Genomic DNA, 69,089 nt, shown 5'->3' with positions numbered 1-69,089 from the left:
TCTAATGACATCACAGGCAGCTCCTTTCCTTATCATCTTAGAGCATTTCCACTCAGCTCTCTTCTTCATGCCTCAAATTGCATTTTGAATAAGATACTTGATATCTTGATTTTCTGGGCCAATAAAACGTCAAGATGATTCTCTTTTGGCCATAGGTGCTTAGCTCCTGGGTTTTCCATCTCATCATCACATTTCATTTCAGGTATTTAATTCAGGACTGACTCAGTTAAAAGTATCAATTACCTAGGGGAATTTCCTAAAGCCCTTTTGGGTTCTTTAATTCCAGGGTTGGCCAGGAATGAATTTATTTATCTAGGAATGTTAAATAGAGAAGCTTAGTATATTAAGTGACGGACATCAGAAGGAGTGTACTTTGAGATTATCAGCTGTTTATTATAATCAGTAGGTAATGAGAGAAACTTGAAAGGTCTCAAGGAAGATTTTCTTGCGGATTTTCCTTCTCATCTTCGCATGCAGGTCGAGCAACACTGCCTTGTGTAGCTCAATTCCCAGTGTTCTGAATTCTTTTTCCCAGGGTGAACACTAGGCGAAAGTGTCTCTCCCTTGATTTAGAGAATCCAGACTTTCTTTTCTAGATTCTTTTCCTGTGTGTGGGCCCAAGTATCATATCCTTCCTTTCTTCCTGTATTTAAACATTGGGGCAAGAGTTAGATGGTCAATGTATTAGCAGTGGTGGACTGTTCCAGAGATATTTTTATTTTAATAGGGAACCAAGTATTGAGCCAAAGGAATGATTTCTTAATGGTATAATTTTAGGCATTAACAAATGAACTGGGAGGATAGATTTGGCCGTTGGGCCAGCTAGCTGTCTCTGAAACCACTCCAAATCTATTTGTTAAGCCAACCTTAAATTCAAATAAAAGTTTTTGCAAAAATTATGCTTGGTTAAAAAATTATAGTGAGGTTTTATTTAGTGGCTTGTAGTTGTAGTGACTGGAAAGCCATAGTTTCCAGGTCAGATTTTATTTTAAATGGTCAATCTCATTTTCCCCCTAGAGAATCCAGGAAATTCCAACTTTAAAAAATCATAGTGAAATTAACTCAATTGCAAAGCATTATAATAGAACTGTACCCTAGAAACATGAGTCCCTTGTCAGATCATGTTTTCCAACGAGGGATTTGGAGAATGAGACGATCGGAGTTAATGCCTTTCTAACCATTTGCAAATATATCTTTATGGTGGGTTGGAGCTAAAAGCAGGTTTTGTCTCCAAGACCTGGGGCCCATTTTTCCAAGTCCATAAATGTTAGGTGAAATCCATATATTTGTCCAAAGGAGACATTCTTTCTAGTTGAAGCTAGGTCCCTCCTTGGCTGAGTTGTTCAATCAGAGTCTGTGAGGATGAATTTGATTTTTGCACAGGTTAGCTTTATGATTTGCTTATAAAACACTTCTTCCTCTCCCCTCTTGCACTTTGTGTTCGTAAATAGACACTCCTGAAGGAAACATGAAAGATAGAAGACAACAAACAGGACAAAACAAGATTATGAAACTCATATTGTCCCTAAATGCAGCATTATTTTGGTGAATTTATTAAATTGACCAGATATCCCAACATTGTGTTTGTATGACCTTGAACTTTACTCTACAAACTTTGTCTAAGTACCTATATGTAATTAGCATTGAAACCAAATGCTGATGATAAAGAAGCAAATTTAAAAATGTCCCTGATTTTGAACTTACAGCCCAATGGAGGAAAGGGGTAAGTAAACAAGCACAGTCCAGTGTGACAGATACAGCTGTAGAATTATCTAGAAGGGGGCTGTGGTAGTTAGGTTCATTTGTCAACTTGTGCAGGTGAACATGCCTAGTTCTGTTGCTGTGGATGTGAGCCAATGGTATGTGAACCTCATCTGTTGCTCGTTACATCTGCAGTTGGCTAAGAGGCATGCCTGCTTTAATGAATGATGTTTGGTTTAATTGGCTGGTGCTTAAATGAGAGAACTCAATGTAGCCCAGCCCAAGCAGCTTAGCATACCTCATCTCAGCACTTGCAGCTCAGCCCAGGCCTTTGGAGATGCAGAAAGGAATCACCCCAGGGAAAGCTGTTGGAGCCCAGAGTCCTGGAGAGAAGGCCAGCAGAGCTCACCCTGTGCCTTCCCATGTAAGAAAGAACCTCAGTCAAAAGTTAGCTGCCTTTCCTCTGAAGAACTATACATTAACTAAATAAATCCCCTTTTATTGAAAGCCAATCCATCTCTGGTGTGTTGCATTTTGGCAGCTAGCAAACTAGAACATGGGCCATGGGAGTCCAGAGGAGAGGGCCCCTGAGACTGAGGTCACAGGAAATTCTCATTAAGGGCTGGATATTCACTTTCTCTATTAGACAGTAAGTTCCTTGAAGTCAGGGACAGTGAAGTGTCCTTTCATTTTTTTGCATTGTGATAACATATATACAACATGACATTTCCCATTTTAACTGTTTTCAAGTATACAATTTAGTGGCATTAATTATATTCACTATGTTATGGTATTGTTGCCACAACCTATTACCAAAACTTTGGCATCATCCCAAACAGAAGCTCCGTACCCGCTAAGCAGTAACACCCACTGACAATGTCTTTTTAATTTTGGCACGTAGTAGGTGCTCAATTAACATCTACTAATTAGTTGACTTAAAAAAAAAAAGCTGACTAAATGAATAAGTGAATGTCAGGCACTGGACTTAGAGTGGTGAACAGAACTGACATAACTTCTTCCTTGGAGACTTTCATAGGTGACAGACATTTGACTGAATAATTGATGAAAATTGTCAGGTGCACTCTGTAAAAGTACAGGGCACTATGAAAGAAGATAATAGGAGAAGTGATTTAGTTTGGGGGATTAGGAATGAATTCTCTGACTAAGAGATATTTTAACTGAGATAGGAAGGATAAGTAGGAATTGGTGGGTTAAGATTGGGATGCTATCAGGGGATTGAGTTGTGTCCCTCAAAGAAGACGTGTTCAAGACCCAGTCCTGTGGATACAAACCCATTTGTATATAGGACCTTTGAAGATGGTTTCTTCAGTTATTGGCTCATTTGTGAAGAGAATCTTCAAAGATCCTGTTTAGGTGTAGCCAATGGAATTGGGATGGGTTTTGTGCTGGCTTGAAACTGTTATATACCCCAGAAAAGACTATGTTCTTTTAATCCATAAAAGAACATTTGGGTGGGGCTTTTTGATTAGGTTGCTTCCTTGGAGATGTGACCCCAACCATTCATGGTGGGTCTTAATCCTGTTGCTGGAGTCCTTTAAGAAAGAAACATTTAAAGAGAGAGCTCAGAGCTGAGAAAAGCTAAGGAAGAGAAACACCCCAGCAGAAGCCAGAAAGACCCATAGGAGCTGAAAGCCATTTCCCATGTGACAGAGAAATCTCAGATGCCCATTGGCCTTTCTTCACTGAAAGTATCCTCTTGCTGATGCCTTAGTTTGGACATTTTTATGACCCTAGACCTGTACATTTGCAACCTAATAAATCCCTTTTGGGTGGGTCACGGTGGCTCAGCAGGCAAGAATGCTTGCCTGCCATGCCAGAGGACCCGGGTTCGATTCCCGGTGCCTGCCCATGTTAAAAATAAATAAATAAATAAATAAAATAAATCCCCTTTAAAAAAACCAACCTATTGGGTGGGCCACTGTGGCTCAGCAGGCAGAGTTTTCACCTGCCATGCCAGAGACCCAAGTTCAATTTCCAGTGCCTACCCATGCAACAACAACAAAAAACCAACTTATTTTTGCTGTGCTACATTGTGGCAGCTTTAGCAAACTGAAACAGGTCTTAATCCATATGAGTGGAGTCCTTACAAGAAAATTCGGTCACAGTCAGTCAAGTAGAAGCCAGAATTCAGTGATAACCAGAGCAGCAGACAGAAGGAGAGAAAGAGCTCCATGGGACAGAGGATGCTGGAATGTTACAGACTCCCAGAGAAAACTAGCAGGGTGGCCATGAAGAGAAAAATCTCATGTTGGATCTTTTAAGTTTAAAATATCCATGAGATATCCACATGGAGCTGTAAGTATGTATTGAATGTGTAAATCTGAACATCAGGAAGGAGGTCTGAATTGAAAATCAATATTTGGGAGTTACCTATAAGAGGGTTTGGTAATTTGAAGCTGTAAGTACCCCAGAAAAACATGTTCTTATATTCAATTCTTTCTTGTGGGTGAGAACCCATTGTAAGGAGGACCCTTTGATAGGGCTACTTCTGTATGGTGTGACCCACGTTGATCAGGATGGGTTTTATTACTGGAGTCCTTATAAGTGGAATGAAATTCAAATGCAGAGAGAGAAAGCCACAAGAAGCAAGAAAATGAAATAGAACCCTGAAGAGAAGGAAGAGATTAGGAGATGCAACCATGTGCCTTGTCATACGACAGGCTGAGAACCAAGGGTCACCAGCAGTCAGCCCCAGAATGCCAGTCTTGTTCTGAAAGCATCACCTTGATGATACCTTGATTTGGACATTTTCCTGGCCTCAAAACTGTAAGCTAATACATTGCCATTGTTTAAACCAACCGACTTCATAGTATTCGCTTGAGCAGCCTGGGAAACTAAAACCTAGGGATTCAATGCCATGACAGCTGAAGCTTCCCAAGGAAAAATGTCAATTGAGAAGAGAAGAGATTTAAGACATGTGCTGGTTTGAAAGGATGTATGTCCCCTAGAAAAGCCATGTTTTAATCTAAATCTCATTTCAGAATAATCCCTATTCACTACTGTATGTTTGAAACTGTAATCAGATCATCTCCCTGGACACGTGATTTAATCAAGAGTGGTTGCTAAGGTGGATTAAGTGATGCATGTCTCCATCCATTTGGGTGGATCTTGATAAGTTTCTGGAGTGCTATAAAAGAGGAAACATTTTGGAGAATGAAAGAGATTCAGAAAGAGCAGAGAATGCTGCAGCACCACAAAGCAGAGAGTCCATGAGCCAGCGACCTTTGGAGATGAAGAAGGAAAACACCTCCCAGGGAGTTTCACGAAACCAGACACCAGGAGAGAAGAAACTAGCAGATGATGCCGTGTTCACCATGTGTCCTTCCAGATAAGAGAGGAACCTTGACCTTGTTCACCATGTGCCTTTCCAGATGAGAGAGCAACTCTGACTGTGTTTGCCATGCACCTTCTCACTTGAGAGAGAAACCCTGAACTTCATCGACCTTCTTGAACCGGGGTATCTTTCCCTGGATGCCTTTGATGGGACATTTATATAGACTTTAATTGGGAGATTTTCTCAGCCTTAGAACTATAAACTAACAACTCATTAAATTCCCCTTTTTAAAAGCCATTCTGTTTCTGGTATATTGTATTCCAGCCGCTAGCAAACTAGAACAGGACAATACTTAATTTAGAGTTGTAGTGGCTAAATAATACTCTTTTTGGAAACCTGGCATCTAAACCATCTTCCTATCTTTGAGGAATTCCCCCTTTCACGAGACTTGGTGGGTGAAAGAATCCACTCCCATGACAGGTATCATAAATATCACGTGCCTTTTTTTCCAACCTCTTTTGCAGGTAGGATGTATGGGATAGATCCACCAACCATGGCACATCACACCGGGTCTTGATTCAAGGAGCTCATGTGGAGGTTCCTTTCTGACTATAGTAGTACATGCTGCAAAGCTGGGTTCATGTATATCAAAGTTATGTATGTATAACTTTGTGAAGCTGTAGCCTTACTGAGCTCCTATAACAGCACATGCTGTGGTATTGGCTGTATTGGCTGCTTGCTGATGGTTTCCTGCCTCAATGGACCAGTCAGCACTTTGGGATACTTTTGGGTGTTGTTCTTAGCTGCATAGTTCTGAGCCTCCCAGTCAGTGTATGACTTACCCCAAACCATTAATATGAATGATTATCGTCTGTCGTTGGCTACTATTGCTTACAGGTAAGTACCTTACCTGATTTAGAGGAGGACAAACTGTCGGGAGACTGAGAAAAAGTGGCTATAAATAAAGGAGAAAACCATGAAAAAAGGTGTCACAGAAACCAAATAAAGAGTGGCCAAGAATGTCAAATGACATTGAGAAATTAAGTAAAATAGAGATCACTGGTCATGCGTATTTACTAATATAGAGGTGGTTCATGATTTTAATAAGAGAAGTTTCAGTTCAGCAGTAGGTGTGGAAAATGAAGAAGTTGAGAGCTTGTATGGACAACTGTATTGAAAAGTTTGGCTGTGAAGAGGAGGAGAGAGGCAGGGAGTAGCTTGGGAAAGAGATGAGGTCAAAGGTGGTTTTTCATTTTCTTTGTAATTTGAGGTGAAAAATACTAGACTACACTTAAATTTGGCATAGGGCAATAGTAAATAAACACTGAAGAATGGATGTGTGAATAAACGGAGTCCTGAAGTATATAAATAGGGATTAGATGGGAGGATGATGTTGGGATTGACTTTCTGTTGAGAGGACACATGAGAAAAAATTCATGGAGGCCTGATAGGCCATGAATAATTTCATCTCCCAAAGTTGCTCAATTTTTTTTTCTCCTAGTGCCTCATACATTTTTGGTACCCTGAACAGGTTTATTACAAATCCAACAAATACAACATGCTTGTAATGGGAAAAACATACAAAGAGATTAAATAATTTCAGTTTTCAATATAACCTTAGCTCAAAATAACTAGAAATATTTTAATATTTGTAACTAGCACTTGCCCATACACTTAGAGTTTATAAACTCATCTTTTCATATGTATTTAAGCCAAGCAAAAAATATGGAGAATGGGTATACAGATATCTTAGTTTTGGGTTCCCCTAAAACAGAACCCGAAATAAAAACTTGCATACCAGTACTTCACTAGGGAGATTAGATTCCTGATTGCAATAATCTGAAGTGAAGGAGTTGGTTGAGTAGGAGAGGAAAAAGAGAAAACCCAAGTAAAACTACTTTAGAATTATTCCACCAAAAAACTGTGAGGTTGGGTATTTATCTACTGAGTCATGTTCCCCATCAGTTCAGGGTTGTCCAGGGGAGGAGGAGTAGAGAGCACGTTAAATTCTCTTTAATTTCCCTGTTCTTTCAGGTTGTGCCAGTGCATCCCCTGAATTGTTGCTTTTGAAGCCTTCTGAGGAATCCATGAGGATGAGACCAACAGGTCCACAGATGCCAAGGCTTGTGCCCATGGTGGGACACCTTTCACGGGCACCCAATTGGGTAGTCCTAGGGAATGTGGCAGGACAAACATATGCTTTCTGTACAGGGGTCCTCAACCTCACTTCCAAAAAGAGAGGAGCTGGATGCTGAGAAAGGAGAGTGACTTTGTCAAGATCATATAGGAATACCAGATTAAAATTCATGTTTCTCTCATGCCAATGCTCTATTGTCTCAAAGCTATCACAGAACATCCACACAGGATGTTTCATTTTGCTGAAGTTGCTAGAATGCAAGATACCAGGAATGTATTGGCTTTTTTTTGCATGGGCAGGCACCGGGAAACCCCGGTCTCTGGCATGGCAGGCAAGAACTCTGCCTGTTGAGCCACCATAGCCCACCCTGGATTGGCTTTTATAAATGGGATTTACTAAGTTACAAGTTGCAATTCTAAGGCTGTAAAAATGTCTAAATTAAGGCATCAAAAGGAGGCCTTTCTCTGGGGAAAGGTTTCTGCCCTCTGGGCATTCCTCTGTCACGTGGGAAGATACATGGTGATGTCAACTGTCCTTCTCTCTTGGCTTTTGGTTTCAAATGGCTGTCTCAAACTTCTGTTTGTCTCCTAGGGCATTTTTATTCTGCAATTCCAAATGTCTGTGTCTGAGCTTTCTCCAAAATGTCTCCCTCTTAAGAACTCCAGTAAACTGATTAAGACCCACCTTGAATGGGTGGAGTCACATCTCCATGGACACAACCTAATCAAAAACGTCCCAACCAACGATAGGTCTACCCCCACAAGGTTGGATTAGAACAAAGTAGCTTTTCTGGGTCCATAACAATTTCAAACCAGTGCAGAGTTCAATGTAATTTACTGAGGTTCTCAGTTCTGCTCCTAGGCTGCTAGAAACATTGTAAGTACTGTGGTGGGATCTATATGTCTGTCAAACCAGATCAGACAATGTGTGGAATCACATAATGTATGGAATACAGAAGCAACTTTTTTTTTTTTTTTTTTTTGTATTCCTGTTTGGATCCAGGATTTACTAGCATTTGGAAAAATATACATTTTTCAATAGAAAAATATTTTTTCTCTCCTTCTTTCACTGTAAATCTCCTTTACAAAGGAACTAGTACTACCGTCAATTGTCCCACCTCAGCCCGGGAAGGTGGAGTGAGAAAGCTGTTTTTCTGAGACCACATCTGTTGAGAGCCTATTTCCAAAGGCATCATCTCATTTGCCTGGTTCTGTTGGCAATGTCTCAGCAAAAGGCTGACTTTCCAGAGATATCCTGCGTGACTCCCGATGTGAAAGGGTTTCTAGCTCTATAACAAACTGCTGAACCTATTTCCCAAGCCATCTCGTCTCGCATACTAAGAATCCTTTGGGATTTTGTTAGGGCCAGTTGTCCTGAGCATGTGCGGTGGTTGCTATTCCAAACGAAAGAACTAGTTTGTTTGTGTTTTAATTATCTTTTCTCACAAGATCTACCCAGCAGTATTGCTCCACACTGCTTGAAAGAATTTTAATTAAAAAAAAAACAAAACTTTTTGTTGTTGGTGGTGTTTTTGTCGTCGTTTGTTGCTGGAATGAAATCAGACTGTGATTGTGCCAGTGCGTGGAGATTTTTTTTCCCCTTGTTCTTATGAAGTAACTGTTACTAAGATGAGGGACATAAATACTCAGCAGTACAATACATTTTATTTATTTTTTTGGATCTTGTGTGTGGGTTTCCCGCTCTGCAACAGGCCAGATGGGTGCAGCTTACAAGAAACGAGTCTCTTCATTTTCCATGGAAAGGACCAAAGTTCTGTAGGCTGATTGGAATGGAAATAGAGGGCTTATGGAGGAGCTTGAGTGCATTTTTAGTCATCCAGAAAGGTCACTGTGAAATAACAGAAGATACTTGCAGTAATCTAAAGTACCAGCTTTGGAAATGCCTTTGAGACAATCTGCTCTAGCTGGGACAGACCAAGGGAGTGATGAAGAGACCAAGACAAGTTATTCAGTTAACAGTGACATAAGACTTAACACAAACACACCATTTTCATTATTAAGGGAATACTGGTTTATTGCAAAAAATATAAACCAGAAATGAATGAAGATTTCTCAAATGCTCATATCATTTAAATATTTACAAGATCTTCCTGTCAGAACGTTTCTCTTTTTGTCTCATCTTTTCCTTTTAGCTCTATTTTTCTTGCTGCATCTGAGCCTTCCCAGAGAAAGAGAGAATAGATGGAAACGACAGCAGACTTCAATGCCCATTTAATAGTTTAGAAAAAAAGTTTGCTATTTTTTCTAAAATAGCAGGGGGAGTGATGAGATTGTCTTGAGAAATCCAATTTAGTGGCATTTTTAGTAAACATATTCTGTGCGCAGCACACCATTCAGGGCTTTTATAGGTAGTGAAAAGAAGACTAGGAAATTATGCCTGCCTGCCTTCAAGGCACTTATAACCTGATTGATTAATGCAGCAAAGCACTGCATATTTTTCAAATAGTGATTTCTTTTGAGATTTTTTTTTCATATTTGAGAAACAGGAGATACTTGGAGAGAGAGAAAAGCAGAGCTTTCAGTTTCAAATTCTACATAGTACAGATTAAGGTAGTACTTAAGAGTCAAAAGAGCAAACAAACATTGCTCTTGGGTGTTTCTTTTAGAAACTCACTTAATTCTTAAGATCCAGATGCCACCTTATTAGTATTCATTTCTACTGTATTAGATTTCTTTGCACTGAGACCACGTTACTAAGACTCTACTGTATTGATTAATTTATCAATTCACTCCTTCAACAAGTATTTATTGACTTTCCATAATGCGTTAGACACTGTTCTAGGTGGTAAGTGTTTAGCAGTGAACAACAAAGGAACTCACATTTTACTGATTCTCTGCCTGGTTGTAGAACAATTGAAATGCTATTTAAGCCTCTTAATTATGGGAGACAAATACTTTTGTTGCGTATATGATATTATGTGAAGAGTACATTGGTAACCTTACTTAAAAGTGTCTCCCCATTGCCCATCTTAAGATGCACCCAAATCCATCAGCTTTGTGCCTTTAAAAATACTTAACAAACAACTGTAGAAGACATCAGCTGTCTGTGAATCAGTAAAAACCTAAAGATGCTTTCTAAGCTAATAAGTAGCTCTTGACCAATCAGATGTGCTACAGGTGGGGTTTGGTTGAAGGGTGATGTCAGGTGCTGGTGAGGAGAGAAGGAAAAGTCTAAAAGCTGGGGCAAAGATTGGGATGCCAGGCTTGGGGAGGGAAGCCAGAAGCACTCTGCATAGAAAAGAGGGAGGAGAAATGTAATGGGGAGGAAGACAGAGATACACTTAAATAAACTCACAGCTTAGTTTTAGGCTGACCAGTGTCCACCCCACCCAGCTTTCTATCAGATCTCTCAGCCATTAATTGTCTATATGGCAGAGGGGTTTGCTGCAGGCCATGTAGGAGAAAGCATAGCTGACTGGTTGACCTGAAGTTTCAGCAGGATGAAAAATATGACAGATCTACTGTTGCATGTGAGAAAATAGCACCTGTAAATAAATAAGTGTTAAATATTGACTCACTTCACAGTTTTCTAGAATAACATATTTAGATTTTTGGCTCTAGTTATTTTACTTATTAGCTTTGCATTTTCACTTCATGGGGTTCAGTCTTGATGTATCATATACAGTCTATGGGATGTAATTTTCTACGTGTAGAAAGGTATCACATGTATTCTTTGAAAACTCTAATAAACCAAACATGAATCCCTAAATCATGATCTCGCTTTCAAATTTGAAGGTAGAGAATTATTATTATTTTTTTAACAGACTGTGTGCACACCCTGGAAGCAAGGGTTTGTAATTGAAACGTTGACACAACCTTAAAATACAGCGGCATGGGCAGTGTTGTTCTAATAAATCTCATCCTTAATCCTTGGAGAGAACCTAAAGGAGAGATTCACTTTCTATATCAGGTTTCATTTACTGAAAGGCTTCTGAAGATAAAGCTCATAAACTACGAAGGGACAGATACAATGTGGGCTAAAGGGTTAAAGGGCTGGGGAAAGCTCTGTAATTCTCAGAAATGGGAAACAGATGTTGTTTGACATTTCGAAGCACAGTTTCCTTCTCCTTTACGCACTTTTCTGCTATCACGGTTTTCAAAGCAGAGACGTATTACTGTAAATGAGAATTGCTCTGCAATGAGTTTCCTGCTTAGAAAACAGAGGAACTTAATATTAAGACTAATTTTTATTTAATATTGTGTCTTTTCAACATAACCGAGTCACAAATTGCATTTGAAAACCGAATGACATTGGTGCCATTTATCATGAAACCCAGGGAATGAAATAACACCTCACAAAACCGAATAAGTATAATTGGATAGAAATACTGCCTGAGCCTGGAACTCTCCTATGTATTAAATTTTGTTGCTAGGGGAACCGCCTTGATTTGCACTGATGTCTGGTGACCACTGTACATGTGCAGCTTCATACCTGCAGGTTCAAGTAGGAATTAGGGCTTGGTATTATGCTTACAGAAAGAAGCTATGACGATAGCTAACGATCAGTACAGCAGATAGAACACACTGGGGGGTGAGCTCCAAAATGAAGCTGTGGACAGAAAAAGCCCCAGGTGTGAGCAACAGGTTCCCTCAAATAGTGGCTAAGCCAGGAGGGTAGCCTCTCAGCCAGAGTGGACGGATGGGAGGCAGAGGTGGAACTGAGGACACAGCAGCCTAATGAACAGAGAGAGCAGCTACAGTGCTGGGATTTGACAAGCTGTGAAAAGTAAACCTCATTTGCTGTCTGTGTCACTTGTATCTCTGCTACCAGGAGTGATAGCAAGTTCAGCTTATTGAGATATAAAACATGAGTGTTTGCTAGGTGGCTCCTTTTGTGGGTTGGGGGGAAGTGTATTGGTTCTCAGGAGGTGTCACACCGAACAGAAAGTTGACAAGAGGTACTGAACTGGGTGAGGCATTTGTGGCTTGCTCTGGATATTTTCCCAGACACAGAACCCCAGATTTATGGAAAAGGTATGAATTTATGTGTCTTATAAAGTCCAGGAATAGAAATATATTTACTGGATGGCAATTAATACTGTGGACTAAAATAGTGAGCAAGACCAACAACATAAAAAATTATAGTAGTTTTATCAATCAGTATAGCTAACTATTTGACTAAAATTACATGTGGGTTAAAAAAATAATGACTTTTTATTTGGCTTCTTAGGGCTGCTGTAACAAAGTGCCACACTTTGGGTGGCTTAAAACAACAGAAGTTGATTCTCTTAGACTTCTGGAGGCTAGAAGTCTGAAATCAAGTTGTCAGGAGGATCACGCTTCCTCTGAAACCTCTAGGACAGAGTCTGTTCCATGTGTCTCTCCTGGTGTCTAGTGGCCTCAGTGTTATTTTAGCTTATGGCAGCATAACCCCAGTCTCTACTTCCATCTTCATACAGCCATTTTTTGCTCAGGTCTCTTTCTGTGTTCTAATTTTCCTCTTCTTATAAGGACATCAGTCATACTAGATTAGGGCCCATCCTAACTCATTTGGCTTCATCTTAACTAAATCCAACTGCAATGACTCTATTTCCAAATAAGATCATGTTCTGAGGTGCTGGGGTTAGGACATAACATATCTTTTGGGGAGATACGATTCAGCATATGGGGACCCATAACAGCAAGGAAGGCATATTTCTATTCGCTCTTGTTTCAGTTTGCTAAAGCCGCTGGAATGCAATGTACCAGAAATGTTTTGACCTTTTCAATGGGGATCTGTTAGGTTACAAATTTACAGTTCTAAGGCCATGAAAATGTCTGAATTAAGACATCAAGAGGAAGATACCTTCTCTGACAAGAGGCTGTTGGCATCCAGGGTTCATCTGTCACATGGGAAGTCACATGGCGACATCTGCTGGCCTTTCTCTTTTGATTCTTGTTTCAATGGCTGTCTCCATAATGTCTGGGCATGCCTTTCTCTCTTAGCTTTCCCTCCAGTGCTTCCTTTCTGAGTTCTCACTTTCTCCATGAGCTCTTAAAGGGCTCCAGTAAAGAATTAAGACCCACCTTGAATGAGCTAATCAAAAGGTCCCACCCAACAATAGGTCTGCATGCTCAGGGCTGGATTAAGATCAACATGGCCTTTTCTGGAGTACCTAACAACTTAAAAGCACAGCTCTGCTTTCCATTGACGATGAAATCAAGGCCTACTCAATTACCGAAGCTCTGGTCAAGTCTCACCCCTCTCCTGAAGAATTGCCAGTTGCTCCAGTCCACCAAACAGTATAAAACAAACACACACACACACACACACACACACACACACACACACACACACACACAACCATAGTGAAGGAAACAAGCAAACACAACAAAACAAAACACACTAACAAGAAAAGGTCTTATCTGTAGTTTAACTCAGAGAAATTGATTTGGATAAATTACCACCAAACCCTCATAATTTGAATGTTATAAGCACACACCTGCAAATATAGAGGATTATTAATTCTCAGGTCATTTTTTTTGCAGTTCTTAGAACTGTTTTGCTTAAATGTGATCAAATTCCCCTGGGCGTGGAGGACCAATGTCCTGGTATAGTTTTGTTTTGTTGTGGAATTTTCCTTAAAACCCTTTTCACTTTTCTTCTGTTATACTGTCATTTTTGGCATTGAGTATTATTTGCTGCCAGGAGTTCCTTCCTGCTGCTTTCTTGAATAGAGAGCAAATTTTGGATACTGACATTTGTTTGATATTCTGTTCATTCTTCAAGAACTATAACTTTGTGGAATATAATCTAGTATTTTGCTAGATTAACTTTTCTTTTCTTTTCAAACTTTTCTTTTACTGGATATACTTAGGCTGATTTTCAGACTCCTTGACTTTGTTGACCTTTTTTGATAGTAACCTTGAGTTTATCTATTTTTTTCTGTTAATTTTTTAAACAGTTTTATTCATACATCATACAATCCAGCCCAACTGTATAGCTAGCTATGCCTTTGCCACCATGCTCTATCTGAAGACACTTCCTTTTCTTCCACATAGAATCCATACTCCTTTCCCAATTCCCCTACCTGTTGACATTCAGTTTTAGCATAATGCCTTCGTTACATTGAGTTCATCTATTTTAAAAAATTTTTTATAAAATTAAGAAACCCTCATGGTAAAAATGATATCACATAGTACATTCACCTGTATAAAATAAAAAGTAAAAGACAACATTTCCCTATGCCTTCTACAACCAGCCCAAATCCCACATTCCAGGGGCATTGGATTTATATTCAACCGTATTTATTATGGTAGCCAAAGTTAAAAATAATATTATATATAAAGCATCTGTAAGAACATCTCTCTGCAGTAATAATTTTGAATGCAGCATTACATTTATTTCACTGAAATTGCAACGCATTATTGCTAAAGTTTCCTAATGCAACAATGGTCTCATGGCCTCTCTTTCTCATTATAATCTTTGTATTTCTATTATCTATGCTTCTCTTCACCTTTGCAAGTCTGAGTAAATCAGCTACCTTGGCCTTAGCATCTCCAATTTTAAAATGAACTAGAAAATCACTGAAATTTCTATGGCCTCTACTATTCTCAGCAATATGGCAAGCATCTAGGAGGCAGTAACTATGAATTTTATGTCTTGTCATCCTTATATGCAAATGGATAATAAATATTTATTAATGGGGCTAGTGATACTTGGAGTGAAATACATTGTTGCTAAATATAGAAAACTTGAATATGTCCATAGTTTCTGTTTAAGCTAAACACACCTTGGATTTTTATGGCTTAGGAAGGCAAGGCAGCATGCGTTAGATGTGTAGAGGTATGGCTTGTTTTTCTCAAGGCAATTATTTTCTTTCTTTGGGGCTGCCATCAGGAGTCGACGTGCATTGGCCACACTGCTCTAAGGTCCGAGGCAAAGCCAAGAAACCACTTCCCCTAGAGAGTAAAACGAAGGGCCTTGTCTTTATGGCATGAAAACACATAATCCTACAGAGAGCCTTGCAAGATCTGGAAACTGCTAACAAACATGCGTTATACCATGGTCATTCTTTATGCTATTATTTTGTCACTGGATTTCTGTCAGCTCCCAGGCTTTTGATTTCTACAAGCTGGCAGTTCTCCTAATGAGCAGCAATGTGGCCCAATGGCAGTCAAGTAACATCAAAGATCTTACTACATCAAGGGACAAAATGCCACATATGTGGTGACCACTCTCAAACAAATTTACAAAGGAGAGAGAAGCAACCGAGCTCAAGATTGGAGCTAAGAAAGACCGAAAGGCTTGTACCTTGCAACATGAGCAAAGAGAATCTAGAAGACATAATAAAATGGAGACCCTGGTATTGTCATCATTTCTTTAGTAAGATTGCAGATGATTGTCCATGCATGTGTGTGGACATGTCAAAGGTTTGTGAGAGTGACTGCCAAAGATATGATTGAGTAAGGACATTTTATATACTGACTTGAGAATTTGACATTCTTGGTGGAGTTAGATCCCTGGTTATGTGTCTCCAATGAGCTCAAGACTTGTTCCATTTACTGATGTTGCAAGCACAGAATGGTTCTGGGGAAAGAACTGGGAACTATGAGAATTGGGAGTCTAGAGGTTAAGTTCAACAGTCAATTAATTATATGTATGAAGCTGGTGAAGTGATTTAATCTCTCTGGGTCTACATCTATAAAATGTGAAAGGTGGGCTAGATGGACTATCCAATCCTCTCCATCTCTAAAAGTCTTGATTACTCTTGTTTTAAGGTGGGAATTGCTCAGTATCACTCAGTTCCTTACTGGCAATGACTGAGATGTATGAATGCAAAAGCAGCCATCAGAGCAAGGATTCTTCTATACTTTGTTCTGCAGTGGCTTGTCTTGGAGCTTTGCCCAATGTTCAATAAGAATTTTAAAGCCTTTGATGACAATGCCAGAAGATACTCATGCCTCGAGATAGCCTTATTGTTTGCTTCTTCATTTCCTTGATTTTTCTTCAAATGTTACCTTTATGAAGCCTTTTCTAACCATCCTCTGTTTCTGAGAGCGCATTTCCACCTTAGCCCTTCCTACCCCCTTTGTTTGCTTTACTGGTTTTATTTTTCTCCTTAAGACAGTCACCATCTGAAGTAATTTATTGGTCAAGGCGAAGACAAGAGACAGAAATCACAGAATTAGTTTAAAAGAGATAATTTCATATAAAAGAGTCTGAACCAAGTATTAGAGAACTGAAAAAGTAAAAGGAGGCAATCTGAGGTTTCACTAAGGTGGTGACAGCAGGAAGTATCTACGGCTGGGAGAGGAATTGGGATAGGTGGGGATGGTTACAATTTAGAGGCAGAGAGGAGGACCCCCTGTCCCGGAGCTGATTCTCTGGGCTCTGAGGAGGGTCGCTGTTTATCTGAGGTTGGACTTTCTGAGGGAAATAGCCTAATGCTGCTTCTGGTAGTGTGGAGAAACTACATATTGCAACCAACTGCTATTTGCTTTTGGAATCACCTGTTGCTCCCAGGATGCTGCCCACAGGAACCAGGAAGGGGCAATACCCCCTTTCTCCCCACTGCCTTGCACAGTTCCTCCAGCGCCCTCTTTTGGCAGACTCTAAAGAGCAGCTGGCAAAGCAGAGATGGGATCTGCAGATCCGAGCCAAGAGAGTGGGTTTAAAGCTCGAAAACCACTTTCTTCCAATTCTTTCTATTTTCTGTGTCCCTCACAAGAATACAAGTCCCATGAAGGCAAGGATTTTGTTTACTTTTGTATTCCAAAGACCTAGAATAGTCTCTGGAGTACAATAGATACCTGATAAATATTTATTGAGTGAATAAATTAGCACTTTTTAAGTTTTGGAAGATACTTTGGGGAAGAAAGCAACATTTTGCCAATGGGAAAACAGAGGCCTGAATAAGCTGAATAATTTTGCAACTCCATAAAGATTTTATAGCTGTAACTTATTTTGATCAATCAATTAAGAATGGGCCTCAGGATATGGCAGCTTAGATCTTAAAGACATTTAGGAGCCTTTGAATTATCCTTCTTGTTGCTTTCATGGGGATTCATGTCAGTGGTTGAACATTGTCTTTGATTTAATATTCAGGATGTATGGGAGCGGTAGCTGTGGCTAAAAAGTAGTTGGCAAGGGTTGCAAGAAACAGTATGAGAGAATTAGTAAACTATACTTTTGGTCCTGTTGTAAATTAATGTCTCAGATTGTCTTTTATAAGGTTAGTTGCATGACATCCATTTAAAAATGGAATCAAGACAAAGTTCAAGTTAGTTACTCAGAATTATTCAGCAGTTCAATGGATCAGGAACTGAACTTGAGTAAGTCTCTAAGTGTGTATGTACTTATGAAGCAGCAGATCATAATGATTTCCCTTTCAACTAATAACATTAGGCAAACTAATTAAAAATCTGCCATAGTATGTGGCTTTTCTTCTGAGAAAGATCATACCACCTTTCCATCTTTCCTCCTTTTTAAATTCTCTTCTCCACTTACCCATTCTCTTCTGATTAATTCATCCATCTCTAATATTTTATGTACATTAATTGAGGACTCTCAGATTCCTTGAATTAGGATTACACACTCATGCAAAAACTTAAAATCACAGTCTTAGGCAAAATACACAGTGTTTCTGTCTCTCAAAATAGAAGCGGGGAGTGGGAAGCTTTCTGGGTCTTGGGCTTTTTCTATCTTTTTTTTAACATCATCCTTAGCAGACGTCTCTCATTTTCTTCCAGCAAGAAAAGCCACGTCTCCCTAAGCTGAGGTCCCCAGCACTGTCCTGAATTCAGAACTAATCTCCGGTTCTAGCTTCTGTGACTCACGACTGTTACCCTGACTTTCGTGACCTAAAGGGTCTCAGTTAGGGTTATAATAAAGGCTCTTATTTTATTCGAGTTAATTCAGGTCAGAGTCTGTTTCTTATGACCGCAAGGGTCACAAATGGAGTTGGTGCCTTGTAAATAAAGCCTATGTATTTTTGTAGTGTCAAGGTTAACAGCACAGACTCTGTAGTCGGGTTGCCTGGTTTAAATCCCACTTACTAGCTGTGTGACCTTGGGCAAACTACTTTATCTCCATATACCTCCATTTCTTTATAGAATAATGCATGGCACGTAGTGACTAGTATATATATGTCTTTAATATTATGATGACTTCTTTTTTATCTGCTTCTGATCTTCATGGAATAGAAAACCGGCTATAATATTATAACAGCTACTCTTTATTGATAGTTCACTGTGTGTCAGAGATGGTTCCATGCTTTATGTAAATTATTTCTTTATGACTCCTAACACCCGGGAGACAGGTAATGTTACCCCATTTCTCAATTAAGGAATTGAGGCCCAGAGAAATCGAGTCAGTTATCTATGATTCCCCAGTAAGGGGTCCATTGAGGGTTCTCACCTGGGTCTGATTCTAAAATCCCTTCCCTGCACTGCAATTGCTGTGCAGCGGCTCTGTGTGAAGTTCTTAGGTAGAATTGTCCAGGGTCTTTTTAGTCCCAAATGAGATACGCCATACATTTCTCAAATGGCTTGCATTTGTATAGTCCTTTTTTGCATTATGAAATTACTTTAACATGAATTACTTCATTTTCTGTTGTGTATGCTGGATTCCATTGGCATAAAAAGCTTGTACGTCTTTTGAGGAGATAAGAAAAATTCACTCAAGCCTTAGTTAATATCTATGAGAGTTATTTTTCCTCCACTAGCCCTGACCTGCAAATGGCTCATTTTGTCAGTGTGTTAAGCAGGTAACTTTCAGCTGCTGCACTCTGAATGAAGTCTGTGGTTCCAGGAGGGGGGCGGGGAAGGGGGAAAAGTGAGATAGAAAAAAAGAGGCAATCAAGGTTTAAACAATAGTCACCATCAGCAAAAGAAATCCCGTGGGTGCCTCAGACTTCTGCTTTGTGTGGTGGAAGGCAGAGATACCACAACCATAAGCTGTCTCATCTCTTTTAAATCTACCTTGGCAAATTAGACGCTCGATGGCTTTCAAATGTGTTCGGGCAGCTCATAGCTGTAACTGACAGCTGGGAGAAATCTGGACCTCTGTGGAATAATGGTCTTGGAGAAGAGAAAGGAAAATGTTCTGATCAAATGTCATTGAGGGCTTTATTTGTACTATTCACAGCACTAAATTATGAGGCTACCATCCTGACCTCGTCTATTAAAAGGGCTTTAAAACGTCAGAGCCTGACAATACAGGTTCTCATATAGTTAAGCCTAAGGCAGAGTTGATCTTCATCCAAATTGGCTCGGGAGTGGGAGAGGTTAAGTTTGGAGTTGGGGATGAGAGGGGCATGGGACCATTCCAAAGCCCTAAGAGAATTTCTAAAGAGTCTTAACACCAGTCTTCATTTCATGTCCCTTTAACAAACTTAAATCATCTCTTCTGGCCAGATGTTTGGAGAGAATAGACTTCAAGGCTTAGGTAATTTTGTCTCTTTATAACAGGAAATGACACTAGTCAAAGTACTGCTCACATTATCCCAAATAGTCCAATCTGATAGACATGCAGCCTTATTTTAAGTGAAGAGAGAATTCTATGGAACCTCCTCTCCTGGGGCATGGAAGGTTATTATAGAGTACAGTGCTAGGGATGTTTTATTTTAGTTCAGGCATATTTTGTTTCATCATCTGGGCAGTAACTATGGTTGACTATGTATTATTTTTGTTCTTAGCCATGCAACTATTTCTTCATCTGGCCTTGCTAAATAGAATCCGCATTATTTTCAGCTGAAGGGACGCTCCTTTAGCAAGGGTGACAGAAGATTTTTAAATGTGATGGTTTAAAAGTGTTATGCATTAGCTTTTATTTCATAAACTTGTAGTTAAGAACATTTTAGTGTTTCTTATGTGTACCTGTTGCATTCACATGATCCTAGTGTATCAGGTAACAGCTTTATGATATTATAAAATATTTAAAAAATATTTAGAGTTTGCGAAGCATTTTCATATGCTACCTCAACAATGACCTAAAGTAATTATTAGTCCCAGTTTGCAAAGGAGAACCTGAAGAGAATGGGGTCAAGTAATTTGTCTAAAATCATCTAGTTGGCAAGGAGTAGAGACAGAATTCAAACCTGGGTTGTAACTATACAGTCCAAGCTCTTTCATTATTGTGTGAGGGCAGCAGATCAGCAGAGAAGGAGTCGTTTTGGTGGAGAGTCAGAAAAAATGGATCAGAGACCACTAGAACATACAGCATCTCTCTCTCCTCCTATATAGGAATCTCTAAGCAAGCTATGGTTCACTCAATCTGAAATCAAACGAAGAGAGCAAAGCATCTTATTCACAGGTGATTTCCAATTGTGGTTGAGTGATTCCTGTTCCTTTCAAATCTTTTCAGCTCTCTAGTTGAAATTGGGATGGGTCAGACATTAGTTTTGTGTTTCAAGCAAAAATTTCGATTTTATAGGTGAGGCCCTTAGATGTTTCACACTGCTCCTGGGATTCTCAATGAAAGTTGCCTAGCGCCCTATTCATTGTCATTAAGTGGCAAGCTCATAGAGATAGACCATAAAATTATAGGGGAGGGCTATAATTACCTCTGCTTTCTAAACTGCAGTGCAGGATACTTATGGCACTTCCTTTTGAATGTGATAGAGTTAATTGTTATTATTATGTTATCATATAGCTTTAACTAATAAACCCTGCTAAGCTACTTGGTAATTCAAGAGTGATTGCTTAACATCGACTTGGTGACTTAAAGTGTGATCAGCATTTATGAATTGTGCCAACTGCTATCACCACTATTGTAACTCATCAAGTTGTTTTTGCTTGAGTCCAACTGGGATTATAACTCTAGTGAGAGCCTTAGGGGTAGTTTAGTGGCTTGAACCCGAGGTTTTGAAATACCTGGAACTTCACATAGGCTCAAAGCCTTAGCATGGCTGAAGTAAAAAAATGTAAAATGGCTCTCTGTACTGTGTGTGTACTTACAAAGAGACCCTAAAACTGGATTTCTCTGTGCACATGAGTAGACTTGGGGCATTCTGGGGAGGAGTAGGAGTGTATTTACGTTCATCAACAGGCAAGCCTGTTATACTGGTAATGTTATGTAGTGGAGAAACAGAAGAACTGGTTTAGAAGTTAGAACTCTTGTTCGGCCCACACCCTCTCTGACCTCTCACCCAGTTTTTGGAAATGTCTTGAGCCAACGTTTGGAACATTTTCTCCCTCCTTGTAAAGGACATTTGTGTTCTGGAATAACAAACAGGTATCCTTCCAATTACACGTCATAGCTGAATCTATAAGTCTATGGACCTGGGTATCAGTCTATCTGTGTATCTTTATATCTATGCATATGTCTACTTGTGCATATCTCCCTTTCTATCTTTATGGAACAAGCTGGCATGAATAGGTCCAGATTACTAACTCCAAGTCTGGAGTTCATGGATAACAAGAGGAAACTCGAAAAGGGCCTACATAGTTTACAGCCTGAGGCTCTCTGGCTTTCCAGAAATCCTGCACCCTTTTTTTCTTTTTCCAGCATGTGCCTTTTGGGATGTTTCTTGCATCCCTCTGTTCCCATTTCCACTATGCTAGCTGAGTTCTTTATGGCCTCTCAACTGAACTATTATAACAGCTTCACCACCAGGCTCCCTGCTTACATTCTCACCTCCTCTCCAATTCATCCCGAACAACACATCCTATCTCCTATTTGGACACTTAGAATGAGTTTCTAAAGCCTAGCTTGGAGCCCTTTTCTGAACTGTCCTCTAATTTCTTTTCTAGCCTTCTTTCTCGCTGTGGCCCTCTAAGGACATTTACTTAAGTCCCACTGGATTGGTTGCAGTTTTAAGGATAAATGTGGCACTTTCGTTGTTCTGTACCATTTCATTTTTTTTTATTTGTTAAGGAAGTTGTGGGATTACAGAAGAATCATGTATAAAATACAGGATTGCCACATACCACCTTATTATTAACACCTTGCATTGGTGTGGAACATTTGTTACAATTGATAAAAGCACATTTTTATAGTTGTCCTATTAACTGCAGTCCGTGCTTTAACTTAGGGTTCACTGTCTGTGTAGTATAGTTCCATGGATCTACAATAAAAATTCATTCTATTGTCATATATACAATCTAAAATTTCACCTTTTAATCACATTGAAACATAGTTCAGTGCTGTTGGTTATGTTTGCAGTAGTGTGCTGCCATCACCACCAACCATTACCAAAATGCTTTCCATCATTCCAAATAGGAAACCTGTACATTTTGAACTTTCATTTCTAACGAAAATACTCTTTCCCCCATTGAGCCTTTGAGTCCTGTTCTAAATGCCATTTCTGATGTGAAAAATCTTTGATTCCCCCCAAAAGAAGTGACCTCAGATATGTCTTATATACCCATGATTATAACCTTGTTCTAATCAAGGATGCTCTCAATTTTACAATCCTGAGTGTTTTTCAAATTTGAACCCTCCTTTCCACCCCCACTGTCATTGCTTTAGTTTAGGGAATTAATTATTTTCTGTAACACTATCAATGGTATTTCTTATCTCCTATTTTCTACTAACACTCTACACATATCGTTACCCTAGCAATATATCTAAAATGCTAACCTGATCATTTGCTAATTACTTGCCTGCTTAAAAAAAGTAATTTGGGTCAATGGGTGAGTAAGAACTTCTGCTTTATTCATAATACTTTTATATAAAAGCACTTTTTTCTTTTATAGCAAAAAGAAAGCCTTTCATAGCTCTTTACAATTGGAAAGTCTCCATAAAGGAATTGGAAGTCTCTTCATGATTGGAAATGTGACCCTGTTGGAAATTCAAACTTTGTAAACCAATCTCCAAGATGCACTTGGACTCTTGGAATTTGCAGTTTACATTAGCACTTTGAATATTCGTTGGCATTCCTGTGCCTTCATCCCTGCCAGTGCCACTGAAGTATGGAGACATCTTACTCAACCTCAGTACTCGGTTTAAGAGTCACCTTCCTGTGTAGCTTTACCTCATCTCCCCAGGTACATTTAAGTCTTTTAACATACCTATGTTACAGTACTTGCCATGTGCTGCTGAACAGTTTATTGTTATTTACTTATAGCCACTTAGAAAATAAAATAATTTAGGACACCTTTTTAGATGCTCACACATACAGCTACCTAGTTCTGTTTATTTTGCATACTGGTGCCTAGGTCATACTGAATTATAGAGGTTATTAATTTTTTAATAAGGTTTGTGGATTTGTCAAAAACAAGTTAATAAAAGTTAGAATTGGAGGAGTCATTAAAAGATTATTTATGCAACCCTTTTATTATACAGCTGCACGGTATATAGTCTTTGTAGCATCCAACACAATGTCTTGTATTTAAAAGATTTAGTATATTTTTACTGAGTGAATGTTATTAGCAATTAATGAGTATCTCTATTCTGGATTTGTGTATTTGCCAGTTCAACAGGGTATACTTTATGCATTTTGCATCTCTGTTATTAAGTGAATAAATGTTCAGGGTTTTGATGTCCTTTTGATGAATTGAGCTTTTATCGTTATGAAGTGAGCTTCTTTGACTCTAGTCATAGTCTTTTCTCTGGAATCTACTTTTTCTGTTGTTAATATAGCCATTCAGCTTTTTTAAAATTAGAGTTAGCATGAAATATCTCCTTCCATCCTTTTATTTGTGTCTTTAGATTTCAAGTAGGCAGCATAGACTTGGGCCTTGCTTTCTTATTCAATATGATAATCTGTCTTTTAATTGGGTATTAAGAGCACTTACATTTAATGTGTTATTGATATGACTAGGTTTAAATGTATTGTCATGCTGTTTGTCTCATCTGATCTTCATTTTCTTTCTCCATGTTCTTTTGGATTATGTGAATATATTTTATAATTCCATTTTATCTCTTTTGTTGGCTTACAACTATAACTCTGTTGTGTTTGCTTATAGTTGCTTTAGGGCTTATAGTTTGCATCTTTAACTTATTGCAGGCTACCTTTCAGTGATATAGTATACCATCAATCTTTGAAATCAATTTTTTTCTTGCAGGAAATTCTGAGAGCTGGCCTAAAGGAGCATCTTATTAAAGCAAATCTTTAATATATTCCCACAATTCAAAACATTCTCAATGAATTGCTCTAAGTGAATTAAATTCAAACTTCTTTATATGGCAGAAACAGGATCTTAAAGAGTCTATATATTTCTTTTTCTTAAAGCAGACTACTTTTTGTTCTCCTTATACTTCAGATGTTCTCTTTGCTTTGCTAAACTATGTAATAATGCACATTGATCTTCCCCTTCCTTCAAAATCTAACTCAAAAGCCCTTTTATCACCAAGCCTAGCTTGAGCATCTTCACATTGGAGGTTATTTTCTCATGGCCACCCATATTTTTTACCTTACCTTATTATTTTCTGTTTATCTCCTTCATTGACTATTAGAAAGTTTGAGGGCAATATTGGCATCATGTTCACCTTACTATATTCTGTTTCGCTTTGTGATTATGGGTAGTTGATAAATGCTTGGAGAATGGATGTGGGCAGTGAGTCATTTAGATCAGTTTTCTAAATATAATTCTAACTGAATCAGAAGTCCCAGTAATATTTTATCAGATGCTTTCTTGTGGCCATAGAGAGAAATTTGACACTTGGCTCATTGTGTTGGGCAAGGGAAGATAGGGACTTGTTTTTTGATGGTTTCTTCTTGGGTAAGCACAGGTCACTATTTTAGCAATTCAACAAAGAGCCTCAGTTACTGAAATACCCAGATGACTATTACAGGGGTATTATAGTCCAGTTTAGTGTCCTTCATAACCTTATCTTTTGAGTACTATAATTTCATCATTTGAGCTAAGACCAAAACAGCTTGATAATGAATGAAAACACTTGGTTGGCACAATGAAGTGCAGAGTAGATTTCTTTTTCTTATAAGAAAGTCTGTTAGTGGGTGCCTTGAGTTCACGAGAGCTGGAAATATGAAAATATTTTAGACAGCTCTAAGTTTCATTTAATGAATTAATTCTCAGCTCTGCCATTTTCTAGCTATATGACCTTGAGAAAGTAATTTAACCTAAGCTCAGTTTTCTCAACTATATAATGGGGATAATAGTAACCCTCCACAGTGGTGGTGTGATAATTAAATCAATCATTTCCAGTAAAGTTTTTAGTATACTGAATAGCTTTGTTATGCTAATAAGCATGTAAGTTTTAACTATTTTATAAGTATTATTTATACAACCATAGACAAATATAGATAAATGTGCTTTTCTTTCCTTACTCAGTTGTCAACTATATGAAGCACTTAAGTCTTAGTGCTTAACAAACTGCACATTGGTAGTGCTTAAACTATATTTGTTAACTAAATGAATGAGTCTAGTCCTCGTATGGTGCTTAACTATTATTAAAACGTTGCCATAGGAGGAACTTGGATTGGAAAGTGATCTTAAGGCATTTCATGACAGTGAGTGATTTTAAATACTGAATTGAGAAGGAATATTTTCATTGGGGTCATTAGGATTAGGATAGGAGTTAATTTGCTTAGGTCATCTTAGGCAGAATCCTGCTAGAAGCAGTGGGGAGGATTAGAGGGCAGACAAAGTCACATCCATTTCATAATTTTAAAATTGTGAATATGAATATCAATCATCCAACAATGTAAACAATGCTGCCTCTTAGCATATTACTCATATCCAAGTTGTCTGCTGCAGAGAGAATTGATTAAATACCTTTAGGGGCATGACACTCTCAAGACCCCTACAACCCAATGTTCCAAATAGCAGGCTCCTACTTATCTTTAATACCTGAAATGCAGGACAAAAACCAGCATTTTTTTAAAAATGTCATCACTTAGGGAGTGCCAAGACACCCTATTTACAGATATACTCCTCTTTTGGTTGCTTCAAGCTTGAATTCCATAGTTATAAACTCATTCTTTTGGAAAAGGATATGGGACCAGAATTATCTATCCCCCTTTGACTTCCTAATGTCTCAAAGAAGGTGACATTCAGTCCTGGAGCTATGAAGACCTTAGGCATGGTTTCACGATGGCGAGTGAAGAGAATAGGATGCAGAGAAAATGCTGATTTTACATGGCATGGGAGGATTTGGACCATATTTGCATAGACAGCACAGGACTGCTTCTGAGGAAAAGGTACTATGACTCATAATGATTCATTTATGCATTGGTTGGCCAGGGTGTGGAGCTGGGGCAGTTGAAAGTAAGAGACGGGCAGACTGGGAAAGTACTGAAGTGAAGCATTGCTGGTTTTTCACTATCATTGAAAATAGAGCTCGTATTCCTGGAGCTCATTCAAATGAAGGTATTGGGGTAGATATAGCACTTCTTATCCTACTTTCTACTCTGAACTTCCCTAGGCACCTCAGGTGAGGAGTGAGGAAGAGAGAAGTTTGGGTGTGCCCAGGAGTGGGAGGGACAGCTGAATTACAGCTATCAAAGTTCAGGGAGTGCCCCCATCCTTCCTACTATTATAGTCATCTGCCTTCCTTGTCTACGGTCAGCAGCTGAAATCCTTGGCGACACAGTCTCTAAGGTTCCCTTCAGCTATAACCCGCATGGACTCTACTGATTGTTCTCTGCATAATATTCTGCCATGTAGATGTGCTAAATTCATCAGGATGGTTGAAGTTGGTGACCACAATTATTTTCATTGACTTAAAACCACCATTCAGGGATATGTGCATGCGATGTGATAAATTGAGTCAATTATATACATGACTCTGGAAAGCCAAACACAAACAAAATTTAGCAGCTCTCCCCTCCCTTATCTCTTTATTTCAAGTATCAGAGGTTTTAGGGTCTGACTTATCTACATGAATTGTCTCAGCATTTCCCTTCAATTTCTTCGGGGAGGTAACTCAAATTATGGTCACCATTACCCTTACCCCCAATCTCTTTTTGGCTTTGAGATAATAAACATCTCTTAACGGCTTTAAAGAAACTGAGATGCCCTTTTCACTTTGACCATACAGATGGCAAACTTGCAAATAACAGATCCTTGACACTGTTCAGAAATAAAATGTGATGGAGAGTTCAGTCGTCTGATTAAATTCTCTCAATAAAACCTCACCTCGTCTACTCTCACTGCGGGGATAAGGACCCGTCGCACAATAGACATTATTTTTCTTTTGAACATACTTGTATCTTGTCAAGATGTCATCAATACAAATACTTTGACGTTTTTAGTGCAACGATCGGGAAGCAGGTTGAATTTTTCAATCCTCCTAGCCAATATAAGTCAGTCTGAGATACTTAATTTCTATTTGAGATCCTTCGTTTCTATTACAAACAGATTCTGTGGTGGGAGATAAATTTCATGGTAACAGTTTGGACTTTTTTATGAACCACCTGCAAGTTTTCTGCAAACAACATGTTTTATGGGAGCTCAAGGCAATGTTCACCCATCACGACGTGACAGTAAGAGGAGGATGGATGAGGCCTTATCTCAGGCACACATGTAACCTTCTGTGTCCCCTGGCCTGACCTCCCTCTGCACTCATTTATGAAAATGATTCATCTTTAAAGAGCTTCCTCGCTCTGCCTGCGGCTGTAGATCTTTTTGCACTGGACTTGTGTAGGCTGAGGTTATAAACTTCAGTGTGTAAGCCATTTGGAGGGGTTTAATTTTGAATATTGGAAAAAGCAAAGTGCACAATTCATGTACTTCTTGAAAGGAACAGTTCTGGACCCTCTTTTATGGAAGGGTTCTCCCAAGGGGTTTCATTGAAATACCTTTGTTGGGATGCATCTTTTACTTATTTCGTTAGTCTCGACACACTTAGCACATTTAATTAGAGGACTGGAAGAGTGTGGCAAATAGTGTGATGTTGGTGATGTCATAAAAATGCCACTCTCTCTGCGTGTGGAGAAACAGGCTCTAATTCATATTCATGTTGTGGGGGACAAGCTAAAGGGGGCTTGTTGTGTCATAGTTGGTGGCAGTTGCTTGATTCTTTGAGCATCGTCTCTTGAACTGAAATGCCTTAGAAGGTAAGGAGTAGGAGCAATAATAGGAAGGAATGAAGTAGAAATAAGAAAAGAGAGAAGAAAACAATATGAAATGGTCCATTCAGGCTGAATTTGTGGGTCGTATAACCCACGATTATTTGCATAGTGCTTGAGACTTGGGTCTCAGGTTGGAAATCTGGCAAGGTACCTAGAGAAAGAAAGATATTTGAGAGTTTGAAGTTAAAAGAGAGAGAAAAGAAGATAGTAAGGTTGATATGATAATTTTTAAATTCCAACTTTTATGAAACTTGGTTTAAGCAGAAATGAGATGTCCTAGACCATGGGAAAGCAAAGTTTTTCTATAAAGGATTAATAGGAAACTTCTTAGCATTTGTGGGTCATATGGTCTCTGCCATGGCAGTACAATGGAAATGATAGTGTGGCTGGGTGCCAATAAAACTTTATTTACAAAGCTCTCTACAGAGCTCTCCAAGGAGTTAAAGAAGGAGAGCTGAGAACTCTTTGGATCCTTCAACACTGATTTAATCAGAGAAACTCTGATTTATCTATTTTACATACTAGGAAAATAGTAGACCTTGGAATCAGAAAGACACATTTCTTCTACCTACTGTGCCACTTAGTCTTTCTGAGACTGTTGCCTTATCTATCAAATGCAGATCAAATCCCCATATTTGCTATGAAGATTAAGTGAACTCATGCTTATGAAGTACCCAGTCCAGGACCTGGCACATATTAGTACCTCAATAAAAGGCAGTAAGATAGTAAATGAGAACACAATAAAAGCCATGAGAAAACCAAAAGATGCCTTGCATTTTATCTCACAAATATTTGAACTTAAATAGTCATTGAAAAGATACAGGAATGAAAATAAAATGAAAGAACGAAGGGGTTAGTAATATCTGGCTAGAGTATCACACAGGACTTCTCAGGAGTAGGAGCACTGGAGCTACACTTTTACTCAGACTTGTGAGTACAGATGGAAGGTGTCCTGAAACCAGTCGCCTTTATGGGAAGGATGACAGATGTAGCCTATTTGGGAGCCTCATAATCTATGGGGAATCATCTTTAGGGTGGATAAGATCTAGAGCCCTTCAAAATGTCAAGCAATATTATGGATTTTCCTAAGAGAAGGTAGGGGATAGGAAGTTGCAGAGAAGAATGGGGTAGGGGAAAATGTATTTGCATTTATATATATGATAGAACAATTGATAGATAAATAATAGATGAAGGAAACTATGGTTCTAAAAATAACACAAATATATGGATAGACAATCCTAATTTCCCTATTTAATTTACCTTCTAAGTAAGTACAGTGAAATTTCTATGAATCTTTATAGGTTATCATAATAATTGGGACTGCGATTTTATCTTGCAATCACCAAGTTTCTTCTTGATTAATTTCCTTAAAAAACAAGTTATATTTTTGAAATTAGGGGCTAAATTTATTCCAAACCTTCCACCTCCAAAGTGGCTAATTGAATGAGCTGGCTCTTTTTACCATATGCATGATAATTTTTTTTAAAAAAGAAACATTGAATCTGCTGATACAGATGGACAGAGGCAAAACTAAGGAATAAAGAGGGATGGAAATGGGGGATGAGAGAGGTGAGACTGAAAAATGTCTCCAGGTTCTTGGAACAAAGGGTTGCCTAGAATTCACTGATGCTTCTTCAACTGAGCAGTCAAGAAGGTGTTTTGTGATTTTCTTTAAAATATTTACATACATGAAGGATACCTCCCTCTCTCCAATACCCACACAGTGGATTTGATTAATAATTATAGCTCCTTTCCTATGATTTACTCTAGGAAAATTAATAGTATTATGATTTACAAATCAGTTACAACATGAATTCTGTTGGCTCTCACTTGCATTTCCTTTATGGTTTCCTACATCTCTGAGATCCCACTCCTCACCCCAGGTGTATCTCTGGAAGTTCTTAGTGATGTCATATATGCAATCACAAATTGCCAAACAGTGCCCCTTGTAGTCTAGAACTTGTACCTTCCATCTGTCTTCAGTCTGGCCTCTCAGTTGGGCATATCTTGCCTGTTGGGGTCCGTCTGCCAGAGCACTGCTGCAACTGGCTTCTGCCATGACTGTTGACTATGGTGATGGCTTCTAGTGTACCTGGTCCATCCAGGAAGTACTGCCATTTCCCACTGCTGCAGATCACCTTGAGTTCTCAAGGGGCCAACCCACCTAATGCTCAAGAATACCTTTCTCCACTTAGGTATTACCTTCTGGAACAAAAACATCTGACTTTCACCGTCATTTCTTACAGGATCTTTAATGAAACTTCTCTTTCGGTTGTAATAAGAAACCTCTTTTCTCCCCTTACTCCCATAAATCTGACTATGGCTCTTCTATGGTCTCGGCTGGCAGGGAAATCCACGTACCAGCCAACATTTTGTGTCATAATCACTAATGCCTTGAAACCTAAGGATCAAGCTTGTTTGCACAAGTCTTTCCTCTCCAAGGGAGAATCCTCTAGCAACACTCTTTCTCATCATGCAATCAGACTTCTTTTTTTGGGGGTGGTGGTATAGTCTATTATATTTCTAAGTGCATCTAGGGGTGTCTTCCAATGATGGGTGTAGTTTAGGCTCAATCTGGGTTTCCCACACAGTATAAGAATAAAGAAACTAATAATCTCAGTATCACTAATGGTACTGTTTTCTGTTGGTTTGCTTCCTAATTGGGGAATGGAGATGGACAAATCTTAAATTACCAGTACAACAGTACCTATTTTAGTCTTACAGGAGAACAAATACAATGTGTTGACATTAGAACGGGATGAGTTTTTACAGATTATCTGAGGTATGACTTTAATTTCATAGATGAGGAAACTGAGGTCCAAAGGGACCACATGCCTTGCATAATGCTCTCCAGCTATTTTATGGCAGAATTTGGACCAAAGTTCGTCTTATAATACACGGTCCAGTAAAATTTTCCAGCAGACCACGTTGCCCATCAGATGTGTGAAGGTACTCATTCTTTCAATGATTTTGTCATCATCTGGGTAAAATAATGAAGACCATTCATGCTCTACTTTCTCAATTGAATGGATATACCTGTAGTTCACTTCTTATAGTGGAAAGGGTCTGAATGATTCAGGGGCAGGATATCTCACTCTTTGTTTAGCTAGATCCTTTCTCATCCTTCTCCCTCAGACTCCTTGGCTCTTGACCAAGTCTTTGCTATTCCTTTTAATTTCGGCCAGAGAAGAGGCAGGGGGAATTGAGATAAGAATCAAAACAATGACTGTAGTCATTTGGGAAGGATTGGATAATCTACAGACTATAGTTAGCCATGCTCATCGTGCTATTCCTGAAGGAGGAGCAATGAGTACTGAAGTCTGGGTCATTAATCTGTAGCTACACATCTGACCAATGGAGACCCTGGCCATTTATAAGAGAACTGAATCCATGCAATTTTGAATTTAATCATTACATTCTTTCAGGAGTGATTGGTCATAATATAAAGATGGTCTTTAATTCACCAGATAAACTCTCCATAGAATAATTCTTTGTGTGCAGTGCACTTTGGAAACATACCTAAACCATAAGCTGAGTTGTTCCTGCAATTGAAATATGTTTTGTTCTAGCTACTCCAAAGGTATTTATTTCAAGACTTTTGTTCTTGGCTTTGAAATGTTCTATCAGCCAAGCAGCTACCTCGCCATTGCTTTGAAGCACTTTCACGTTTGCCTTTCTTCTTTCAAGTGGTCAGAGCTTCAGGGCTGCGATGAAAAGCTGTGTGATCATTGTGTGGGAGCCTGTTGAAAAATTGACGACACAAAATGATGCAAAAACCTGCCCAGGTACAGATTTTGAAAATTTTTAGTCTTAAGTTCAGTCTTAGTGTTCACAATGGCACTTAAGGATTTGCCTGATGCTTTTCATCTTTAAAATTCTTTGCATACATTAATTAATTTATCCTTATAAGGATAAGACTCTCATCAGTAAAAGGGATACTTCGAATTTTAGGGAATCCAGAATTCCTCAAATATTAAATTCTTGGTCCCCTTGATAATGCCTCCAAACTAAAATTCCTTCAAAGGTAACCAAGTCTCAGCAGCGTTCCTCTCTCAGAGACTCCGATGGTGTCAAATTCAACACCCCCCCCCCAAAATTGTGTGTATTGCAGCAAAAATAGAAACTAAATACTTGTAAAATGTCTATTGACCTTACTAAGCTGCAGATAATGGTAATACTTTAACTTTTCTTTTTCAAAATGATGGTGTAAATTACATACAGTATAATTTGCCCCTTTTAGTGCACACTTCTGCAAATTTTCACAAATGTATAGATTGAATAACTACCCCCAAATTTCCTTCATGTCACTTTTTAGTCAGTCCTTCCAACCTGCTCTCCTCTGTGCCCCAGAAACCCTGCTGGCAATTCTGTCCCTATGATTTTGCCTTTTCAAGAAATAGAACCGTATACCATGTAGTCTTTTGACTGTGGCTTGTTTAATTTAGTGTAATGCTTTGGAGTTCATTCATGTCATTGCATGTATTGTGTTTTTATTGCTGTGTAGTGTTTTTCTGCAAGGTTGCACCATGGTTGGCTCAATCATTCTGCATGTGAAGGTTGTTGCCAATTTTGGGTCAATATACATAAAAGCACTCTAAATATTTGTGTACAGATTTTTGTGTGAACATAAGCCATCATTCCTCTTGAACAGATTTATACTTTTTTAAATGCTATTTTATTGAGATGTGTTCACACACCATACAATCCTTCCAAACTACACAATCAACAACTCATAGTATCATCACATAGTTGTGCATTCATTACCACAGTCAATTTAGAACACTTTCATTACTCAACCCCCCCCCAATATCCCATACCTCTTATCTTCCCCTGTTATTGAACCCTAGCATTGGTATATTTGTTACTGTTGCTAAAAGAATATTAAGATATTCTGATAATTATAGTCCATTGTTTGCAATAGGTGTGTTTTTTTCCAAATATACCACTTAATTATTAACTCCTTGCAATAGTGACATACATTTGTTCTAGTTTAATATTTGTACAGTTAAGGATTATACTTTTTAAAAATAAAGAAGGGCATGTCATACGACGCAATATACAGGAAGGCTCACTGTTGACACCTGGGGTATTCTGATACTTGAACCTTTTGAAAGAGACTTTCTTGAGGTCCTGATTTACTGATATAATAATCATCATTTCAATCATTTAGCAAATATTGATTGAATGCTCCTCCAGGCCAACTGTTTGTTAAGCAATGTTCTTGATGATGAAGCAAGAAACAAGGGCGTTTCTGAACAAATAAAGAATGATGCATAATTTACTGCCTTTACACACCAGTATTCTCTATTTCAGTTACTCTTTCATAAAGCCTGTGTGCATGTTTGTGTGTTTGTATGTGAAAGAGAGAGAGAGAGAGAGAGAGAGAGAGAGAGAGAGAGAGAGAAGGCTTTCCCATAGATTTCTTGTATCTTCTTGCAGGGAATGCTGAATTGCATTTCAATTATTTGTTAATCTTTGAAAATTTTCAGAAAGCATTGATTAGAGTAAGCACCAATAATTTCTCTTATTATGCCCCACAAATTGATAGCCAGGTGGTAGTAAGCATGTTGGTAGAAGAAGTGAGAAAATGGTTGCCTGTTGGTTTGAAGTGAGAGATCCTTGAAAAGGTCCTACTAAAAGATTTTATCCCCACTGTCTTGTTATAAATGAGTGAGCTGCTGCTACTCGATGTTTATTTCTTTGTTAAATATTATTATATTTTTACATAAAAATCACATAGTACTGGAAGAGAAAGTGTATACTCGAGCATCATCTCAGCCATGTTAACTAAGAGGAATCCAGAAGCAGCAGCTATGAGCAAAGGGGGAAAGGAGAGAACAACTATGCTGGTCTCTTAAAAATAGGATGTGTAGAGGTAAACTCTGCTTACTTCATGGTTTTGCCTAAGACTAACTTCCTGGGAGAAAAAGAGACAGAATTCTGCATCTGATTATCAGTCTATTCATTCATTAGGATACTTAGTTTTACAGACCAATCAGGAGATTAGCTGGACCACTAGCAAATCGAGTCTTCAATTCATTGAATAATTTTGTGGTTTGAGAAAAAATTCAATAAGATATTTAATCGACTAAGAGTTGCCCCGTACTTACTACCTACTTTGGGAAGTAGGACAAGTTCATACCCAGCTAAGCACTAAACATTGTCTAGTGAAGATATTTGAAACAACAGGTTTACCCTATCAAGGAAGTGGGTAATTGTTTACTAATGTAGAATGGGCAACCCAGACGTGCTCCAGACATTTCCAATTGAGATGCTTCATTGTTAAAATGACCTGGGCTGTAATGATTTGATTTCATATCAACACACTTTAAAGATTCAAAAGGCCATATTTCTTGCTCAAAAAGGGCCAAGATCCTTCCTGCTATTCAAGACCGCCAGGGCTAACATTCAGCTCCAGTGATATGGAAACCTCAAGATGACAAGTAAAGCATTTTCTGGGAACCATCGCTCGCTCCTTTTCCTGATGAATTGTCATGCCCTTCTGAGAACAGAACCCATCAGCCCTCTGAAATAGAGAATCAGATAACCAAGTCATGCTCAGCTGATTTGCCGGCCGATAAATGATGAACTTTACTGAAGCTACCTGCCCACAAGTCTTTTTGAGAGAAAAAAAAAAAGAAAAAAAGTCCAGAGTGTGAGATAATGAGGCAAGAGGACTTTTATCAGAGTCATGCTTTTCCTTGGCCCACACAGTGATCGCGGTGATTTCCGGATCTTCATCAGCTTTCTAGTTGTACATTTCATCTATAACTGCAAATGCTGTGACAACAGAAAGGATTAGGGACCTTCATCTGCCCGAGACATAGTAAATGTTCAATAAATATTGGAGAATGAGGATAGCGGCGATGGTGATAGCTACTCTTGGTGGTTTAAGAAACCTGCTTAAGTAGACGGGTTGCCCTTCGCTACAAGCCCCAACGTAGCATTCTACATACACATGGCCTGATTAAATAAGATAAAAATGTGGTTGTTCTAATTCACAGAGGTTCATTATGAGGGTTTTGTATTTCTTTGTTCTTACCTTGATCCAAGAACACTGCAAACAAGCACCCAATATACTAAAGACAGGTGAGTGAAATGTTAGTGATTATTATAGATTAGAAGGTAACTTTTAGCTGTTGAGTGTACTGGAGACTAATAATAGCCAGAGAGTTCTGTTGAGTGCTGTGCACATGAAGATTTTGTGATTTTCCTAGGACGGTGAGAAAACTGAGCGAAGTTTTAAAACGCTTTGCTCTCTGCTCCCTGCTAATGCCTGCCAGGCATGCCAAGAACGGTTGTCAGTCGTTGTTCCGAAATGCATTGAGGAGGTAGCAGTAGCGAATCAAAAATGTCCTTATTTTTAAAATGTGCTCAACACAAGAGCCGTGCTAACAGATGGGAATTCTTGTTCTGTGGGGCCAAATTTTTGGGTAGAAGCAGTGATAATGCAGAGAAGATGGTGGGAAGGAGATTTTGAAGGTCTTTTTATTTACCTCCTAGATAAAGTATGTTCATAGAGAATGGCAGCAGTGAACTTCAGGGCATGTGCTATTTTAATTTTCTTACCTGCCGTGATGATAATGTTGATAATAAGAGTAGTCGTAATGCCAAGACTACCAGTAGTAATAAGTTAACATTTATTGAGAATTTACAGCGTGCCAGAAACTGTGAGGATTGCTTAACATGCATCATTTCATTTAATGCCCACAACAACCTACCCGCAATACCTACTGTTATTAAGGATGAGGAAACCGTGACTTAGAGAGTTAAGTAAACTGCTCAAGGCTACACAGCTTGTTGAACGGGGCAATTTGAACTAGATTTTGGAGGTGGACTGTGTGGGCTCAAATGCTATAAAGAGAAATGAGAGAAATGAGGGGCAATCATTTTAGGGTTGAAACAAATAAGTTGTGGAAATAAAATTGTGGTCCACATTTCTCTCCAGATGTCTTTGTTTTAATTTTATTTCAATCCTTTTGATCAGGGGTCAGTAAACCTTGGGTCATGGGCTGAATCTGGCCTGCCACCTGCTTTCATATGTCCTGGGGACTCAGACTAGTTTTTCCATTTTTTTTTAAAGGTTGAAAAAAGATCCAAAGAATAATTTTTTGTCACACATAAAAATTATATGAAATTGCAAGATTTCAATGTCCATAACTAAAGTTGTATTGCAATATAGCAAAGCCCATTCGTTTAAGAGGCAGAATGGCTTTAAGGTTAAATGCATGGGTTCTAGAGCTGTGTGAGTTCAAGTCCCAGTTTAACCAGTTAATGTCTCTTTAATCTTTTGTGCCTCAGTTTCCCCATGTGTAAAAGAGGCATAATGGTAGTGTCTCCCTCAAAGGGTTGTTGAGAGGATTAAGCCAGCTAATATATGTACAGTGCTTAGAATTTAAGTGTTATCCACCTGCATGCCATTGTTGACGTTATTATCTCCTAAGAAACAGTCATTCTGCTTAGCACTGGACATGCTATTACAATAAATCGCTACAGCAGCCTTGTGCATTAGGAACTATCCTATAAGATGAAAGCATGGCTGGGTAATCTTGAATAACATGCTTTAGGCCACACAGCTGATAAGGGTGAGAGCCAGTAGTTAAGCGCAGTCTGACCAACTGCAGAGACCATGTACTTTCTGTGAGTGTACTGTGAGTTCTAGAATTCATTGGTTCTATACACAAACTGGGTTGAAAAAAACCAGCTATGTTAATTATTTGAATAATTAATAAAGTAGGACACTATTATTTGAGTTTTCCCATGAAAAGTATTTGCCTTACCATTCTTTCTGTTAAGAAATTAAAATGTGAAGCAAGTAGGGTATGATCTTTAGGATCAAGCTAATAAGACTTTTAGGACTAGTTTTTTTTTTTAGAATTTTCCCCACTCCTGGAGACTCAGTAGGAAATGCTGCAGATATTTAATTTCTTATCTTTTCCATGTGTGGGCCAAGCAAATGAACCTTATGTCAGCTCTCAGCTCCAGAATGAGGCCGTGTGACTATACTGGTGGAGGTGGGAGTGGGAGAAGAGAAAAATATAATTAATTGTTACCAGAGGGAAAAGTTGAACTGGGTGGAGGTTCAGAATGATTCATCTGAATCTGTGGCTCAGGTGGCTTAATGAGTTTCTGCAACGCCTTCTGATAAAAGTTTGGCCAAGGATATGATGTTTTGCCTAGGGTGGAACCACCCTCAGTCTTGATTACTATTTAGAAGCAGCGACTACTATTTTGCAAAATGATGATTCAAAACTGGAAAGTAAAGGGCAATGGCTTACCTTTGCTGGATTGTTGGCTTAGGATTCCAAAGAGAGCACAAGCTTTAGTTTTTAACCTATCGAGCATAGAATAATATGATTTAAAAATACCCAGAAGCTACACTCCATTCTAATCGTGGAGCAAAACTGCCCAGAAGGTAGAAAAACAGATCAAAGTAGGGGAAACAAGCATTTGTTAGAAAATCATCCAAACCAAACAACAACAAAAATGAGAGATGACTATAATGGACTTGGCTTCCAATCAAGACAATAAATTCGACAAACACTGAGTCCTTACCATCATAACGTAGATGGTAGAAATGTAAATGGATCAACCTTTATAGAAAGCAATTTGGCATATGTACCAAAAAAAGCATGAATGTATTAAAACTCTTTAATCCAGTAACTTTATAATGGGATATTTAAGTCATTTGCATCCTGCTGTACTTGTAATTCGCAACTACGTATTTGGTATACTGAACTTGGGCTATAACCCCCATTATTAATTATTTTTTTATTTTTTGGGGTGTATGGTCGAGGAACCTGTTATTAATTTTTAAACTAATTTTTTCTCTATCCAATTTTATTTGATAAATGTTCAGAAGAGAAAAGCAAGATGGTCTTACCTGCCAATCATGTCTTTCTAAAGTAAAACAATTGCATTACTTCTCCTCTTAAATCCTTCTCATGGTTGGTCATTGTAAAAGGGTCCAGGCTTACTGGCATTATATACAATATCGTTTACGGCCTTGTCTTGGCCAGTCCTTCTCCTGGAATGCAATTTTCCATTTTCCCCACTTGAGAAACTTCTTTTTTACTTCAGGAGCCAGATCCTGACCCTTCTAAAAAGAGCTTGTGTTTTAGCTCAATAGCTTCCTATGCCCATTTAGTAATATTCAAAAACATAACTTTTTTGGTTACATATGTGTGTGAAATATGAAATTTATTTAACATTTCTCCTAATATTTTAGGGAGCTGTCACTTTTTTTGCTCATTCTTAAGACTCTATCACAATAGTTACCGTTGCATATAAATCGCTCTGAGCTTGCTGATACATATTTTAGGATAAAATTTTAAATATAAAGTTACTAGATTAAAGAGTTTTAATACATTCATGCTTTTTTTGGTACATATGCCAAATTGCTTTCTATAAAGGTTGGTCCATTTTACATTTCTACCATCTACTTTATGAGAGTGCTTATTTCAATAGATCCTTCTCAAAAAAATGGAAGGAATAAATTTTTATTTCTTTGATTATTAAATGGGCCAAACTTATATATCTAGTTCTAATAGGCATCCATATTCTTTCTTTCATAAACTGGCTTTTTGGCCATTTTCCTATTTTCTATCGTGTATTATATACTACTACTTGAATAAAAATTGTACTTGAATAGAAGTAAACAAAATCTATTGAGCTCTTACAATATTCCAGATACTTTGCATTGATTCTCTCTCCTAATAACCCCATAAAGAACACACTATTACTCACCCCATTTTAATGATTAGCACATTGAGGCATAAGCTCACATGTTAGCAAGTGAAAGAGAAACAAAATGCAGCAGCCAGACCCCCAAACCTCCACCTTTAACAAATATTCTCAATTGTCTCACTTACCACTTTTAAAAAGTCAGGTCACTTTATTGAGGTATAGTTTATTTTTAGTTTAACTTCACCCTTTTTAGATGTCCAGCACACTGCATTTTGGCAAGCGCATATTGTGATATGACCACCACCACAATCAGGATACAGAATAATTCCAATTCCCGTCCCTTTTTGGTCAACCCTTTTCTCCTCCCCCAATCCCTGGTAAACTCTGATCTGTTTTCTGTTAATACAGTTTTGCCTTTTCCAGTCTGACATACAAGTGTGATCATATGGCATAGAATATGCCTTCTGTCTCTTAATATAGAGCTTTGGAAATTCATCCACGTCATTGAATGTACCAGTAGGTCACTCCTTTTCATTGCTGTATAGTATTCCATTAAATACATGTAATGTATCTCTTGGTCTTGATTTTTATTTGCATCTCTCACTGCACTGTGTGCTCTTTGAGGGGACAGATGGTCTCCTGGTCATCTTTATGTCTTGGCATGACACTTGGCATAATGGTTGTGATCCACAGGTTTCTACTGTATGAATGAAATTGGAAAGGATCATGTTGAGCAATAAGCGGTCTTGTCAATAGTAAATAAATGAAAACTGTAATATTTTAGGTACTTTCACATGTCAATTAACTAGCAAAGCAAAAGAGCATAATTTGAAAAAATCCTGAAAGGCTGGAATAAAGAAGAAAGTGCATTCATATGTGACTACCATGAGTGGCATTTGCAAATTGTTTAATCTTGGTGGCAACAAACCTGAAATGATGTCATAAGAACTATACATTTTTCTAGCTTTAGATCCAGTCATTCCACTGATGGGCTTGTGTACAAAGGTGAAAATTGTGTAAAAACATTTACAGGAGAAATATCAATAAGATCCTCACATTTTGAGCTATCCTAATATTCCTAAATTAGGAAACAGGTAAGCTGGCTATAGTGTTGCAACATAAAAGAATTCTAAGTGGAATCAAAATCAGAATAATATGACTTATTACACGAAAACATGTCCATGAAGCAAGGTGTGGTGAGTGAGAAAAGCAAAATACAAATACGTGAGAACAAGAGAGATCAAAAGTGATTTAGGATTGGTAAGATCCTGTAAATGTTACAAATTTGTAAATATTTCAGCACATAGTTAAAAGTATAAATTTCCCCCCAAATGCAGCTACATTATTACTGGAATATTGTTATAAAATAAGATAACGTCTCTTTGTGGCAGTTGTAGTTACCTAATTAAATGATAATTCTGATGTTATGTAGATATCTGTCTTGGAACAAAGAGCATTCGGAACACAAACTGCACCATCTGTGATTGTGGCTAAGGCTGTGACTATCAAGAATCAAATGAAAACAGAGGCGACTTTACAGATTATTCAGCTCAACCTCCTCTTCTGATCACTCCCTCTTTACTTACGTATATGTTTGCCTTGATGATTGGATGTTTTATGTAGCTAGTTTAGAGGAATGAAATAAGTATGGATTTGTATCCAAAAATAAACAAGCAGAACAATGGGGGTAGGTACAGTGTCCTTTCTCTGAAGTTTCATGTTCGGCAGAATATTCATTCTCCATTTGATTCTAGTTCCTCCGTTCTTCTTGGAAGTCTTTGCTACATTGGTAAGGATTTACCATTCAAGCTTTCTGTACGCAGGAAGCATTGGAACGACACTACCTAGGAAAATCCGTGCTAAGTGCACAGACCATGTGAATGTGAAACTGAGCTATTTCATGTGAAAAAAATGTCTGTACTCTGGATGGCAATGTGAATTAGGGTCTGACTTTATCCTTTCTATCCCCTTTCTTTCAAAGCAGGTTTCAAATATATTAAAGAGATTTTCCTCTACTATGGTTCAGTTAATTTTTTTATTTTTTATTTTTATTGACAAACCAAAACAACACACAAATACAAACATTCGTCACATACAAACATTCCATATATGGTGTACACTCAATGGCTCGCAATATCATCACATAGTAGTATAGTCATCACCAGGATCATTTTGTAGAATATTTGCATCATTCTAGAAAAAGAAATAAAGAGAAAAAAGAAAAAAACTCATACATACCATACCCCTTACCCCTCCCTCTCATTGACCACTAGTATTTCCATCTACCCAATATATTTTAATGGTTCAGTTAACTTTGACTCTCTTATGGGTTGGCCATAGCATTGATCATTTGTTTGGGGGATTGTTCCTTTGGTGATGTAGCTTTGTATGGAGCTAAAGAGAATCTTACAAACCTTTCCTCTGATAGATGAAAAACAAACAAACTGCAGTGTGGAAAATGACTTCTCTAAGGTGTTCAGTCTAACGAAAAGACCTGACCAGTTCCTAAACTCAGAAAGTGGGAACAAGCAGCCCCGGGACGTTTACCGGGACAGGAATTCTCAGTGGTGGGCCCCTTCCACTTAAACAGTATAGACTTGTGTGTTCCCCAGTGTGACGTCAAGCATGCAGACCTGCTATCTACCATCTCCGACTTAAGCACTTTTGCCCACCCCGGGAGACTGACCGTGATTGGACCTCTTCCCCTGCTCTTTCGAATCTTTGTGTTGTGTAAGTAATAAAGTAGTCATTTGTTGAAAGCTTCTGCTGTGCCTGAACCTGTGTTCCAACCATGCGCATGTAACCACTCACTCCACATGCCCTTTGAGGATGGAAATGGGGAGCCATTGAAAATTAACTTCTAGATAACTTGTAACTTCATCTGCAGAGTAAGAATAAGAATATCGATCTGATTCGCAGCAATGTTTAGAATTGATAATAATATACCTTAAAACTATCACCAGCCTTGATCGTTTTAAGAATTCTTCCCTATAATTGATATGAGATTTCAGATGGCAGTGATTCTTCTGCCTGACTGTGTTCAGTCCTATTTGAAAGGTACTTAACTTTACATATCATTTGATTTTCACAGTAACCTAGTGAAATAAGTAGGAGAGTTGTTAGTCTTTCAGTTTTACAGATGAGAAAACTGAAGCTAAGCTGGGCTAATGCCTCGTTGAAGATACGTCATCATCTCCTACATAAAATCTATTTTAGGTATATCTGTGCCAACACATGATTATGATTTTTAGAACCTCTCCACGACAGTCAACTGATCTATCTTTATGTTGACTTTAGTTATATGATTTTCCTAGATTAGTTCAACTATTCAGATTAGCTAAGATATTGGGCATTCAGCCATATGAAGGTACTGTGTAGGGCACTGGAGAACTTTAAAGACAAATGTATAACATCTTTGGGAACTGAAAACCTACTGGAGATGTATAAGGTAGAAATGCATGGTCAGTTAAAGAGTAGTGGTAGAGAAACAAAATAGGAGAAATTATTCGAGAGATCTTACAAACTATGGAATCTGTAAACTATGTTTTCAGACAATCAGTACCGCAGAGCTTCAGAGAAGAAATCATTTGCAAAAACTCCTCAGAAGTAGCATGACTTGCATTTACATTAGGATATGAGCAGAGAGGAAAGTCAAGTGCTTTAGGCCGGGACATAACGTGAACAGAGGCCAGGAGAAAAGAGGTGAAAGGTACGCGTGGCAGTGACAAGGCCAATTTGATGGAAGCCATGTAGAAAATTCTGTGACGTTGAATGGGCCACCTGTTGGACAGCTTTGGAATATCAGTATAAGTCAGTAAAAGGATATTTACTGACTTCTTTTTGTCAGATTAGTATTTAAAAAACAAAATGGTTAGTTCAGTGAAAGATTTCTTACATGTCACTATACTGACTAATCGATATGGTAAATTGACCCCTTTTTATTTTCCTAATCACCATTTGAAAAAATCTTCAGGCTGTAGGGGGTCAACTGCATTTAAGTAATAAAAGTTCAGTAGAGAATGTACGTTCTATTTTCTACTCATTTGACGTCCCTCCCAAAGTGCTGTAACTTTTCTTTTCTTTTTTTTTTTTTTGGCATGGGCAGGCACGGAGAATCGAACCCAGATCTCCGGCATGGCAGGCAAGAACCCTGCTTGCTGAGCCACCGTGGCCTGCCCACCAGAGGGCTTTAACTTTTAATGAAGTGGCATCCTTCAGACTTCTTTTGGGATTTTCCTGAATATATCCTTGAGGCTTTTGCTCCTCTGGGATTGAGGCCTACCACATTGAAAAGGTGACATTTTCTAGCAGGAAAAAGCAAATGTCAACAACCAGCAATAAAACCAGAAACTTCAACAAGTGTTTGGCACGTAGTTACGTAAGACCATTACATCCTGCATTTTAAGCCACTTGTTTAAGAAAACAAAATGAAACTCACAGTACTTAAGGAAGCTAAAGCTGAGGCTACCTTTAAATCTTATCAAAACCACTATCAGGAAAGATGACAAAAATCCTGTGTATTTACCCACGGCTCCAATCGCTAATAATGTCTGACAAATTATATAGCCAGTAGACAACTTTGGGTTATCGCATGGAGATATCAATGATATTACAACACTGGGGATGGCTGAGCATGAACAGTGACAAGGAGCTAAAAGCTTCTGTACTGACGTACGATTATGCAATGTTCAGGATGTGCCAAAACCTAATCAGGATGAATGAATTCTGAGCAGTGAAAGGGAAAATGTGTTATAAATACCAGTATAGACTGAGATGTGGCCAGGCAACACACTTGTCATGGGCCAACAGGAGTTCTGAGGTTGGTAGGACTCCCCTGAAAGGAGGACACTTCTCGGGTAGACAAAGCTTTCATTATCACTTGAGGAAACTGAATCAGCTGCTATTTTGCAACAAAATTGAGTCAATGAGGCATCAGTATGTATGAATGGACAGACCTTCTGATTTGGGGATGAGGTTAATTTCCACTTCCAGAACCCATATGGACTCTTGAAATAGATGGATTTCATTCTACTCAAGGATGAAGTGAAACTAAAACCTGCAGAAGTAGACGATTTTTGGGATTTCCCCTTTGAGTCCCTATACTGTTTCTTTTTTTCTTTAACCAAAACTGGGTCATATAATACAGAGTAATAAAAGCCTTTTGATTGAATTACTTAAACAAACTGGCAGATAATTATTCTGAATGCATTTATTTCAGTGCAGACATATTGACATCTCCTTGTCAAAAGGGATTTAACAAACATTTATTTGTGATGAATTAGTGGAAAGTATCTCCCTAACACGATGCATATTTATTGGTTCTGGGACTAGTTTCTAAGTGTATTTTCACCTTACATGGCTCTGAACATTAGGGTTCCATGGGTCCTAGAGTGTTGGTGGTTGGGTGTGTTTGTTTGCTCTTAGCAGCTCCGTTAACATACTTGCAACAGAATTTCTCAGATACAATACGACCTTAGGTGCTAGTCAAACCACAAATCACACCTAGGGTGAGATTTGGCCTTTGGCACTCCAGTTTGCAACCCCTGATTTAGTTCTACTCTTTTTTGGGCAGGTGATGCTCGGAGAGGTTAAGTGACTTACCCAGGGATATATAACTTGTTAGGGGCAGAAGTGGGTCAAAAACAGTGGTCCTTTAATTTCTAGTCTTGTGCTTTCCCCACCATATCATACCTTTTAATTTTATATATTCCCTCTCCATCAAATTCTCTTTTCTTTCTAGGAAATTCAAATCTGTTTATGTTCAAAGTTGAGTCTTCTTAATAAAACCTGGCTCTGTAGAAACACCCACTACCTTCTTTATCTTGGTGCTTGATTATAGGTTAAAGTAATGGAGTCATGAAAGAAATAACAGTTTTTTGGGTAAATGTCTTTGTCTTCTAGCTTCACAATTCTTGTACAAAGATCACTGAAATAGACTTTTTGCTTAAGGAGAGGGAAAATAAACTAAAAACGGAAATACAATTTATAGAATTCAATAGTGAATTTTCTTATTACTTTCTGTAGTGAATGTTGCTGGTTACCCACCAACACTGACTCCCCTTTATTCTTTCACAAAAACGATATTTATTCCTTGCTCAGATGACCTCATTTGCCACTTCAGAAGTAGAGCATGCTTCATTTAAAGCAGTAGACATTTCCCTGATTCCTGGTCACGGTGGCTCAGGGGTAGGTGTATGATACAAGATGGTCCAACAAACTGACGGGAGGACTTACACTCAACACTTGACAGAGAAGTTTCTTTCTTTGTCCTACTGTCAGTGAACAAGAGAGCTCATTGTTCCAATAGCTACTGAGAGCTAATTTGATGGCCAAATTTACAATAAAACTGATGCTGAGGGGGTAGAAGGGTAGTTCAGTGGTAGAATTCTCGCCTGCCATACAGGAGACCTGGGTTCTATTACTGACCCATGAACTTCCCAAACAAATAAAGAAACCAGTAAAAACAAACAAACAAAAAATTCAATAAATGGTGCTGCAGTAATGGGATACTCACATGGAAAATGAATGAAATGTGACCCCAACAAACAGCATACAAATCAAACAAACAAACAAACAAAAACCTGATGCTGAGGACAGCAGAGAGACGAGAGGAAGAATTCAAGTGTCTCAGTTTGCTAGGGCTGCTGTGACAAGCACTACACATTGGTTGGCTTATGCAGCAGGAATTTATGGTCTCAGAGTTTTGGAGGTCTTGATGGGTCATGCTTTCCCCTGGAGTGTGTAGTGTTCTGGCAGTAGCTTGTTGCCACCCTTGGGTTTCCTTGGCTTGCATCTGTTTCTACAACATGGCGATCAGCTTCATTCTCTGGCTGCTTCTGAATGACTGCACCTGAATTTCCTTTGCTTATGAAGACTCCAGTCATATGGATTAAGACCCACTCTGATTCAAGTTGGCCTCATCTAAATTGTATCTTTGAAGATCCTCTTCACAAGATGAGTCCACACATTAACCAACAACAGCCTCTTCAAAGGTCCCATTTACAAATGGGTTCACACCCACTGGAACACAGATTAAGAGCTGAACATTTCTTTGTGGGGAGCATGACTCAATCCCCCTTGCATAGTCTTCACTGACTTTACTGTGCTGTTGATTGTGCTGTGCCTGGCACCCTCTTTTACTTTCTGGACTACCAGTTATGTGAAATAATAAATCTCCTTGCTATTTAAGCAAAGTTGTGGGGAACTTTCTGTTACCTGTAGCTAAAAATCTCCCATAACAGATATACTAATGGTGCTAATGGTGAAGAAGAAAGGCATATTCACCTGTTTTCTCTTCTATGTTTCCAGTAGAAATATGCAGCTCTAGAATGACCGTGACCATATTTTTCAGTTTGCTAAAGCTGCTGGGATGCAATATACCAGAAATAGATTGGCTTTTACAAGGGGAAGTTATTTTAAGTTACAAGTTACAATTCTAAGGCCACAGAAATGTCCAAGTTAAGGCATCAACAAGCAGATACCTTCACTGAAGAAAGGCTGATGGAGTCTGCGATTCCTTCCGTCACATGAGAAGGCACATGGTGACATCTGCTGATCCTTCTCTCCCAGCTTCTGGTTTCAATAACTATCTTCAAAATTATTCTGGGCATTTCTTTCTGAGCTGTCTCCCTTAAAGGACTCCAGTAAAGGATTAAGACCCACCTTAAATGGGCTAGGTCATATCTCCCTGGGAAAAAACTAGCCAAAATGTCCCACCCAACAACAGGTCTGCCCCCACAAGATTGGATTAGAAGAACATGGCTTTTCTGGGGGGTACAAAACAGTTTCAAACAAAAATACCATGTTAATGAAGACATTAGAGCAGCTAAGCATTGCTCTAGGAGGCCCTAGATGCTATATTTATGTACTGGGTGACATTGGACAAACCATTTAAGCCAGATCATTTCTTCTTCTTTAAAATGAGCTTATACTACAACCTATGCTTCACCTACTTTATAGTGTTCTTGTAAGAATAAAATAAGATGATGTATATGGAAATACGTTGAAGATTATAAACCTATTATAAGACATTTTAAGTGTTAATCACCTGCTTCTATAAGGCAGACTCTTTAATTAGTTTAATTTAACTAATTAAATCCTCATAAATAACCCTGCAGGTAAACTGTGGTGTCCCCAATTTGCAAATGGAGAAGCGGAATCTCAGAAGGCCTAAGCAATGTGCTTAAGATCACGCAGATGGTAAATGCTGGGAAGGGACTTCAAATCCAGCTCTATCAGACTCCAGCTCTTTGCTTCGCTCAGTTCAGGTCCTACCTGATGTGATGACTGATGGTTGGGGTGGACCCGTTAGAATCCAGATGCTCTGAAATGGGTGTCAGGGCTGGCGAACCCACCTTGAGCACCCTTCCTGCGGCAAGTGCTGTGCTCTACTTACGGATCTCACATACTCTCCCTGACAGCCCTGGGAAGGAGGGTGTTATTGAAATCCACCTTTCTCTAGGTGAGGGAATGGTTGTGCAAAGAACTCAAAATGTCTTGCCCAAGTGGCATGGTGGAAAGTGGCCAAGGCAAGATTGAGACCTCATTCCTGGTCTTAATGCCTGAACCCACCTCCTTCTAGTTGGAAAGGACTCAAGCAGTACAAGGGGACAAAATGACTCCTTTTGAAATGTAAAAGCCCATGTGTCAAGAGTTTGAAGTACGGTTTAGGCAGGAAGTCTTTGCTGCAGTCTGTGCTGACCTCCTGCACAGAATACCCTGCAATCCTCTTTTCACCTCCCTATTTGGAGACAAAACCCACTCTGGAAGGCTCTGCCACATTGCTATGGGGTGAGCCATGCCAGGGGAAACCAAAAAGGGCTGGGAAATGTTGGGGGGGATGGGGAAAGAGAAGGAGGCTCACATGTTTTTCCCATTAGGAAAATCATCAGACAACTGAAGAATGCCTCTTTAGTCCTCAATCCAATTCAATGTTAACTTTTGATAGAAATCTTTCTAACGTGATGGCTGGCTTGAGTGGCTTACTCAGTTTAGTTTGGGTTGTTTTGATGACTGGAAGCCATGTGTGATGGCAGCTGTTTACTGCCTCTTTCCTTAATGTCGCTCTGTTCATGATAGCTTTCCCTTACGAGTTGTTTTTCTTCTAGCATTTGTTCCCCTTCCTAACTGGGGTGTCTGATTTACTGGGGTCTGAAAATTCAGACAAACAAGTTGTTAGACTTGTATGTAAAATAGGAATCAATAAGACTTGTATGACCAGGGATCGCTTGGCTGCATTGGCCTTCGGTAAGTGAGATTTGACAAGGCTTCTTGCAGTGTGATTTCGGGAGGGTGGGATATTTGCTGCATTCCACATGGGAGAGTTTTTCTGAAGACCGAAAAAAATCCTAGTCTGACCCTCTCATGTCTTATATGAGGAAACTGACTCAGAGCCCATAACATTGAATATTGTTTATTGAGTATTTATAGATACCAAACACTACTTCACATGAATTATCTCGTTGGCCTCCCCCCACAGCCCTATAAACTAGAGACCATTATTATTCATGTTTTACCCATGAGAAGACTGAGGTATGAGAAGGTTAAGTAACTTCCCCAAAGTTAAACAGCTATTAAGTGGTTGCGAAGGGATTCAGACCAACACAGCCTGGCTGAGGGCTGGAGTGCTTGTAACTTCCATGTGGAATGCAAGTGACTTGCCCGGGGCAAAACAGGAAATCAGTGGAAGGGCCAGGATTGGAACTCAGGCCTTCTGCCCAGGGCGTTGTAAACTCTGCCTTGGTGTCTAAGTATGGTGCAACTACAAACATGCACACACACAATCATGCTGGTTTATAAAACGTACAATAAAGTCATCTTTCAAATCTTCTGTTTTCTTTAGTCTATTTTCATACCACCTCATGGTCTTTGTTTTTTGTTTTTTTTTAAATACTGGTGCTGTTTTGCAGAACTATCCTAAGGCTAATGATCAGTGAACACTTTAGAAGAAAAACATCTGGAGAAGTCATCTCAGTATTTGTTTTGTAATGAGAGACCAAAATGTACGTAAAAGTTTTCGTCAAGATACTGGATTCAAATGTCTTTTAGAAGAATATTTATAATCAGAAGTTAATCAGTAATTAATTAAGCTACTCTAGTCTTTCCTAAAGCTTTGTAATTGGAGGTATATCAAGATACCTCTTTATTTCCTCTATCAAATTTCAAAAAGCAAAGGCAGTATTTAGTATTTATATCAGGATGTTTCCCTCCTCTGAAGTTCTCAGTGGAAGCTGCCCCAAGTATATGCAGGCTTATTGGGTCAAGTTATTTCTTATTTGTAAAAGTGAGTGGCAGAGTTAACCTCTGTTTGTATGTCTTCAGTGGCTTTTATTAATTATTAATTATTTTAATTATTGATATCTCAGAGGATCTCTATTGTGCAGGATAATTGTTGCTGTTGATGAAAATTACATTTAAGTTTGCAACTCTAAATGCCTCAATCTGACAAATCAATATTTTGCATTAGTTTCATGCACATTTCTTTTGCCTTCATTTAATAGTGTTAAAATTTAGCAAAGATCCCCAGTAGAATATTTATTTGGTCAACTTTAGGATGTATAAAGGAGTCATATGTTTGGTATTTCTGACCTGAAATACCATTGATTGTATTGTTTAATGTTAGGACATCCTACCTTGATTAAAGAAATACTGCAGACTTTGGAAAAAAAGATGAGTGAAACTTCTAATTAAATCACAAAATAAATTAATGAATATAGTTCTCTTGGGCTCATGGTTTTCCTATCCTTTGAATTATGGGAAAGAGATTTTCTTTTGCCCTTCTTGTGTATTGACTTTCTCAAGTGGGAACTCCTATGACCTCCAGCTAAATGCTCTCTTACTTCACTTCAAAATTGTGCGAGAAAATGGTTGATGCGGGGTGGCTAAGAGTAGCATACATCTCAGAGTAGTGAAACCAACTAAGGATCAGGTCCCTTTCTTGTCATCACGTCTCATCCATTCCTCATTCCTCTTTCCCATTTCCTCTTCGTCCATCTTGGTCTGGCCACATTTCCATCAATATCTGGCTCAAATGTGCATGAGGGCCGGTCCTTTAAACAGAAACACCATGCTGTGAAATTGCATTTATTTCCCCATAACTAATACACATGCTACATAGACATTTATGCACACACATAATCACAAACATACAAACACATAAAAGTACAGACTCCTATTGTGAATATGCAAATATATATTTCATGTAATTCAGATATACACAAGTGCATATGGATACACACTTACATAGAGATACACACAATTGCACAGAGGCACTATACAGTTTTAACACATGTACAAACACAACCACAGACACACACAGACACATATATTTGGACACATACAAATTCAGACACACGAATACTCATATAAAGACAAAGACAAACAAGTGTGTGTGTGTGTGTGTGTGTGCACGCCAGCCCTAGTAAATCTGCTTTGCTCACAGACTCCTGAATGGTCAAAGGGAAAATGGTAGTGGGAGACAGAAACCAGGGTTTATGAAATAGATGATGTGCAACCCTATGCCATTTGCACTGTAATGAATTTCATATTCTCCATATCAATATTATCTAATCGTCCCTGGAACTCCAGGACTCTGTGGTCACTGACAGGGCGTTCAGTGAAGCAGAACAGGGGCAGGACCTGGCAGGGGGGAAACCACGGGTAAACACCTGCATCCAGGTGAAGCTGGTTTAGCACAGGCCTCTTGCTATGCAAATCTGGGAGAATGCATTCCTTCACAGGTTTTGCCTGCCTGCTGTCTTTCACGGTGGATGGGAGAGAGGCAAGAGAGAGAACCACGCTGCGTGAGAATACCTAGGCAAAATATGCTCCGGTGGTTCTCCAAACATATGGAGTTGAGTTATCGAATTATAAATGCATTTGGATGCACCGTACCTAATTATAACTACATGGCTATAACTTTCCTCTGAGTGCATTGGTCCAAGTTTCTATTTTTGTATCTGCTCTAATAGATCTTTCTAAAACAACTTTCACCATCCAATATAACTGCTTCTTTTGAAACCTGTTTATTAAGTCAGGGAGTCCTAGTTTATGTATTTGCTATTTCCCAATTGAAGTCCTGTTCACGATATCATTCATAGTACTGAGGTTTGTTTTGATGGGTGAGTAGGAACATTTATTTGTTTTTGAAGTGAGAGTAGACTCCCAGATGCAAAATAGAGGTGACAGTGGAGAAGGCAGAAGAATAGCCAATAATAGTTCTAAACAATAGCTTCCACTTACTGATCATTTGCCGTTGGACACTTTGCCAAGAGCTTTATATTTATTATCTTAATCCTCATAATAACTCCACATGGCAAGAAAGTGTTATTCCCGTTACATGGATGAGGAGACCAGGCTTCATGATTCTTGGATATGAAACATGTGTTCCTACAAAGTTTCAGAAATAGACAAGTTGATTCAGCTTCTCAGAACTTAATGATAGATTTTGTGAACTCAGTCCTCAACCCCACTTGACATTTTTTCATCACTCTGTTGTATTGAGATTTTCTACTTGATAAAGTTTTACCAATGTTCTCATTATGTCAAAACTAAAGTAAATAAATAATAAATAAATAAATAGTATTGCTCTTTTTTGTTTTTAGTGGTGCATAGCGGTTGAGAGTGAAGATCCCAGAATCCTGTTGCCTCGATGTGAATTCTGACTGTGCCACTTACCTTCTCTGTGAACTTGGACAAATCAATTAATTGTGCCTTAATGCTCTGGTCTATAAAATGGGGATAATTACGCATCTACCTCACTGAACTGTGGTAAAGATTAAATGATTCATTGTAATCTCAGAATTGTGCCAGGCATATGGCAAGTATATATAAGTATCAGTTATTGCTATTATTATTTATTCAGAGTATTGGTTCCTCATTTCTTTACAAGTTACTAAAATATTCCTCTTCCAAAGGTAAATAAGAAGAAAGGAATAAAAAAGTGTTCTTGGAAACACTACTCAGTGGATTGAATGCTGAATTGTGTTAAGAACATATCTCAAGCAGCACCTACCTTACAAAAGGAAGAATTAAAGAAAAAGAGTTTGTGGGCCTAAAGGGTCCCCAAACTCAGACCTGGATGGTTAGCTGGATTAACTGGTTGAACCTGTGAGAGCAGGGGAGGCAACAGGAGTGTTGGTGGCCATTTGGTTGCTTTTGTTAAATAGGATGGAGGTTGATCAACTCATAGCCTATGGCAATAGGTTAGTCAAACTGAGACTTGACTAAGAGACTCATCACAACAACCTAACGAGAAAAACGAGCAAGGCATTTGAAAGGCAAGTCTGTGTGGGTGGGTGGCTGGTTGTTGAGGTAACTGATGTTAACACTTCATTGCACTATTATTTCAGTCAAGTGAAATATCTCTGTGACAAGCCAAGACAGAGCTCTAAAACAATACATGCTTACTGTTCTTTTCTTTGTTTCTTTCTTTCTTTCCTTCCTTTTCTCTTTCTCTCTCTCCATTCTTCCTTCCCTCTCTTCCTCCCTCCCTATCTCCTTTCTTTCTCCCTCTTTTATTTCTTTCCTTCTTCCTCCCTCTCTCCCTTTTTCCATTTTTCCTTCTTCCCTCCCTCCCTCCCTTCTTTCCTTCCTTCATTTCCTTCTTTCTTTCTTGCTTCCTTCCTTTCTTTTTCTTTTCCTTCTTTCTTTCCTTCCCTCTTTCTTTTTTTCTCTCTCTCCCTCCCTCCCTCCCCCCTTCCTTCCTTTTATTGTGAGCAAGTTAGCTCTTCTACTTTTGCAACAGCCATTGAACGATTTTGGTAATCCATGCATCGTAGGGAACTGCAAAAGAACTGTCTGTCACAAGAACTAAAGAGACATCGCTGTCAGAGCTGAATTGTGAAAAAATGTATGGTTAGATAGATGGCCTCAAACGCATTGAATCAAGGTAAGTAACAGCATGGAATGGTGGAAATAATTTGGGCAAAAATGGCCAAATCTAACAAAGAAACTTTAAAAAATGACAAGCTGAAAGTATTCTTCACTTCATTAAGAATCTGTTTTGACTTGTAAGAACAATCATTACTGTAATATCAGAATGGTGTACAAAGGAAAACAAAGCATAACTATTTAGTGTGTCCAGAGGATTCTAAAACATCCCTGCCTCATCCCACCAATGAAAGTCAGCAAATCTAAAACTTCAAGCGTTTTGACAGGAAAGGAATAAATGAAACCAAACAAAATTAAAGACTCAGCACAATGTAAAACACCCTTTCCTCTGTTCTGATGACCTCACCTCTGTGTTTTCCTTCAGCTAGAGAGTATTTAAACAAACTAAGAAGAGACGGGAACAAGGAAATGCCGAGGTAAACTCTTAGCTCAGAAATAATTGCCGTCCCACCCCAAAACCCGCTCAGAAATTGAAATCCTCAAAATCTATGATTTCTTTTGTTTCCAGCCGTTCCTGGAATCCATGATCTCACTTTTCAAAAAATCCCATTGGATGTATTTATTACTATAATTATTTAAGCTGCATGCCCCCATATGTCATTTCCACGACAAAGACAAGTCTCATGTTTAAATCTCATCTGCTTGAGGAGATTATAAACTCCTTGAAGGCTGGGCTGACTTTTACGTGGATTTTTATCCTTGTCATAGTATCCTACATATAATAGATCTTCAGTATGCATTTGTTGCCTGACTGTTGGTAAACTTTTACCTTCTTTCTCACGTGGGTTTGTATTCAGCAAAAGCATGGTGTATTTTTCTTTCCCAGGGACTGAGTAACTGGACTGTTTTCTGCCATCAAAAGGAAGTTGGATATGCTGTGCCCCTTTCTGATTCAGTCTTTTTCTTGTTGTAATGATGTGATGTCCCCATGAACACAGGTATTCAGAAATGGAGCAATTCCAAGTTTGTTTGGCTTGTGAGTCCAGGAGAAATTATGCTCCAGTCTACACCTTTTCACTGAGTTGACGACTTTGTTTTACTCACACAGGCAGCATGGCAAGAGCGGGGATAGGAAGACGAGAATGGAAGAAAAATAAGCTCCTTGGATCGTAGGCTGGTCTCATTCTCAACTCTCCGGCAGCCAAAACCGAGGAAAATGAGAGAGAGGCAGACATAGCTTGAGGGTTAAGCCTTATTTTCACAGTGGATGAGTCTCCCTGGAGGCCTAAACATGTTCTCTCCGTCTGGAAGGAAAGAAAAAAATATGGAGAGGCAGCTATGCCTCCTTTTTATCTCCGTTTGGAAATGAAATTAAGGGAGTGCCGTTCACTTCTTTATGTGAATATCATTTGAATAATTTTACAGATTCTAGGTTTTAATTTTAAAGCCAGTCTTTGAATGGGAATGTTCAACCGTAACATGCAGGTAACAAATAAGCAAACAGGCGAGGTTGAACTTTTCTCTGAGTTTTCAGGTCATCTGCTAACCGTTCCAGGTATCTGATTCCAAAGCAAACATATCATATAACTATTAGAATCCCCTCCAGGTATCTGAGCTAAGTGAAAGGACAAGCAAAGATCTGTAGTATAGGTTCCCACGGCACGCAAAGTCCCAAAAGTTTCTGAAAGTGAACATTTGATTTTATTTCTTCATAACAAAATCAGACTATGTTTTTTGTTTCCCTCACATGGAGTTTTATGGAAATGGCAGCTATTTGATTGGACGTATAGATAAATCTAATGATTACAGCAATTGCTGTTCTCTTGCTGATTGTTACAGGGTCTTTCTGGAATACTGACAGGTTTCACTCATTTGAAAACCTCTTATTAGACTTCATGACATGGGCACGTCACCTCCCTGACACTGTATCTTTACGTGTAATATGGGGATAGGAAGTTACTGATTTATTAAATATTACATCTTTCTGAACAGCAAAAACAAAAACAAAACAAAAACCACAGCAGACTATTCTTAAACTTAGTGGTATTAGCAGTTTATTTTAAAGAATTCTCTGGCGAAAACTTTGTAGAATAGTAACTCCATGATGAAAATAAAACTTCTTCATCCACTCCTCACCACTTTAATTTTATGTGTATTTGTGGAGATGGGAAGGGGGGATTTTACCTGTGGGAGGTATACCATTGGAGGTGCTTGTATTACATGGAGTTTTATGATCTGACCTAAACTGAACTGATGCCTTTTTTTTCCTCTTAACTTTTTGTTATGTAAGCTAGTTATGCCCAGGCGGCTTGGATGCCTTCATATTTGCTATCAAAAATCAGTTATTAATCACCATGGTGTGCAGTATAGTTGGAACTGGGTGCAGTTTTCTTTATCAAAAGATGAGATAAAAATAATCTTCATATGCCTCTTTATTGGCATTCCCTGCCTTGAACATAAATATTGTTTTCAATAGAGAATAATCCAGACAACGTGCTAGATTTTTGTGACTCCGTGCTAGTCCGTTTCACTCAAAGAAATATACTACATTAGAGTTTTTGCGCTTATGCTCAGAAGCTGACTTCTTGGGAGGTTATTCTACGTGAATGCGTGTTTTGCTTAGACTTACCTCTAAATATGACCAACACTAACTTGCAAGTAGCTATTGGATAGGTAGGTATCATGGAATGATTAAATATTTTTGTCTCTTTTATTTAACATTTCTTAACAATGTTTTATTGTATTTGAGGCTCTTTAGTCACATTTTTTACCCTACATGCTTCCCTAAAGCTTTTGAGACAGCTTCTGAAAATGTTTGAGCATGTGTTTGTTTGTGTTCAAATTGGGTACTTACTACTCTGTGATGTCTCTAAAGCTATACACCAGATTTCAAAAAGTCTCCAAGGAAGAAGATCGCCATGCTTCTTGGGGCAATATAATAGATTCCTCATTATATTCTTCCTTCTCGGGTATTTCTTCTCCCCCCACTCCTACCCCTACCCCCAAGAATCTATTAACAGGATTTCCCCAAATTGCTTAATCCTAAGAATCACCTGCATTTAAAAAATATATATCTATGTACATATACTCAGGTCTCTTTTTTAGACACTTTGAGTCATTAGGTTTAGGGTAGGGCTCAGGAATGTGTATTTTTAATAAGCACCTTAGGAGGTTCTTAACATCCGGCAGGTTTGAAAATAGTGCTACAGTCATTAAATTTTCAGAAATGATCTAGTCAGGCAGAATTTAGCTGATAAGTTGAGTTAGCCTACATTAATTTTTTTTTATATAAAAAAGTAAACACATGCATCATGAAATTGGAAGAAAGCAAGAGTCTTCTCTCCTTTTGGTCTTTGCACAACCATAAATCTTTAGAAGCATATAAATCTATGGTTTCTGAAACCATAAGACCAAACACTTTGATTCTTCTTACAGTTGCTACAGATGAAACGACCCCAGAGTGGTTGTTAAAATGACAAATTCACTGTTTCACCAGCCCCGTTGTCTAGCTGTCTGGCAGAAACAGAGTCGGCGACCACTTTAAATTTCATCTGAAATTATTCAGACGTAGCTTATTGGGAACGGACGCAGTCTAGGAGGCTTGTTTGCAGAGCTTCCAATCACTTGTGCTACTCTGGATCTGTCATGGTCCAGGGTAGTGATGGGTCTACCTTTGTGAGTACACCCAGGGACTGTGCAGAGGCTGTTTTCCCTCTCCTCACCCCTCCACTGGGAAATAATGGCCAAGCTTGTTTTCCTTGCCTGAATTTACCCCAGCCAAGCCCACTGGATATAGACTCACACAGACCTCCTTTTTTTTAAAGCACACAAAAAAGTTGACTATATGTTTTCACTTTTATTTTCACAATTTTATTATTCTTTAATAAGCATTGTCTCAGAGCTTGGTAGTTGACAAAATGTTTGAAAATCACTTTTATTAAGTGGCTTCTTACAGCACACCTGTGTGGGAGGTGGGTAATTTGGTCTTGTTTTGTGTGTCCAAAACTCTAAAGAGGAGAGACAGAATTTCACTTTTATGTGCAGGTTTTTTTCTCTAAACCTTAGGGAGGAAAGGGAGAATTCCCTGCTTGCTGTGTTTTTGTTATATGAGGACTGTGCCTCTAAGACGCAGGTGCTTTCATTTCATTTTGTTTCCCCAAAGAAAGCCTCTTCAGAAATATGATTCATGATTCATTAGGGAAAAAAGATTCTCCAGCATACGTGAATGAATGTATGGCTTAAAAACAAGGCTAAACAATAATAACAACAAAACACTTTTAAAAACTACTGGGTAATTTTGGTGGTTGAGCACAAACCAGCGATGGGATTTTTCAGTTCAGGTTTATGACAGATGATCTACAGATATACTCACGTACATCTTTTCTTTACATGGAGGGGGTATAATTAACTGAAATGTAAACTCATGATTATAATCTAAGAATTTTTATTTATCACCTTATAGTTATTCAACCCGCTACTAAAAACAGTCCTTTACATTGGGTCTATTTGAGCTCGAACAAAAACTGATTATCACAGTTCCAAATGGGTTCTGGATGTTTCATTATTTAGCCCTTCTGTAACTCAATAACCTTCCTTAGTCAATTAATCATGTCATTTTGGGGCATTCAAAAACTTCATTTTGAAGACCTAATAACCTACTTTATTTATTTGTCTCTTTTATAAAACTTCAGATCCATACCTGTTAAGAGATAAAGCTATTCCTCTGAGTTATTAAGAAAGGATCCATAAAATCCAGTCTCTTCAGTAAAATTTTTAAGCTTATAAAAATTGTTGACTTTATCACCCCTCCAATCAATATTTAAAATTGGTCACAGTTCCTTGCTCACTAAAAAGTGCTTTGAATAAAAAGCAGAATTTTGATTACTGGAGGGGAAGACAGATAAAGATTTGCTAAATCATTTTAATTATCAAATATGTACATATAGGTATGCTTTATTTTCATGCATGTACTTTTTCATAAAATTTTAATGTTAATTTTGGAACACTAAAAGTTGACGTTTTTCTGCCTTGGTTGGACTAAATGTAATGTTCTTCTGCTATACGTTTTATACACAGGTTGAGAAAACACACAATCCAGGCAATGGAAGCATAAAGTCAATGGAAAATCTCTAATAAAGGGACTTAATAGAAATGGAAAATATTTAATTATAATTCACATCTTTTTATTAATTGACAGGATTATTCCCCTTTATCAAAGCAACACAAAATTCTATTTAGAAATATTTGGCTTTCCTTTTCCTATTCACAAATCTACAGATCAAAAGCAAGCAAAGCGTGCATTTTTGATAAATATAAAATTACTTGCATGTATTCGTATATTTTATATAGTTAGAAAGGTAAAAGATATGACAAAATAGGTTAAAGGAATTTCTAATTTTTTCAGTGGCTCTACAGATATTATTTTATGTCTGTACATAATATAAATAGTATATATTTTTTAATTTAGTTTAGGCTGATAATATTTTTACTTACTTCATGTGTTATAAAATGTTTAATATTTATCTAAACTAATGAGTTTCAGTATAATGCTGCAAAAATTCAAACTATATTCAAGTAACTTTTCTATTGAACAACTTTTGTGGGTGAGCTCATGAAACAAGCTCGTTTTAAAGTAATGTGAGTAAACTAAAATTTCTTAAGTGGAGTTTGGTGCGACTTACAGACTAAAGAGGCAGAATCATTTCATGCAAACTTTTAGATCAAGTGCATTGCTTTGAGATGACTTACTTGTTCTTCTCTGCCATTTCTCTCTCTTTATTAGTATCGCCCACCACCACCATCATCAAAAACGTCACATTCATGATACTTTGTCTTTCTGCAGAGCTTTTCCTTTGGAGTACTTCTGAGTCTGTATCACTTAGGTTCAGAGAGCATCTGTTTTTCTCAATTTTAAACAATTTTCTTAACTGAATGTACCACTCTGTTTGGAACACTTAAGCTAAATCAATATTGTGTGACCAAATTGGTCCCAGCTCGGTGATCTAATATTTCGGATTGATGGTGCATCAGTGCATGGGCCTCGGCACTGGTGACCGCGCCTTGCTGAATTCTCTTTGTGTGGATGAAGTGGCCTGGGCTGACCGATTTCAACTCTGTCAGAGTAGTTGTCAAGCAAGGTCTAACTGCTCTGCAGTTTCTTCCATGGCAAAACTTGAACCTGATCTTTTAACACTATTTCTTTCTCTTCACTTGAGTGGGGAAAAGAATGAGAGAAAGGAAAAGATGAACAAATTCTGCTATACGGAAAATTAGTGAGTTCACTAGACCTGGTTTTTCTAAGCTCTTTATTGTATAATGAAGGCAAAGATTTTAGCTTTAAGGTAGTGATTTCTCCCAAATGCAGTGTCGAATAGTTCAATGCATCATCCAAAGACGACAGCAATAAAGACATAATTAGCTATTATCATTGCCACGTACTAGTAATAAACATATTTATGTTTTTTTTAAATATTTTTATAATGCAGGTCCAGCTCTGGGAAAGTCGGTTGCTCAGGCAGATCTTTAGAATGAGTGATTATTTCCTCCGGCAAAGGGGGTCGGACCTGGAGAGTTAATTTAGCTGTAGTTATTAGCCTGACAGAACAAATCCAAAATGCTAACTAACCACGGATGTAAGGAACACAGAATGGAAAGTGTAACTGAGACCGATTTGGAAGCAGTGATTCAACACACCCCTGTAGACAGCTCTAGCCCAGAAAGAGACACACCGAACCCTTCCAAAAACTCACTGTCAAGGCATGCACATGCAAACAAAGAGAAACCCAAGACTCACAGTTCATTTGAAATCACAATGGGAAATTTTCGGGATGAATGTTGCTTTGACGTTGTCTTACTGATGCAGAGGGAAACCAAACCAGTTTTTAATTGCAAAGCCAAATGGTTTATGCATGGGCTCTGCCATGCTTGTGAGAACATGTTGCTTTTATAGCCCCCTCCCCTCTTCCGTGAGCACGAGCCGTGGCTTGCCAACTTTGTGTGGGAGCGTGGTCACATTTAAAAGAAGCCTTGCAGGTATTTTTTAAGGGGGAGGGAGTGGTGGGGTCAATCTGTCAGAGATGTCACTATATGTGGATCTATCTGCCTATCTGTTACCACCTGCTAATTATGGATTTGGGTGATAATTGTCATAAATCTTGCCACAAAATGTACAAGAAAATGCATATTCCGGAGGTAGAGGGTAGTCTGAAGAGGGAGGATGCTAGAATGTGGGGGCTAGTAATCAGCAGCTCCCAGAGATTTGTGCTGTGGCATTATTTCACTGTTTGATATTCCAATGAATACACATATTGTTGCGTGTAGAGTTCCTTGGGGCAACATTGTTGACATTCCAGGAGAGGAATGGTGAGAGCTCACAGAGCAGTGTCTGTAGAGAGGTTTCCCTTCATACAGCCAAAAAGGGCTTTCAGGAAGACTCTTTATCCTGATTAGAGCAGTCGGAATTGGACCAAGAAATAAAACTGAACAAGTGAAATAATAAAATCACAAGCCTCCTTGATTTTGTGAGAAGCATCTAATCAAGGCAAAGTTTGGTCTGGAAAGATTTTGAGATGGGTCTTAAATATTTGTTGTTCCAATGATTACTTACAGAGAAGAAAGGGAAAAGCCAGAAACGAAGGCCCAGGGTTCATGAAGGAAATCTGTGCTTTTCTGTATAGGGTTGGCAATTAAAAGAAGGTGTAATTCAAAAATAGCTCTGTGTCTTGTGTCCAGGTCTCCAAGTGACAGCCACTGCCAGTCTCTGATTCATTAACTGTCACTTTCACTTAATCTCTTCCCAACTTCTGCTTGCTCTTGCATCAGCTCTCATCTTCTTTTTCACACACACATTCACACTCACACATGCATACACAACTGCTCTTGACTTTATTCATTTTACTCAATTTGATGGTGGAGTCCAAATATTTAAGAAGTCCACTTTCTCCTTGGTGAAATCAGTTGGTGCCTTGTTCTGATATTATATGAAAGACCCTGAGTTTTCTTAATCACAGGACACTGACTTATTTATCCATCTATCTCCAAACTAAGTGTTCACTAAACATTGATTGAGGAAGAAAGGATTGGCCCTAAAAATGCCTTCCTCTGAGAACTGGAATTCAACACAAAAAGAAGAGTGCAATTGGATGGGATACTTGCCACTCCTTGATGCAATCAGGCTATAAACATGCAGTGTTCTAGAGGAAAGAAAATATATGATAAAGGAAATATAAGAACTGTGTCTCAAGTAACCTATCATGATAGTTAATTTGTGTCAATTTGTGCAGTTTATGGTGTCCTGCTGTTTAGTCAAAACTGGCCTAGGCGTCTTATAGAGTAATTTGGTAAATGGGATTAGCATCCAAAGTCAGCTGACTTTAAGTAAAGGAAGTTAACCTCAGTAACGTGTGTGGGCCTCATCCAATCAATTGGAAGTCTTAAGAACAAGAACTGAGGATTCCAGGGAGCAGAAGGAATTCTGCCCCAAGACTACACCCTCCACTCCTTCAGTTTCCAGGTTAAGGGCTTGGGACACAAGATTTCAACATACTCTTTCTGGAATTTCTAGCCTCCAGCCAGCCCTGTGGAATTCAGACTTTCCAGTCCTGGAAATTGCATGTGCCAATTCCATATAATAAATCTCTTAGTATCTGTTGATCTCTATTATTATCATTCTGTCTATCCATCAATCTATCTACATACATGCATACATATGAACTGTTCGTTCTGTTTCTCTGGAGGACCCTGATACACCTATACACGCAAAATTCTTTATCAACAATTATACACATTTAAAGGATTCATTGTCCAAGGCTTTGTAGTGAATGCTTCATAGAACTCCAAAAGAATAGAAGTCTAGAGCATTCTAACCCAGCATTTGATAAAAAATGTTCTTGGGTCATGCATCCCTTTATAACCCTTTCTGTTCTTCATCTCATAACTAAACACTAGAGGATGTAGCATCAACTTAGAATTTAATAAAATAATGTCTTATATGGTCAGCTAAATTACAAACTTCTTAAAGTTATAAATAATAAAATCAGTTATACTTTATGGATTACAAAATATACAGCAAGTATTTTAGAAACTACATGCATATTTGCATAAGTACATGCAAATTCGCTAGAAGCCAATTTGAAATCAAACTCTGGTTAGTGAAACTCTATATTGTCCTTTATATCTTCTGTTTCCCTTTGATATAGATGGTATGACAGACTGAAACCACCTTGAGGGGAAGAAGGAAGGAACCTTGTTGTAGGGTCCCAGGGTACGTTTCTTATACAGCAATAGATTATTTATCCTTGTGTTCAGTTCGATGGGATAATGAGAAGACAGCAAAATAGTTCTCTCTTTTACAATTTGTGTCTAGTAGACAAAGTATTTTATCATACATGTGTGAGGTGGTGGATTGGGAAGAGGAGACAGAATTCAGTTCAACATTGTTTACAAGTGACAGACATCCCTCTGATGCTATGTTCAGGGTCTGGTTCTAACAAGATGACACAAGGTTCATGCCTTCATGTTACTTAATAGTATAGTGATGGAAAGGAAACCAGAATGAAGCCAGTCTGGATAAGAAATACGCTAATGGAGCTTGCCAAGGATTCTGGGAAGAGTGGAAGGTGATACAGTTCAGCTTCATGGGGACAGCGTGGATAGGATTCAGTCAGTCCACAGCAGTGGGACTACAACCAGTCTTGCTCTTGAACATCGCAAGTACCCTGAGCTAAGTAGTGACTCAGAACAAGCTTAAAATTTTAAATCATCAGCATGAATTTTACTATACATCCTTATATTGTGCACCGCTAGTTTTAAATGCAAATATAGGGACATTTAACTAATATGTGCAGCTACCAAAATTCCACAATGCATATTCTGTAGCTTGTATATGCATGTCATTGGCTCTTACCAGAACAATGGAAACTGTACAAAACTGACCCAATCGTGTTTATTTCACTTCTTGAAACATGCGCATTCTGCCAACATGACATGTTCACCTTGTACCTGTTTTGAATCTTGCTGAACTGCCATGTATCATGGGTTCACCAGAATTTTGTGCTCATGGGGCGTTACAAATGCTATATGTGAATGGGGTGACAAGGAGTGGAGGAATGCACATTGCACATATCTCTTTTGATTATGCATATTCTTCCCATTAGGCTTCACTTACAAAAATACAAGTTTGAAGATAAAATTATTAAGAATTTCAAGATGGCAACAGCAGAACATTAAATCATACAGAAGATTCTTTGAATGGGGGGTCCTGTGTGACTACATAGGTCATGCGCCCGTGAAGCTGGCTTTGCCGTCAACACAATTTCATCATAGGCAATGAAGCAAGGTGAAAGATCAAACAGGAATTCTCTGCTCTTTGATTCTTATGCTGTGAAATCAACTGTCCTTTATTTTGCAGAGATCCAAGACAGGAATACAAACATTATTTAAAAGTGAAGTTAAACTGTGGTCCCCAATTTATTGGGGTGGACTTGAACAGGAGACAAGCCAGGTTTGCCCACACAATTTTGACCCTCCTATACATTCCTCTACATTTCCCACACTGGAGGGCTTCAGTTTTCCTCACTGATGGTAGTAGAGTGAGGCAAGAAGGAAGATCTTCTGGTTGTCTTTCTCCTGGGAACTCAAGGACAAGATAAGACACTGGGGAACAATTGGAGAGGGGAGTCCCTGGATCTCTGCTATTTTGCTTTCTTTTCCTCAATAGACAAGACATTGGCCCTCCTACTGTGTGAGATTTCCCACCACAGCTTCTCTCTCAGGCAACTTTTGGTTCAGGTTCCTTTTGGTCAGTCATTCCTTTAATTTCATGCCCTGTTATACTGTATGTATTTCCCCTAGCAATTAAGAAACTCTATTGCTGAAATCTATGTTGACTTTCCCTTGAGAAACTCACATGTTCATAGGCGTTACTTATTCTCTACCAATGGAGTTTTCCTAAAACTTTGAACATTTTACTTTTTGTTTTTACCACTTCTTGTTCTACACTTTGAGAGTCAGCAGAACGTGGTATTACCAGTAACAATACAGGTATAGGTTTAAACACTTCACTGTACACATTCTGGTAACTCACAATAGCTCTGTAAAGTTGTTACTATGGTTAAAATGATTTCAAGAGTGTGGGTTCTTCAGCCAGATCTTCTGGGTTTTGAAGTTGGTTCTGCCATTTTACTTACTGGGAAGCCTTGGCCAGCAAAAAAAACCCAAACAAACAAACAAAAAAACAAAAGGCCTCTCTGTGCCTCAGTTTCTTCACCGATTAAATAGTGGCTTTCTCATAGAGTTGTCTGAGCACTAAATGTAGCAATTCGTATAATGGCTTAGAATAACTTTTGGCCCAAAGGAGCATTCAATCATTGTATTGTGTTCATTTTGACACTCTTTCCTCTGGAGAGAGCTTCCTATTTAGGAGCTGTGTGCTTAGGGGTCATCATTTCTTCCTCTGGGCCTCTGTATCTCATCTCTAAAGCTGAGAAACTATGGGGTTCTGGTAAAGAATGCATAGGAAAGACTGAGCACAGGGCTGGCATAGAGCAAAGTCTGGTTGGTAATCAAAGACTTTATTTGAGAATTCCCTCCTTATGCTCACGATTTCATTGATTTTTGATGAAACAGTGTGTATTATTTTCAAAATATTATTGGCATCGTGTGTGCAGTATCATGTCTAACAGTTTTTCTTCTCCATCTCTATTCTGAATTCCATTCAGTCTATTCTTTCACTATCATTTTATTTCTTAGCCCCACTCTTCAGTGAATTCCAGTTGCATTAGTATAGCACATTTTCTGGCATCTTCCCCATTCCAACTCTCTCTACCATTGCCCCTGTTTTCTGTTTGGGTCCAAACAATAACCTCAACTTGCACTGAGGCACCTCTAGCTTCAGCAGTGTGACCAGATCTCTAAGAAAGCACTAGGGAGGATGCAAGAGGTATGGAAGGTGGACATTGGAGAAATAAATAGAAAATATCAAAGTGCATTCAGGTAAAGCAGGTTTTAAACTTCCTGCTCTTGAGATTTTCTGTTCGCCTTTGGATGTACAAAATATAATGGAGACAAGTAACTTTGTTTTACTGTCTCCTTCCTTCACCTTATCTGCTTATTTCCTTTCTCTTCTCCAACTCAATTTCCCCCTCTTTTATTTTTAATAAAGTGAAGGGAAAGAAACCTCTTTAGGTACGCTCCTTAGTTATATTAGAGCTCGAAATTCCTTTGCGTGCTCAACTGAGGTTAAAGTCAAGAGTGAAGCTCACTTCTGCTTCTTGAATAGTCCTCAATCAAAACACCCTAATTAGTAAATTAAAAAATGCAACCCTTTACTCCCTGTTTTAGGCAATTGATTTTTTTACCCAGGGTCCCTTGGAGTGACATGCATGCAATAATATTTTCTCATGGAATACTGTTAAATGCATTGATTTGGCTCGATCAAGTGAACTGAATACAAATGGACTACTTAAAAAGCTACTTGGATATTTTACAACTTAAAATATAACTCTTCCTCCAAAGTAGGTCAATTCATAGCTGATAATTTCAATTCGCAGACGTCATGTACGTGCTGTACACTTCATACTTGACTCACCTCTTCACCATCTCAAAGCCTCATCTGCCCAGACTTCACCATTAACAGGTGTATTGAGTCCTCTGAATGACAGCAAGTCTTTACCCTCACCTTCAAATTTCTGTTATTAGAAACATAAAATGCATTCATTACAAATGAACTTTTAGAATTTTCTACAGCCTCGTGATAGGGCTATTTACCACCTTTACTGAGAACTTGTATTCAAAATATATCAACAGCTCTAAAAAAGACATTATGATATGGGGGAGTTCTTTCATAACAGTCAAAGGCCTTGGTTTGGGCACAGATTCCACCAATATTCAATGATACGACCTTGTGGTGATTTACTATCCCAGTTTCCACCTGTGAAGTGGGAAGAACAATATTATCTCTGTTTCCTTTTGAGAGATAGTTTGACAATCCAAGAATATAAAGTATGTGAGGGAAGCTTTGCAACCCACAAATCAGTATCAATACCGATATTATTATGTTCACCTGCCATAATTGATATATACCAAGTAAACTGAAGATATGAAGGAATTAGTCCCATTATACTGCCTTTCTGCTACTTGAAATACATGGATCAGATAGCTAGAAAGAAGTGCTTTAAAAAATAGTTTTGGCTTGTATTTTCTTGATAAAATCTCAGTTCTCTATTTCACTTCATATGTTTTATCACCATCAAAGATATTTATTGCTAGGTTCTAACTTAATTGTTTCTATAAAGAAAAAGGGCTCCAAATGAATTTTGAAGTTATCTAAAATGCAATCTAACTTTCTCTTCTTTACATAATGCAAATTCCATTTAGTTGTTAGTTTGTTCTTTCCAGAAGGGACATTTAATCTAATTGGCCATTTTAGAGTAAGGATTCTTTCCCCAGAGAGCAGGGCAGGCCTTTCCTTATCTCTAGTTCATGAGTTTGCATAAAAATAGAGGCGGTGCAGCTGCTGGGAGCCCTACCCCGGGTCCCTAAAAGGCAGACATAATTTTTCTGAGGGCTGGTACAGGGCCTCTCATCCAGACAGACAGACAGACAGACAGATAGATAGACTGCCAGAGGACAGGATCTGGAAACTTGCTGCTCGGGAAATCTGTTCATATCCAAGATTTTGAAAACCTCTATTATAGAGAGTCTTTTACTATTTGTGTTCCTTCTTAAGTTTTTAAAAAGTTATTCTTGTGAGGGATGTTGGAGACAAAATGATATCTGTGTCAACTATGGGGGAGTATACAAATCCTTTCTATTTATTCATTTATTTATTTATTTTTCCCGTATGGGCAGGCACCGGGAATTAAACCTGGGACTCTGGCATGGCAGGCGAGAACTCTGCCTGCTGAGCCACCATGGCCCGCCCTCTATTTTTTTAAAGATGTTTTTTGAAATAGGAGAATCATAGGGAAGAATGAAGAATAAGAATGGCTGAATTCAATAAAATAAATGTTGACAGGATCATTTCAATGTATAGGTACTGTACAGGACTGGGGGGACAAATGACTTCAGACTAAGTAGAGAAAAGTGGGGTACGTACTGTCAGTTTAGGAGTTTTCCCGGTTAGGAAAAATGGAAACAGTAAAAGAGGGAGATGTAATATATAATATAATTCATGATGTCGGCTGTATCCTTGCTTCCCCTGTGCCTCTCACCTGCCTATGTATGCGAATTGGAGCGCTGCAGCAGTTGCGTGGGTAATATCTACCCACCAAACCTTTCACCTGAGGTAGCTAGGTGAGAGAGGTGGATTTTTATTTTTTTGCTTTTGCTGCGTTTCTGTATCTGGATAGTGACCTCATTCTCAAATTTCAGTTGTTGAGTTCACTAAGGGATGCTGAAAAGAATTAAGGAGTGCAACGATTTATTTCCAATGTCCCCATCCAAAGAGAAGGCCCTTTTGCAACCTTTTATTCTAAAATATTCCACTGGACCTTCAAGGTACTCCTAATGCTTAGTCAAAGTTCTCATCGTCATTTTCTAGAAGCTGTTTGCTTGGCCTAAAGCTGAGCTGGCAGAACTTCTATCACCTGGTAGAATGATCTCGGATATAATAACATTAATTAACAGGCATGTATTGCTTTACAGTTTAGTGACCCTTTATGTGTGCATATATATTACATTACATTATGTTATATCATATCATATCATACCAATATTATATCATATTATATTATTCAGTTGTCATGTGTTGCTTGGTTAGGTAATAGGTCCCTTTTTATAGTGGGGAATCAGACTCAGAGAATTTAAATGACCTTTCTAAAATCCAGACGATTTGCAAAGAATGTTGCAGATCTTTTGATTTCAAATTAAGTCTTTGAAAATTTTCTATCATCCTACTGTTCTGACCCCTCATATCCTAATTTCTGGGCTAATGTCTTGATGGACAATTCTTTGTCTCAATCTCAGACTTTGACTCCTAACATTATTCTGTTTTCTGCTAATTCTTTTCTGTGGCCCATCCCATTAAGCCCATTCCATCATCTACCAGTGTCCAGGTGTCATCCCCAAAGCTACTGAAACTCTCCTTAAGCAAATCCAAACCAAAACCGCAAAACTTCCTAGGTGACGCTGATGGTCACTGGTCTACCCCACCTCTAACCTTCATGGCCTTCCATCTCTATTATCTTGAGTTCCCATCCCCTCTATCCCACCTACCTGCACCTTCAGGATATTGATAGGGAGGAAACATGTCCAAGAACAGCTGGTCAAATGTTATGAGTGAAGGTAGATGAAATGAGGCAGGCACGGGGTGGGGATAGGGCTGGAATGATCATTTGGACAGCTGAGGGAGCTGGGAAGGGCAGAACAGAAGATGATGCAAGTGGTCCATGTTGGGGCAGAGCAGCCGGACAGTAGAAGCAGGTGTCAGAGAATTGGTTAGCCCACAGAGAGGATGTCACTCAGAAACAGAGTATGCCTGTCCTACCAAGTCGAGGAGTGGTGATGGTGATGGTGGTAGTGGTGGTGCTGGAGGTGGGGTTATAACAATTCTGGGTTGCAGTTCTAGACTAGGGACTGCGATTCACATGTAAAACAATCTTTTCCAGTATGAAGATAAGGTCATTCACAAAGTATTTACTTGTTTGCTGATCCATATGTTTTATAACATGTAATTCTAGGCAGAAGCATTCTTTTGACCCCCAATTTTTTTCCAGCTGTTTCTGTATAACATACCCTTTATTACAGATATGTCCTTACTTATAATTTTACCTTTCATTTTAACTGCAAAAAATATCAAATGATCCCAAAACAAGGCTTACTGCCTTAATATACTCCAGGGTTAATGTAAAGGCATTGATGACTGCTCACTGGATGCCTCTGTCCGGTTGCCTGTGTACCGACCAAATAGTTGTATGGTTTAGATTAGATCTCCCCAGTTTGTTGATGAGAATGTCAGGTAGGACAGAATCAAAGGCTTACAGAAGAACAGAGAGATTACATCTATTGCATCCCTTTTATCTACAAGGCCTGTCACTCTATCATAGAAGGAAATTAAATTGGTCTGGCATGATTTGTTCTTCTAAAAGCCACGCTGGTTGCTACCCAGTCCCATATGCTCTTCTATGTGATTGCACATTGATCATTTTGATGATTTATCTTCGTAACTTCCCTGGCACTGTGTTTTAGGCTGACCAATATTTCTTTTTCTTTCTTTTAAAGGTAGACATTGCAGTAACCTTTTTCTCTTCTTTAAGGATTTTCCCTGATGTGCATGACTTCATTTTTTAAATCATAGCTGGTTGAACTGTGCAACAAGCATTTAACTTTTTTCCAAGACATTAGTTTTCATATCATTATAAATGGTCTTTGTGTAGTTTTTAACAACTGTCTGTTATTTAGCCTGTATTCATCCACTCCCTCCATATTCTAAATTCAGCCACTTATTCAACATCTGTTGAGACCCTGGGAACTCAGAAAATAATAAATAGATAAGCAATGAATTAATAAGCCCTTTGATAGAT

At 38.5% G+C, this 69,089-nt stretch overlaps 1 long non-coding RNA gene across 1 annotated transcript; it reads left to right on the top strand.

The window, feature by feature from the left end:
- The first annotated feature begins 26,256 nt into the window (after window positions 1-26,256).
- LOC143689671 (uncharacterized) lies at window positions 26,257-51,492 on the top strand. The gene is made up of 5 exons (XR_013178877.1): window positions 26,257-26,350; window positions 31,741-31,838; window positions 46,857-46,938; window positions 48,648-48,740; window positions 51,342-51,492. It is a non-coding gene; the product is annotated as an uncharacterized LOC143689671 (long non-coding RNA).
- The last annotated feature ends 17,597 nt before the right edge of the window (window positions 51,493-69,089 follow it).

This window comes from Tamandua tetradactyla, chromosome 7, assembly GCF_023851605.1.
Source record: "Tamandua tetradactyla isolate mTamTet1 chromosome 7, mTamTet1.pri, whole genome shotgun sequence".
Lineage (NCBI taxonomy): Eukaryota > Metazoa > Chordata > Mammalia > Pilosa > Myrmecophagidae > Tamandua > Tamandua tetradactyla.
This window is presented reverse-complemented; position numbering and strand designations above follow the sequence as displayed.